This window comes from Mustela nivalis (genome assembly GCF_964662115.1).
Source record: "Mustela nivalis genome assembly, chromosome: 17".
Taxonomy (NCBI): domain Eukaryota; kingdom Metazoa; phylum Chordata; class Mammalia; order Carnivora; family Mustelidae; genus Mustela; species Mustela nivalis.
The window spans coordinates 52400784-52472872 of NC_139036.1; the positions used below are offsets into that span (position 1 = coordinate 52400784).

Consider the following 72089-nt stretch of genomic DNA (forward strand, 5'->3'; position numbering starts at 1 on the left):
GGTTTTTTTGTTTTTGTTTTTATTTTCTGCTCATAATTCTTTCTGAAGTCAAGTTCCTTTGTCTGTTGAAGCCATCTCCCCTCCTCACAGTAAGGTTAAGATGGGGACAAAATAGCTGTAATTCTAGAACTTGTCAGCCAGAATCAGACCGTCACAAACCAATCACCCAAGGCTGCTCCCTGCTCCCAATAGTGGAGATTATTTTTCCATGATGTAATGAACCTTTTAGAACCTTCTGAAAGAAAAATCAGCAGCAAATACATCTCTCTGTCTAGAGATCCCTTCGAACCAGAAGGTTGGTGAGAAGGTTTTTAGACCAGAAGCATTACTTATGGATGTCGCCATTGTTGTTCCTTGCAAGGAAGAGAATAAAAGTGTAATCGTACTAGGTCATGTGTAAATTTATGCTGTTTTTACTGGCTCTTAACCCTTTTCCTTCCAGGAATTGTTAAGTTCCTTTGCAGTCATATATCAGTCCTTGGGTACGTTCTCACCACGGGTGACCGTTTGACGGTAAGGTCCCTCAGTAGACCAACAGAATAGAAGTCGGGTCACAGAGCGGACTCCCTGGAAATTACGTAAGAGAAATAAATACCCTGGTATTTGCTCAGAGAGGAAATTAGGAAATTCACTTCGAGCATGAACTCATAGACTCTCCAATTCTCCTGTGAGAAAAAATTTTCTTGTTCTGAGAGGGTCTTCAGAGAAGTTAGGGGGTGAAACCTTGTAGGAGAGATCTCCAGTCTCCATGGTACTCGACATGGGACTGCAGGTCAGGCTGCCTTCCTTGTGACGGAGACTCTGAAGAGGGTTCAGGAGACAGGAGAGCGAACAGGACCCCTGTCCATGCCTGGAGTGGGGGTTGTCTTCCTCCTGTTCCCGTTCTTTCTTTCATTTTGGGGTTCTAATGTCATGGCCCATAAGTCAATTCACAGAGAATTGCTTTCCCTTGTGGAAAAAATAATCTCAAAAATCGTTTTTATGTTTTTATTTTTATTTTGTGCCGCCTGCACTATTTCACCTGCAGGGTGTGGGTTGGTTTTTACATGAAGGGTGCTAGAGGCTTTTCTGGCAAGTTGCTTTGATGGGCTGTGCCTTTGTAATGGAGCTCGAGGAGCTGGAATCATGCAGATCTGAAATGCATTTGCAGAGATGAACCAAATGCTGAATAATGTTAATAGTACAATTCTAAGTGCTCTGCCTGGATCGCTGGCTATGTCTGGGTCCTCTTATCTTGTAGGATTTGAAAAAATGTGTGGACCATGGAGAGGAAAAATGAACCAAGGCGAGCAGTGCCCGAGGAAAGAAGATAGAACAGAGAGAGGAGTGAATTAATATCTGTGCTTAATTCACTTAGGAAAGAGCGCCGATTCATTGTGAGCCCAGGATTAAAAAGGTTTGCCTACATCTCCATTATACTGCCTGGATTTTGACACTATGAATATGGTACCGGTGACAGTCTTTTGCACTATATGATGCTTTGACCAAGTAGATGCTCAGATAACTTCTGCCAGGAAATCCAAGTTAACACTTTCATCGTCTGCAGCTCCAAGGGAAGAACTGCTTACCATGTGTACCTAGCTAGCGTGTTGCAGAAAGACTGAAGCTGTTTAGCCTCAGAGCTTTATAGATCATTCTATATTTGGAAAATACTGAGAGGGTCGCCACTATCTGCTTTGAAAGTTTCATATTTTCATGCATAAGAAATATGTGTGCAATGGGTGAGTAGATAATTTTTTAAATTGTAAATTGTAAAATATAACTGAATTCTTAAACACCATCAAATCAGAATCATGAAAGCGAGTTGCCGAGAAATTGAAGTCTGGAAGCAGGCTACAAATCTTTTGTCAGAACTGAATAGCTACAGATCCAAAATTGAACCGTCTTCCACATCTTGTGAGGTTCTTAGATATGACGCCATGAGGTCAGGAGATAGAACGTTGTGTGAGCGTGATTTTCACATTTATGCACTTTGATTTTGCTTTGCATCCACTAATTTACTAAGTACATTCCTTCTTTTACTTAAACCAGTTCTAAGGAGGCACTAGATTTTTATTTAAAAATAATAGGCATTAAGAACAATAGCTTTGGGTTTTAACCTTTGCCCAAGTAGGAAATACATCATTATCTTTCAAGGATTTCTCTTTTTGGAAAGCTTTATTTTGGGTGAAGTTAACACGTATAAGAGGTTTAAGCTTAGTCAATGGAAAAGCTAGGTCTCTTAACTGATTTTTTTCCCCTCAAGTTGTAGACTTTGTGTTTCAGTTTACACGCAGGAAGATGACCATGAGGTGACAAGAAGGCATTATTTATAGCGTCTGCTAAAATTTGGTGGTTCAGTTATGCCAACCATATAAATGGACAGATTTAGCATAAATATACATTTTAAAATGAGATCTTCCTTGTTGATAAGATCAGAAGCTGAAACACCATGACAGAATTTAAGTCTGTGCAATAAATTCAGAGTTTCTCTGTTGCTAACTATAGAAACAATTTTCTGAAATGCTCCTTTCCAGTGATCATTCCTTTGGATTTCTTTACATTTAGAATGGACTGGATGGAGCTCAAATCCAAAGGGAGGAAGAAATATCTGGATTTGATCCTAATTAGTACACTACAATATCTAAGTAAGCACTTATAAAATGGGCAGTAACGTAACTTGGGTTTTCTTTTAAAAATCATATAATGTTATCAGTGATATTTTTCCTGCTATCAGGAGTCATTAATGTGATCGGCGACTATGAGGTATAGCATTTGATTTCTGTATAGTTGTGATACAAGTTACTCATCTGTAACTTGTACACAGGGCTTTGAATATTAAAAGATAAATTGACCAAGGGCCAATGAAGGCTATCTACCTGCAGAACACAAGTCAGTGAAGGAGAAAACGATCAGTCATCTCCTCAGATACTGATCAAATCTACTTTTTTTAAATTTTTATTTTTTTAAAAGATTTTATTTATTTGGCAGACAGAGATCACAAGTAGGCAGAGAGGCAGGCAGAGAGAGAGGAGGAAGCAGAGAGAGAGCTGAGCAGAGAGCCCCAGGCAGGGCTCCATCCCAGGACCCCGGGATCATGACCGGAGCCGAAGGCAGAGGCTTTAACCCACTGAGCCACCCAGGCGCCCCTGAATTTACTTTTAAAGTGGAAGAAAGTCTCTCACCGGGAAGCATAAGAATTGAGCCAAATATCCGGCTATAGGTCTTGTAGGAGGCGTGCAAGGTCAAATTTTATATATTATAGTCAATGTAGGAACCATTTGGGGGGAATTAGTCATTGGCTGTGAAAATTATCAGTCCTATTCTACGATTTCTAGATTTGTCTGAGCACAGATGCCATGAAAAGTTATCCTCTGCAAAAAGCAGAGGAGGGGAACTTGGGCTTGAAATCCACAGGCTTAGAGGCTGGATCTGCAGCCTCCTCTCACACAAGGACCTTCCTTGTAACACGAATTTCTCTATTTCCTTATCAGTTACCATTGGGATTTGGGAAATCACAGGAAGAGAATCCAAAAGAAAAGATCACAGGGTAGGACGGCAGCCAGAGGCCACCAACAGAGAAATGACAGCGGGATCAGTGTTCTAACAGCCCTGCTATCTTCTCTTAGCCTGGCGCTCACTCATCGGCAAGTCCCTTCCTGTCTAAAAACCGAAGGGTCACTCCTCATGCTTGTCTTATGGGTTTATGGTCTGGCCCCAATTTAATGTTCGGTTCTCACATCCCTTAATTCACGAATGCATTCAAATGCTCACCATCACCTGGAAAATCCGCCTTGTTCTTCTTCCTCTAACGCCAACCCGTGCTTCCATATAGCTGTGACAACGTCCCTAACCTCAGATGCTTCCTCTCCATTTATCATTTTTGCACTGAAGCAGGCATTGCAAGAGCTCGATGTGTTATTTAAAGGCTTATTATATATAAATACCTCTTGAAGACATCTTATTCCCCCAATTAAGTTACTCTATTAATTTGATCATCGTTAGTAGTAGTAGTAGCACCACGAGTTAGTGTATTTAATTCCACTGCCTAAGTGTTCATTATGTGTCAAGCACTCGAGGGGCATTATTTCTAATCTCTGTAACAGTCCCTTACAGCTGGCTGGATCAATGTCACAAACACAGAGCAGGCTGACCCAAAGCCCAAACACTCCCCACCAGGCAATGCCATCACCACTGTCAAGGTCACACAACTTAGAATATCCTTGAGATTCAATGCATTGGGATTTGCCTTGAAACAATGCAATTAAAAAAAAAAAGTCTCAAGAAAGCATACCGTTTGGTCTAGTAATTCCACATTTGGAAACCTAACAAGATAAGAGGAGATAAAGATAAACAATTGACAGGAGCAGTTAATGCATCTTTATACAAATATAAGTATATATATATATATATAATATAATTTTTATATAATTTTATATAATTATATAATTTATATAATTATACATATATATAAAGGTATAAGAATAGGTGATTTTTCATCCAAGTATGGTTCATACATGTTATGGATGTGAAATATATATAAACATTAAAAGATATGCTTTCAAATGAATTTTAGTTGCATGACAAACACACATAAAAAGTATGATACTCATGTATCAAAAATATGACACAATGGATCCTAAAATCATAAAAAATATATCTATAAAGATATAAAAATAGAAACAGAAAGATAGGGAAAGAGGGAAGAGATATACCAAAGTATTTATAATGGTGGGAATATGGATTTATTTTCTATGTTTTCCTACATTCATCTATCTACATTTTTAATGTTTATCTTGGACATTTTCCATAATTGCTTTGGCAATTAAAAAAAAAAAAGACCTACACATACTCAACACGTAAAACACTGGAACACTCAACACTTGAACACATACACACTGTTAAAAGCAATATCCCAAAACCTAGACATTCGGGTATGTACCCTTTTTATCAAAAGGAACATGACCAAAAAAAAAAAAAAAAGTAATATGACAGGATCATTGACATTATTCAAAATATGTTTTGTCTATTCTTCGTATCTTGTGGCATAGTCCTGAAATGTCTACAATGGTGACTACAATGGTTGTTTTAAGTTGTTCTTGTTGTTGTTAGTTCTGGAAAACACCAAGTTGCAGGCATTTTATAATAAGGTTACCTGACCCTAGGAGGGGCCATCCTCTTGGACAGAGAATGAACCCGGGACTTTAGGGTCATTACCTCTAAGGGAGCTAATGTGCTACAGACAACAGCGATGAAATGGTCATCATCATCGCTGTGTTAAGAGCCATGGTCATGGGGGGTCCGGATTATGCAGCATTTACAAAGTGTAGTCATCTCACCCACATGAAATACGTAAAGTATTCCAGAGCACGACAGAAGAGTAATTTGCTAAGTAATATTTCAGCTGCTCTGGAATTGTGAATTAAAAAAATAAAAAAATAATAATCCCACTCATTATTGTTGGCTTTAACATATCTGATGGAAAATAAAGATCATATTAATGGACACAGTAAGCACTCAGACAATCTCTCGATAAATGACTATATATGACTTTGTTGTACATATGTATGTAAACATATGCACATTTGCAGACACAAAGGCACCTCCCTTACCCAGAGGTCTCCCTCAACTATTCATTACACACTAAATGCAGGGATGAAAGCATTTAAATGCTCTGAGAAGCCAAAATAGATGTCATAAATCCATATCCTGAAGCTTCTTGACCCAAAAAGGAAACTGACCAAAACAAGGTAACTCCAAATTTGGTATCTGCTCATACTATTTCAAAAATATATATCCACTTTAAGCCCTTTAGATTATATTTGCTTTCACTTTGCATATATTTTTAAGCAACCTTGGTTATATAATTTCTTGGTCCAGTGCAGACGAAAATCAACGAATTCGATAGAGCATTGTGACAGCCTGATATATTTGGCAGAAGCAAAAATGAGAAGTGAAAGCTGTCATTGGTGGAGAAGAGAGAGAGAGAGAAAAAAAGAAGACTTAAATAAGCTTAGTTTATGGTTATTTAACATAGACAACATTGCTTTCACTGTATTTGGACAGTCCCCCTCCGTTGCAGGTAAAAATGAAATAGTTTATGTTTATTATAATGATACCGAGTCATTGTTCAAAAGTCGTAGTCTACTCAAAAACATGGTTACTTTCATTCCCTCATTCAGCTGACATTTATAGAGACTGATGTATTTCCTTGCCTGGGTGCAAGGCAATGAGGATATAAAGAGAAAAAAAAGACATGGCAGTGGATTTTGAAAAGTGGAAAAAATATAGGGAGATGTATTTGTAATAGCATGAGAAGAACAAAACTTCAAAACATGCTAGAGTGTTCCGGGGCAATCAGCTAGAGTTCGAGGATGCATACAGTGTATTAGAGACGATGGTTCTCAGCACAAACACATGTTCATTAGTTGGAAATGCTATGATGTGATATGCTGCCTTCCCACGTATGCCAGAATAATAAGGCATCATCACTCTGTGCCCCAGTGGTCACAAATGGCCAGTAAGCCTTATGGAATAAAGCCTACTGCTTTAGAAGAAAAAAAAAAAGTCTGTGTAAGCAGAGACATGCAGCCTTTGTAGAAGCAGCTTCTAATTTATACACATGATTACATGTGTATTGACAGATCTGGAAGCGTAACAGGCATTTTAGGACATAAATTGAATGAAGAGGCAATCCTGTCTTCTGGTTCTTAGTATCCTTAACCCAGCTCTACATGGCAATATGTCACACGTATTAAAACCTCCATTCTAAACATGCCCATGAATTCTAATTGATTTCACTCCTCAGACACTCTCCAGAATTTTTTTTCCTTGCATGATTGATTTTAGCACTTCAGTCATAAGCTGCCTTATTTATACTGTCATTTGGTCATTCGATTTCACTTGTGCATTGCTTGTCTTGTCAATGAGAGACTGAATTCTCTTAAGGACTCTTAAGTCTCCTGTATCACTCAGTCTATCACAAAACTACAACGTATTTACTCAACAAATACATTTATGGAATTTAACATGAAGATGAAATCTTACCAGGATGGTAATGAAATTGCCAGAGCTGTTTTCCTATTGATTAGATTACTTCAGTGTTGGGCACCTGGGTGGCTCAGTCAGTTGGGTGTCTGCCTTCAGCTCAGGTCATGATCCCAGGGTCCTGGGACTGAGTCCCACACTGGGCTCCCTGCTTGGCCAGGAACCTACTTCTCCCTCTGGTTATGCTGCTTCTCCCCCTCCCACTGTTCTCATTCCCTCTCTCTCAATACCGGCACATTACAAATGAGAGATTTTAATTTCTCATCATTGTAAAATTGGACTGCTATATCTATCTATCTATATATAGCATTTACTATATAGCATATACTCATATACTATATATGAGAGCCATATATAGTTAATGGAAGTCTGAAAATATATCAAATTGCTAGAGATATTTATATAAGTGCAAAGGAAAGATTTGTGCTGCTAGTGGAACAATCACCTTCTGCGTCACACAACCATTCATAATCTGAGTTGCAGATCTAGATTATGACTAATATTTGGCTCTAATATTATAGGTGGTTACTGTGGAGGGAATCAGTAAGAGCATAACTGTCATTTCCTTGGAAAAAATTAATCCACAGATGGATCCCAACACCCAACAGCACTGGTGTCCAAAACGAACGGGGATTTTTGCTAAATAAGGACTGATTCAGCCAAAAAAGATACTCTGACTAGAGAAATTTGTATCATGCATCACTCCAAAAAGTGCTGAAGACTTTGGAACACTAGAATTTTCCTAATAGGCACATAGTGAAGAGTCACTTACTAATTAAAATGCACATTTAATTTTTTTTTCATTTATAGCAGGAAACAGTGGAGTTAATCAATGCTATCCTGCATTCACATAATCCTTCATTTTCCTAAATAATTAAGGTACAACTTAGCTAAATAGCTAAGTAACTAAATAATTAAGGTACAACTTCGATTCTGGCTGGGAAGGTACTTATTCCAATAATCAGTTTTTCTTTAACTTTCTACTTCAAGAAATAAGCATTGCTGTATATCAGCCCATGGTGGGGAAGAGTGATGTTGGTAAGAAAGATTAGGAGATGTGTATTTATTTGCCTCCTCCCATAACTAAATTTATGCAACCCACCATAATCTTACAACTCTGTTCATTTCTTGAAGATTCTTCTATTATATGAAACTATTTTGGCCTATGGTGTACTGAGTTTATTTAGAAAATAATATTAAAATAAAACAATTTCAATGCATGTTCCAGAGAAACGGGATCCTTTTCTGGGTGACTGATTTTCCAAAAAGAGCTCATTACCTGGAAATAAAAATGCTGCCTCTCTGAATTCATGGTTTGGAAAATTCTTAGCCATCCACAGATGCACGGACTGAATCATAATAAAGAAGAGAAGATACATCATGATTAATTTCCTCTTCCCACTTAGGCTTCATATGTTTTAAGGGATTAACTGGACCTCTCCCACCTGTTTCTTAGAAGAAATCCATGCCGAAACACATTTCAGAAGAAGCATATTGTGGTGGGGTGAGATGTTACTCCTTCTCCTCCCTTTGACTACATAGAATTTTAGTTCCTCTGTCTCCACGTTTTTAGCTCAGGACTACAGACTGGGTTTCTGTACACCCATCTATTTTGCAGAGTTAATTCAAGCTGGTTAAAAGTAATGCATTACTTAATAAATACTCAAGTAGACAGACCCCTTCCCCTCCTTCCCCCGTTCCCCGACCCCAGCCCCCAGGGTGTGAGGCTTTCCACCCTCCAACCCACCCCCCGCCGCGCACACAGGGATTTAAAAGGCAAGGCGGTTACAGGGCTTGGAAAACTGCATAATGTCAGCGAGTAGAATGGAACGGCAATACGTTTGGCTCTCCTAGCAGAAACACCGCATGCCCAACTTATTCCACACTTTTAAATTTCAGTATCTCGCTCAGTGCTAGGAAAAGCGGCACACTTGCTGCTAAAGCAGGGTTAAGGACGCATCTGCAAAACCTTCCCTATCTCACCAGCACCTCCTAGGGGCCGTAGGAGGGTATGAGCCTAGGAAGCGGGTACCCGCGCAGACCCTTTCCTTGAATTGTCAGTTTCCCCTCCCCTACAAGCAAAAATGCCCCGGGTCTGTGCCGCCGAGCATCCCAGCCAGCTTGGCGAAGCAGTTCGGCGACTCTAGGAAGGCCTTTAGAGGTTTAACCAAACTGCACGAAAGACGCATTTGCTCGCTTGAGGCAATAAACATTACACACACACGCAGGAATTTCAAACTCTTTGTAAGGAAGACTCCTAAATGTATTGCGTCCTTTAAGAGCAAAGCTTCGTTATGACACCACAGTACTCAGAGGTGCACGCACTCACTCCATTTACACACAGACACACACACGGACACACGGACACACGGATCAATCTGCAAAGTTCCGGGATCCAGACGCGGTTAACACTGAAGCTGACATAGGGTTTTTTAAAGGGTCTGCATGCTCTTGCCTGGTTGCTGGGAATTGAGGCTGGGAGGCGCTGATGCGAGGGCAGAGCTGAGTGTCTGTAGGAGTTGCTGTTCCAGAAAATTCATTACTCTAATTGCTCTGATTTTAGATCAGTAGAGCGTGCCGGGCGGTGGTGGAGAAAGCGATTGAGGGCGGACAGTGCGAGAGGGAACGAGTCGTTCACCCTTCCGAGAAGTCTGGGCGCTTTGTAAGTAATTCACCAGCAGCCCGGAGCAGAAAGAGCCCAGCGGCTCTGCAGTTGCAACAGTTGTGCGCGTCTAAATTCCAGCCGGGTTCCGCGCGCCGGTCCCGGTCCCGGTCCCGGTCCCAGTCCCGGTCCCTTTCCCCGTTGGACTCGCGGCTCCTCCGCGCACCGCAGGTTCTGCGGGGAATTCGGGCGTGGGGGCGGGGTGGCGTGCGGGGGGCGCTGGGTGGGAGCGAGGGGAGAGGGAGCCGCGCCTGGGCTGCAAGGCAACCCTCCCCGCCTGCACACGTTTCGCCCGGCCCTGGCAAAGGAGCGCGCAAGGCACCGCCGCCCCCGAGCAGAGGGAAAGGGAAGTGTCGGGCTCGGAGAGGGCTAGGAAGCTTTGCCCAAGGCCACGCTGCAATTAGGCAGCCGCAAACGCCCGGCCGCGGAGCTTCCCACCTGCTGCTGCTGTCCCAGCTGGGGCGCCACCTCCTCCTCCCCGGCCGGGGCCGGACTTCCAGACCCGGCTCGGAGGGCGGAGGGGTGGGGTGGGGTGGGAGGGGGGGGGGGAGGAAGCGGCGGCAGGTTCTCCTCGCTGGCAGCGTCGCGGGACGCGGGTGTAGCATCGTCCCCTCCCCGCCGCGGTTCCCGGGGCCGGCCGTGCAGCCAGGGGCGCTGCGATTGGCTGGCCGGGGCCGCGGGGCGGAGCCAGGCGGGCCGGTATCTCAAAAGAGCCCAGGATATTGCAGAGCGCACTGGAGCCCTGGCCAGCGCGCAGCCTTCCCCGGCGCCGGCAAGCTGGGTCTTGGGGATTCTGGTTTGCTTTGGCTCACTCGCTTTTACAAACTACTGGATCTTACATGCCTCTGTACCCCCCACTTCCACTTCATGTCCCCATGCTCCTGCGCCAGCAACAGGTAAGGGCTGCTGTGTGTTTTCTTCCCTCCTTGTCTCCCGCTGCCTGGGTGTCCTGGGGAGTGGACTCGGGCCGCCCGCCGTCCCCAACCCTACCCTGCACCGCTGCTCCAGGGGTGCCCAGCTGTCACGCTGCTGTAGCGCTTCCCGACGCTGCGGAGTCCCAGATCATGTCTATAGAGTTTGTGTGCGCACCAGAACATCCCCAGAGCTAAAAATACTGAGACATGCTTGGAACAGTTGAGCAATAGGAACAGATTTCTCCGCAGCATCTGTTTGTGCTCATTACTTCCAATGCACCAGCTGTAGCGAGATACTGAGTTTGGAGACAAGGGCGAGGGAGCCTGTGTTCGATTCTTGCTCGAAGGAAGAAAAAAAAAAAAAAAAAAGGCGGGGGCTGGGGAGTGCTTCTAGAACACTGGTCTCAAACCTAGGCAGACTTGGGACTCAGCCCTAGTCTTGATCCTTCGCGTCTTTTTTTTTTTTTTTTTCCCTTTGTCATTGCTTCAAGTGTAGCGTCGAGTTCCAAACAGAGCGAGCGTCTCAAAGTTGCTTTGCTGGGGAAAGAGAGCGCGAGCCCGAGTTGGATTTGAGCCCGAAGCCCGCAAAACTTTCACATCCTATGGTACTCTCTCCTAAGCAACGTATTATTCTTAGTAATAATAGCATTAATTCCTAAGTTGAAGACAGCGTGGTTTCAGGAAAGCACAGTGGATTCTGCAAAAAGATTGCATCATAGCATAGACTCGTCATGACAATTGAAAAAAAAAAAAATCGAGATAGGAAATGGGCAGTTTAATGTCTGAGCCTGGATGAGTCTTACCAGTGCGATGGTAACTAGGATACTGCTGTGAATCCTGGGGGTTTTCATGGTCTTAGAACTTACCTGTTAGGAAACAGGGCATTGAAAACGTGTTTGGGGTATGCAAAGAATGCATATTGCCTTTTATCACTTGCTTTCTTTTCCCATTAATAATCAATACGCTGTTAGATTTCCCTCTCACTAACCAGTGCCCTAGGTCGGCTGTATATTACCTGTACACTTGTTAACATTTCCCAGCTCACTTACACCCCCCACCCCTAATGCTTTATTTATATTTGCCAATAGCTGGAAAAATCTCAAGGCTCAGGAGTAAGAGATGTTACTACAGGGATGGTGAGAGGGGTCAAAGTTGGGGTCAAGGTCATTTAACGTTACTTTTAACCCGTCTCCCTCCTGTTTTGCCTATACTTTCTTTAAACTTATTGGTATCCGTAGGAATATTTGTTCTAAACTCCTGTGAATTTAGCCTTTTTTTTTTTTTTTTTTTTGGCACACCATATTTCTACTCTCTTCTGATGCCCCAGGTGTAGCATCTCTGGGTAGCTGTAAAGTCCTTGTATAACTTCTCAGTAGCATGGAAGATTGGCCACATCTTTACCTGAACAGATAGACTGTTGCAGGGTTTCTTTTTGTTTTTGTTTTTGTTTTTTAAATCACCAGATACGTGTATTTCTCAGCATTCGCAAATGCTGAGTGATGGTCCGTGCACTGCTGAATATAGATTTTAAAGTGCTCATAGAGATAAATGCCGATCCTCTGCCCTTCCCTTCTTCCCCCTCCCCCTCCCCTCTGTTTACTGAGCTCCTAAGAGGTTGCTTTGCTAGCAGTTGTGCCCACATAGCAACATGTGCCCAGAGCACACTCAGGCTGGTCTATATGGCGTCAGCTGGGGAATAACTGCTCTGAACACTCATTAGCAGACCTCTGTCGCAGCCCAGCACACTTTCTTTTACAGTCCTTATTTGCAGTCCGCAAACACTCTCCCCCATTGCACACCATGACCATATTATGAGATACATTTATCCTCATGTATTTGTCATAATTATGTTTTTCTAGTTTCCTATTGGAGATATTTCCTATATGGGAAAAAAAATATTTAGATGCACTCGTTTATACAGTGTTATCTCCTTGACCTTGAATTGATCTATAGGACTCTCTCTCTTTAACATCTACCTAAGACTGAAATGGCTGAACTATTTTTTTCCATTGCTTATGCTTAATTTTGGCTCAGCCTATAAATAGTCTTAACATGAACAGCACCACATGTAGCCTCTCAATTTCCCAGAAATACTTTCTACCTCATGGGTGATAGCCTGGGTAAAATGATTATTTGTATCTATGAGATTTACATCGGGCCCTTGAATATTTTGGTGGAGAAGGGAATTTACACGTTGTCCGTCAAATCAGTTATGGTTTCTCCTGAATTGCACCCATCCAAGGAGTCGGATCACTTAGTGTTCTCATCTCCTTTCAATCAAATGCTTCTCAAAAGAACTCTTTTGAATATAGGCCTAAAATAAAGTTGCACAAAAGCCCTATTCTGAAGGAAAGTTTTTTTTTTTTTTTTTTTTTTTTAGTGAGAAAAAAGCAGGCAAGGAAATTTTCTGCTTGCCTAAAGCCACTTGGGCATGTGAGCAGGTCAGTAAGGAGAGCGTTCTTCTTCATGAACTATTAAGACAATCACCCCAGCAGACTGGCAGGTTCCAGATTTTTGCTATGTAGTCAGCTCCCCAAAACTCTGAAGACACGTAATGTGTGTGCACACATATACACACACAATCTGTTTTGGAGTGTATTTATTTGAAGTGACAGAAGCTTCCACTTTGCCAGAAATCCCCCCCCCCCCGTTTCCAGGCAGAATGGTAAAATTTCTAAATGATGCTTTGCATGTGGAACAAATTCTGTCATTAACAGTGGAAATAAGACAATAAGAGACATTCAATACAGGCTCTTTTCAAAGTTCTAAAGGCAGGAGGCTCTTGGTAGGGAACTGGTGTTGTGTGTTTTATGGAATTCAAACAAAAGTCCTGGGGTCACGATTTTTGGGAGGTCGTAATTCAGTCTTTAGATTTCATATGGTTGTTATGCTTTAATCTGGAAAGAGTGCAGAAATAAGTCAGAAGAAATTTGAAACTGTCTACTCACGGTCCCTAATGGTAACTCAGATGGAAGGGTTGTTTTGAATCATGAAAAGGGAATTTCTTGGGGTCAACTTATAAGATTCTGAAGTCATTCCGACCTCAGGATACAAGCACTATTTAAATGAGGCCTCCCTGCCTTCCCCTTTTTTTGGAGAGTACACCTGCATCTAGTGTTCTATTATTACATCTCTCAAGTTTTGCGCAGACATCCTCGGCAATTTCATATGAGCCCAATAATCTGAAATCACTGTTAAAAAAAATTCCTCCCATGTCCAGGATCTAGAACCCTGAGGGATAGGAATCTTATTTCTTTTGTCCAAGTACAAACTTCATAAGGAAGCAGACAAAACATTGAAGCAGGTGGAAGACTGGGAAGGCACAGTAACTTCTTTTTATAAAGTAATTCAAAGGCACTTTCAAATCGGGCATCATTTACGTGTCAAAAGCTGCCAAAATGTAACACACATTGCAATTTTCACAGATGACTAATCTCAGGAAAAATGTGTTGGGGCACATTCTTGCATAATAACTTGGATAGGGAGGGAGAAGTGAAAAGACTGTAACAAGGCATTTTCAAAGACAATGCACCTTACCCCTCTTTAAGGGGGTGTTGAGAAACGAGATAAATGATTTGCGTGATTTGTTTGCAGGTGGCTCTGCTGAAATTGGTTAACTACTTGATCTCAATGTGGTTTTGGGGGAGAACGAAAAAGTGGAGTCCTTGTTATCAGGGCTTCAGCAAATTTCTGCTCCTTTCCATCTGTTTCCCATCGTCCTCCTTTACTAGAGAAGATCGACTGGGTGGCTGGACGAGGGGAGAGTCACTGGTTTTTCGTTCTATGCTGTATTCATTTTGTTAATTTCTGTTTGATGCAGGGAAACACTTTGGACTTTATCTTAGACTTTTGTGAGTCCAGGAAAAAAAGTGAAAGAGGGGAAGTTGAAGTAAATAAATCGCTTTTCTCGGGGTTAGGATGAGGCTAGAGGAGAAAACTGAAAACTACTGTTTGTTCACATTCGGTAAAGGTGAGTGCCTTCTCCATGGGAACATAGAGCAGACAGCAGTGCTCGAAGTGAAAGTAAGCTGACTGACAATTATGATCCAGTCCCACAAAGTTGTCTCTGTTTGGGAAAACACAGAATTGGACCCACATGAAATGAGTTCCTGCCTTATCTCAGTTCGCTAAAGACCTGGTCCTTTGGCACAGAGGTGCTTACTTCCTAGCCTGTCATTACACATGGCAGTCCCATCTCTGGAGAATTTCAGGACTCATCGCTAGGCAACAGACTCGCTCTTTATCCCCCAGAGCAAACCTACGCCTTCAAGTCAGAATCACTTGCACTAACAGAGATGTTATCAGGCATTTCTGCAAAGTGGCTGCTTGTAGTGTGTGAGGTGATGAAACAAGCCCAAACAGTCTTCAGAAACTGGGACCGATTTCAGATCATTATAAGGGCTGTAGGCTCAGTTGTTTTTTTTTTTTTTTTTTTTTTTAAATTATCATTTCAACAAAATAGTCTTTGCCTTCTGATTTCCATCATGTCATCAAGGGCTCCGGTATTCTCCCATAATGCACCTGCACCTCAATTAATATTAGCATTCTGCATTGATATGAACTGTTCTCTAGACATGTTGAGTTCTCAAAGCCTTGTGACAAACCTTGGACTAAGCAAGTCTTTCTTCTGCTTAATAACTTGGGACCCTAGCAAGTAGGGGAAGCCAGAGAGAGAATAAGAGAGGTTTATCTGTAAAAATGGAATCTCCTAGATTGCTGGAAACAATAGGGGGAAAAGAACCCAAAATATTGATTGAAAGACTGTCCCAAACTATGAACTCTCCCATGTGTAATAACTTTATGCTTTTAAATGCATAAGAATATTTTTAGGGGATGAAGAAATGAAATACCTTATAATTTACTGCAGAGTATTTTTATCTGTATCTGGCTATATTTTGCTAGGAAATGTCATTACTTAGAGAGCAGGACCCATTAATAATGACTTCTTTTCTAAAGAATAATGTCTTTTTTTGTTGTTGTTGTTTTCAGGACATGCACTCTGGATGTCAGCTGAGTTACTGAGGTAGCTTTGCATGTCAGTAGACAGACCTTGGTAGACCCTCAAGGCTCCTGGAAACCCCCATCTCTCCTTCTTCTTTTTGTGTGTGTCCTCACTGAACATTCAAAACTGTTTCTCCAAAGGGTTTTGCAAAAACTCAGACTGTTTTCCAAAGCAGAAGCACTGGCGTCCACAGCAGAAGCGATGGGCAGTGTGCGAACCAACCGCTATAGCATTGTCTCTTCAGAAGAAGACGGAATGAAGTTGGCCACCATGGCGGTTGCAAATGGCTTTGGGAATGGGAAGAGCAAAGTCCACACCCGACAACAGTGCAGGAGCCGCTTTGTGAAGAAAGATGGCCACTGTAATGTTCAGTTCATCAATGTGGGGGAGAAGGGACAACGGTACCTTGCAGACATCTTTACCACATGCGTGGACATTCGCTGGCGGTGGATGCTGGTTATCTTCTGCCTGGCTTTCGTTCTCTCGTGGCTATTCTTTGGCTGTGTGTTTTGGTTGATAGCTCTGCTCCATGGGGATCTGGATGCGTCAAAAGAGAGCAAAGCTTGTGTGTCTGAGGTCAACAGCTTCACGGCTGCCTTCCTTTTCTCCATTGAGACCCAGACAACCATAGGCTATGGCTTCAGGTGTGTCACGGACGAGTGCCCGATTGCTGTCTTCATGGTGGTGTTCCAGTCCATTGTGGGCTGCATCATTGACGCCTTCATCATTGGCGCTGTCATGGCGAAGATGGCAAAGCCAAAGAAGAGAAACGAGACTTTGGTCTTCAGTCACAACGCTGTGATCGCCATGAGAGACGGCAAGCTGTGCTTGATGTGGCGGGTGGGCAACCTTCGGAAAAGCCACCTGGTGGAAGCTCACGTGAGAGCCCAGCTGCTCAAATCCAGAATTACTTCGGAGGGGGAGTACATCCCCCTGGATCAAATAGATATCAACGTTGGGTTTGACAGCGGAATTGACCGCATATTTCTGGTGTCTCCGATCACAATAGTCCATGAAATAGATGAAGACAGTCCTTTATATGATCTGAGTAAACAGGACATTGACAACGCAGACTTTGAAATTGTGGTCATTCTGGAAGGTATGGTGGAAGCCACCGCCATGACCACACAATGCCGGAGCTCCTATCTGGCAAATGAAATCCTCTGGGGCCACCGCTATGAGCCTGTACTCTTTGAGGAGAAGCACTATTACAAAGTAGACTATTCAAGGTTCCACAAGACTTATGAGGTGCCTAACACTCCTCTTTGTAGTGCCAGAGACTTAGCAGAAAAGAAATATATCCTCTCCAACGCTAATTCATTTTGCTATGAAAATGAAGTCGCCCTCACAAGCAAAGAGGAAGATGACAGTGACAATGGGGTTCCAGAAAGCACCAGTACGGACACACCCCCTGACATAGACCTTCACAACCAGGCAAGTGTCCCTCTAGAGCCCAGGCCCTTACGGCGAGAGTCGGAGATATGACTGCTTCCTTCTCTGGAATATTTACTTTAAAATAACAGTCTGTTGGTCAAAGGCCCAAAACAGTTACTCAGACGACGGTACTGGTGAAGAGGTGGGTCAAGGCGAGTGACCACAAGGGACCGAGGCTAGCACGATGGTTTCCAAGAAAGACTGTAAGCTCGGAGATGGACATAAAGCACTCATCATGCCTCCCCTCCCCACCCCTCCCCCCCTCCCCGTGACCCAATGGCACATACATGTTGTAGAATAAGTTATGGGGTTTTTATGTTTTGTTTTGTGTTTTTACAAAACTTGAACTTGCAGGCAAGCCTTGGTTGGGTATTTGACTAATCCAGAATGCTTCTCTTTAGGGAACAAGAATGTTTTTAATGGCATAACAAAGGCAAGACTCTGCCTTAATTTTTGAAAAGCTGCTAACTACATGAACACGAATTGTATTTTTGTTGCCGTGTAGTTTTTCTTTCGTGTAATTTAAAAGTCAGTGTTGAACTTTGTTGAAAGCTCATGATATGTGCTTCAAAGTGGCAAGTATTTGGCTATTAAGCTGCCAAAATGAGAGCCTGATTTTTTTGAGGCCAGTAATTTGTTTGCTAGAATTGATTTTTTTTTCTCTCTCTCTCTCTCTTTCTCTCTCTCTTTGGTTACATAAGGGCATTATGTAACACTAGCCAAATGGTAGCCTCTGGGTTTTGTTTTTTTTTGTTTTGTTTTGTTTTGGTTTGGTTTTTGGTTTTTTACTTCCATGATGTTAATGGGTTATCTCAAATTTTAAGTTAGACTACCTAAAATAAATACCAAAGATAATGCATATTTTTGCACAGTGGAGCTTAGACTAAAAAGAATAGAAAGCCCCATGGCTGCCTTGAAATCAAGAAACAATAACTTTGAACCTCAGCAAGACCTTGAACTACCCTCTCCTCTTTCACCTTACTCAGAAATAGAACATCATATGCACAGAGTCTAGTCAGTGTCCTGCTTTTCCGATTTCGCTCTTTCATGCAACTTGTTCATGATAGGGGAAGAAGAAATGTGAATTAAAATTCACACATATGCAATCAAAATACCTTCTCTTTCCTGCTTGCTAAGCCTGGCCAGGTCAACGCACAAGGTGAGAGAAGGTGATGTGCTCTTAGATTTTTTTGGATTTCCCCTTTCTGCACATTCCAAAATGTATTCTGTAAGACTTAGGTTGGAGTTAGCTGGTTCAAAATCTGAGCTACCCAACGTGAAAGACAGACAGGTTTAAACTCTTGTGACTGAATACATTGCCCCAACTGTCAGGATATTTCCAGTTTGATTTCCCCTTGGAGAAGATGCCACGCCTGGCCTCTAGGCTGGTTCTTCCAATCAGCCTGTCTGGAGCGGGTCCTCCCACATCTGGGAGGTTGCAGATGTCAGTGGGGGAGCCGGGGCAAGGTGTGGACCAACCACTTTGATGTAACACATCCGCTTAAGTATTCGGGAGGGAGAGGAAAGTGACTTTTTTTTTTTTTTCATGGTAGTGGGTAGGAATGAAAATGTCACAGTAATTTGGGGTCAACAAGAGCCATACAAAATATAACACAGCCACAGGTGGAGGAGATAATGATCTAAAAGGGTTATTTCTACTTTATGGATGCACATTTGAGATGGGATCGGAACTGACTCTTGTCACCTGTAGAGCCGAGTAGCAGGTTACTAAGGACACATTGTTTTCCAGAAGTCTGTCCTGCCTGGCTGCCTGACTAGATCGAAATATATATATAATTTTTTTTTCTTTTTCTTTTTCTTTTTTCTTTTTCCCCTGCTCTAACTCAATCATGGAACTCTTTTTTGGTTTAAAGTTCCTTATGTGTGAAATCTGGGGGTTGCTGACTTTTCTTTTTCATTGGAGTCTCGAAATCAACTCTCTTATGGTATTATATCCCTGTATGCCATTAAAAAACAGCTTGTTCTGGAATTCTGTATTTTGTAAGTCGAAGCGTGTGATGCTCTCTGGGTCTTACACAGCCATCTCTGAAATGCCTTGCTTGCAATAATAGGACAGTGTCTGCTGCTCTCAGCCCTCAAAGCCGATGGGTTTGAAGACTGTGGCGTTCTTTTCCTGGAAACCGAGACAGAGATGTCAAGCAAGTGGTTGCTCTTTTCAATGCAAATCTAGAGGAAGGTTAGGGAAGTTGTTCAGAGAGTTGGAGGAACTGGGATTGGGTGGACAAAAAGAATGGACAGATAAGGGAACGATTCGGCTGTTGAGGGCGAGAGATTACTGAGGGCTTCAGCTGCTGCTATTTCGATATTTTGCAAAGGAAAATAATCAAACCAAAGAGTATTCCGTGATACGTAAATTAAATGAAGATGTAGTGGAGCACGGGGGTGACCACGAAGAGGGCTCCTTCCAAACAGAGTGCTACCACTTCAAAAGACTTAAGAGAGTTGGAAGGGGGTGGTCTGGGGGCAGGAACGAGGGAGGGAAATCTTTCAACTTCTTTCTGAAAAACAGAAAAAAAAATCTAAAATTTCTGGTGCACAGGTTTGTTTTTGTTTTTGTTTTGTTTTTCCAAGAAAATTTTGCAGAAGCTATGTTTTTAAAGTGTACATTTTATAAAGTTTATCAGATATTTTCATATTTAAAGCCAATGTAAATAGAAGTCTGTAAAGGAAAAAAAAAATTGCCATAGAAAGTACAATTTCAGTGCAGCAATTTCAGAGAGCTAGTACCTCTATGCTACCGGTTAGCATGGTTTTAGCAAATATTTACCAGCCTTATAAGGTTCGTATTGCTATGTTCTGTTATTTATTTCAGCATGGACTGTTCCTTTGAAAGCTTTTTCTAGTTATTAGTATTTTAACAATTACAAGCTTTAAATGGCAATTTTTTTTGTGTTTTTTTGTTTTGTTTTGTTTTGTTTTTGTCAAGAGCCAAGACACAGGTAATGCACAATATTTTTTTGTTGCATTTTACCTTCAAAGCATTTGTCCTTATTGACTGGGTCTCCTTAATTAGTGCACATACATCATTAGAATGAAGTCAGAGGAGACTCGCCGTGAATATCTGGGGTCTGTTCCCAGCTCTGTGTTGCTGTGTTGCTTCTCTATTGCAAGCAAACTCCCCCACCTCCCCCCCGCTGTTTAATTTACTACTCCCTTTTAAAGATTTTTTGCTCGTATCTGGGTGGGCATTATATTTTTGGGAGGAGGCATAGATTCCTGGTTCTCCTATTTTTAAATAAAAGATAGACAAAGTGAATTCTATTTTGACTATTGAGAATGGAATAGTTTTCTAACCCTCTAAGAGTATACTTGAATCAGACATTGTAAGGATGTCAGTACAGCACTGTAGCCATTTCCAAATTCCTGGAGAAAGTCTGTTTTACCTTTTTAAAAAACAAAAACACAAAAAACACTATTCATGCATTATTTCTTCACTTTCCTTCTTCCCTGTGAACCCCCATCCCAAACCCTGACTGTCTATGTGAGGAGCTCTATCCCCCGAATCATGTTATCCATGCAAATGACAAAATGTCAGCTCGTGTTTTATAATAAGTCACTCGGGAAAGGCAAAGAGCTTGTTCTGGAAAACAGGGTGAGTTCTTTCTCACTCTGTTGTCTAATAATGTTAAGGCAAAAAATAAAAGTGTTGCATAGTCTCCTCCCGACTCCCGACTCCTGACTAGAATCTCTTTTCTAGTGACGTTGGGTTTCAGCTCTGGGCTCTGGTGCGTTGAACAGTCCTGGCCTTTGACAATCGTGATAGTTACTATTTTCCCGTTTGCCGTCTTTTTGTATCGAAAAGTCTTCCTATTGTACTGCACAAACCATGGATTGTACATATTTTTATATATTATGTCTTATTTTATTATTTCTAAATAAAAAATTAAAAAATTGAAGACACCCTGGTGCAGGCACCGGCGGGCCTCCTGTATGATTGCTGTAGCATCGCTGAGAAACAAAGCAAAGGTTGCCGAGCCACAGGGCAGAAAGGCTGAGCGTTGGGATGAATAGAGCCATAGAAATGGCCTCAACAGGGAGGGGTGGTGGGTGGCAGATTAGCTTAATCCAAGTTAGAGGAAGTCAAGCTCATATTTTGTTTTTGGACCAAACAGTCGTAGGTCGAGAGGATAGAAAACAAGTGAGAAAACAATACGGATGAAACAAGTTCTAATCTTTAGGTTGAGTCTCTGTTTAATGATAATAGTTTTCCATGGTGGAGCCTAAACTCTGTATGGGGTTCTGCCTTGTAGGTTATCTCAACCCTGCCCCCTCCAAGATTAGGATAATATTCTTCTTGTATTGTGCATTGGGAGTTGATGAAAATGTTTTGTAAAGGGCCAGATGGTAAACACCCTTGGCTCTGTGGAACAGAGGGCCTGTCTCCACTCTGCCCTTGAAGCGCAGAAGCAATCATTGATAACAGGAAAACAAATGTTGTCACTGTGTGTCAATAAAACTTTACTTGTAACTACAGGTGATGGGCCACGTGGGGCCCATGGCCTGTAATTTATCAACCCCTGGTATGGAGGAAACTGAGGCTCAGTTTAAAGCTAAGAGGCCATGGAGGTTGTATTCAAATTCAGGTCTTAACTGCCTCCACGCTTAGTGTAATTCACTAAAGTGCATATTGTTCCAGGACACCAAGTTACCATAGTCTCAGAGAAAATGCCCCTTCTTCTAGCAGATTTGGAATAACTTCACTGCTGTCACACGATTGGAAATCTTGAGAAAATCTGCATTCTGGAATATGGGTTGCTCCTTAATATTCTTTTCTTTAACAAATACTCATGTGGCACTTTCTGTGTTTCAAGCATGGTTCTTGAATTCTTTGTAAGGAGTAATTTCATCTTAACAGCAACTCTGTGGAGTAGTCAGTGGTATTATCCCCACTTAAGAAATGAGGAACCAGGACCAGAGAGGTGGAGTGCTTTGTGCAAGCACACACAGCAAGTAGGTATGAGAACCGAGAATTCTAACTGCGGCCATTGAGCACCTGGCTGGGCTTTTTGTCAGTACTCTCTGCTTTTTGTTTGGAGGCATTCTTGGTAAAAGTTTCACCATTTACCCTGGGGCCTTTCTGCTCCTTAGCTTTTATGTTCCTAAATGATGAAATTGCATTCTGTTTCTGCACATGGGACGCATGAGCCCAGGATTCCAACCTCCTTCAAAATCTTCTCCACCATTTCTCATCCAGTTCTTGGAGAGAGGGAACAACTCACAGAGGGTACACTAAGGGCACTGGTGGTGGAGTTTGGGTAAATTTCAAACTTCAGATTAATTTCAGTTAACTAGGAATTGCTTAGTCCTGACTCCAGGCGAAACCACAAAGCCCTGTTACTAAGCCAGTTGCAGTCACCCAGCACATCACACACTTCTGCTCTCTTCCCACTGTAGGGAGCCAAAGGTGTAACCTGAGCTTCTTGGTGACTGATCCCATGGAGCAAGATAATGGTACCTCCGGGCAGAGAGCTGAATGCGATATGGGCCTCACCTCTCCTTTGTAAAAATTTTTATTACATATATGTGCAAAAAGAAAAGACAGAGGTGGGATCTGGGTCTTTCTGAGAAGCTTAGGTTTCTTTTCAGCGACAAACAAAAACCTCCAAATGCTGGCCTTCTGAAGCAGTAGCAGCCCAGATCACACTTGCAAAGAAGAAAACAAATTTCCCTGTAGAAATTTCCATCTTAGAGCTGGCAGAACGGATTAAGTCAATCAGATTTCCTTCCCCAATTTAAATAAATTGGTGCGTAAATAAAGGAAGGCTAGCTCTACCGACTTTAAGTAAAGAACCGAGTCCGTGATCGTATTTCAAGAACCTAGAGCCTTTTTTATTTATTTATTTTTTTTTCCCAAACAGTTCGGGTTAAGGGTTCTCGTGAGCTGATGATTTGAGCCACTACATGAGGACTACTATCATGACTTCAAAAATTGCCTGATTACAAGGTGATACCCACAAGGCACCAGCACAATCCTATCACTGCTTCCAGAATAGGGTGACCACCTGTCCTGGTTTGCCCGGGAGAGAGGGGTTTCCCCAGACCTAGGGCTCACCGTGCTAACACTGGGAACGTGCTGGACAAACCGGGATGAGTCAGTCCCCTGGTTTGGAAGCTAGAGGAGTGGAGTGTTGGGGAAGGAAAGGAGAGATGCGGTTAAGAAGAACATGAACGGGGAGGAGTTCAAAATCCAACACAGGAGTGTTATTAACTCATAAGAATAATAATGATGAATAATTACCTCTAAGTGTCTTTCTCCAAATAACTGGAAGTTGTTGCCTCAAGGGCATCCGTTGTTTTGGAGGAATGGTTTTCTAAAATATTACATAATTCTCAGAGTTATTTCATGTTTTCTTGTGGCACACGAGCTAATGGGTGCTGCTCTGCTTATTGCAATGTGTCTGTAAATTTTGTCCGTGAAATCATCAACTGCTGTTTCGTCCATCGCCAGAGTCCCCTCGCAGGTCATTTAGGTCTTTGCTTCCCATCTGCTGTGCCCAGGAAATAAGATAATCCATTCTAAGGACTATATGACGAACATCAGAATGCCAGCCGGGCAAATCAGGAAAGGCACAGATGAGACATTCAAAGTATGGCTTTAATGGAGGGACTGTAGGGTGACTGCACTCATTTTCAGAGCTTATTGTTGTTGTTGGGTTTTGGGGGGTTTTTTGTTTGTTTTTTAAATTTCAGGTTTCAGTTTATATGCTCAGAGGTTGGGGCCGGGAAGGGGTTTGGGTTCTAGAAAAATCCTATTCAACTTGACCAGATAGTTATTGAAGAATTACGATACACTGTGGGTTATTCAGAGTTTTCTCCATGGACTTGGTCTTATGTAGATCATAGTTTAGAAAATGAGCCGTGCTGATGGATATTCGTTTCTGTCTGGCAGCTGAGAAAAGCAGTTGAGTTTCAGATATAAGAAATTTATGTATAATAACAATAGCTCCCAGTTGAGTACTTGCATTAGGCACTACACAAAGATAGAATTCTTACCCTCCATCTGCAGGAATCCTCACTTCATTAAGTATTTTTTTCAGGGATGTTGCCATGGAGTCAAATATTTTTGCAACACCTTACTGGGACTTGCTTATTGGTTTTGCAAAAATTTTGCTCCCAAGGATGCTGTTCTTCTGCTTCAGCCTGAATGACCCCTCTGACCCCAGTCTCTGCTAAGATTAGGTCTTCGGAATCACACTTCCCCTATCCTGACACGTGGGCAGAAAAACATCCCTTGGGCAAGTGTCTGGGTTCACTCCTGGTTAACAGAGAAATGAACCAAATCTCACAGGGTAAGAGCTTTATTTGGTTTTTGTTTTTCAAATTTTGCTAATACATTTCCACACCTAAGGCCCCAGTGAAGCGATTTTTTTCTTTGATCCTGCAGAATGTTCCCCTAACTAGGGTATCAGAGTTTCTTTTAAAATCTATAAATAGCTGCATTAGGGGTTTAGACACAGACCCGTACCAACAGATTATTTACCAATAGGGAAATGCCAAGTGAGTACGCATCCCGGAACAAAATACTCTTGGCAAATGTGGTCTCCGATGGCAGCCATTCATGCAAAAACGAGGGAAAGTCGAATCAGCCATTCAGAGATGTTCTTCGCTTGTGTCGGAAGCTCTTTGGGTGGCCATAAGATCAACAGCACTCCTCCCTGCCTTTTCCAGAAGCAGCCAAAAGTTGCAGCCTGCATGTTTCAGGCACATTCTGTCAATGAGGCAGCTGAATAAGATGCCCCAGCGTTGCCATAGAAACCACAAGAAGCCTCGAGACACCTTCTCCTGCATCCTCTTTAATTTCATCTGAGTGACTTGATTCAAGAACCAAAAATAAAAAGTGCACAAGGATGTCATTATTTAAAAAGCTGTTTTCGATGATAAATACAGTATGTACTTGAGCCTCAGCCTGCTGCTCGCTCCTCCCTTCTATTTCGAGACATTTGAACTCTTCAGAACGGGAGTCTTCATTTAAGGTTTAATGGAAGTGAGCCCAGGTTTGCCAAGATAAGGGGATGAGGCTCCCTGCTGCATTTCTACCTTTTCCCAGCTCATACTTGACATCTGAATGTGAAGTTTTTTTTGAAAGAGGGTCCATTTCTAGTGTCTGTTCATTTGGTATTAGCCCCCCTGGACTCACCAGGGCCTACTGAAATCTCTCTGCCTTCAGGCACTCCCTGGTATAAAACATTCCATAGGTTTAGGATCATTGTGTAGGTTAACAACAACACCAAAAAAACAAAAACAAAAATAAAAACAACAACAAAAAAAACTGGTTGGGAATGTGCCAGCAAAGCATTCAGCGGAAAAGCCAGCTAACAGAATTCTTCTTCTTCTTCTTCATCTACTTCCCTTTTTTTTCCCCCCCCCAATCCTGTTGCTACTTGCAGTACAAGCTCCTTTCACAATGCAGAGGAGAAGGAGGGAGACACACAGAGCTCAGCAGCAGTCCTATTGTAATATTTCCCTAGGAGAAAGGGTGGGTACAACAGTGACGGTCCCTGTTTTTCACCCTTCTGATGGGCTAATGGATCAGAAGAGAAGCTTACCTCTTCTCCCTCCTCTTCTGTTCTGGAAACAAGACCAACCCGCTGGCTTGATTTGAAAAGCGTTGCCATTTCCTGGTAGTGATTTGCATGAGCTGGTGTGCGATATGGAATATACTCAAAAAGGAAAATGCACAAGGTACAAGGTGTGTCGGATAAGCAAGAATACGACGTTCCTTGTGGTCTGTGCATGTGCCTATGAATACGTTCTCTTGGTTGGGAGGACTGGGTACACCCGTTCACCATGTTGCAGAGTGTGTGGGTCCGACACTGAGGTTCTCTGCAAGGCAAATGATTCCTTCCTGTGGATAAAATATGAAAGAATCTCCCTGTTTGGGAGATGGCAGCCTGCAGGGGAAAACTGGCTGGTTCAACTGGTGCCATCAGTAAAACCAAGTTGGCTGGGTTGCTAATGCTGGAACAAGCGACATGCTTGCAAAACACATGGAGCTGAAGAACTGGCTTGCCAATCTAAGGTTGGAAATGTTTACTTTAACGAACCTGGAATTCTCAGACCTTTGTACCTAGAGGTACGTAACAACTACTCAGAGGAGGTTATTACTCTGTCCATCTTAGTTATTATACAAGATAAAAAGAAATCTGAGCAGTTGCAAAGTTGCCCGTTGCTAGCCAGGAGGGTCTTACTAATCCCATGGCTGTTTTGATCAGCATTTTCCTGGGTTTTAGGGGGTTTAAAAAACAAAAACAAAAACAGGGCACTCCTCGTGAAGGGGGCAGGCGGAAAAGATAAAAGTCCTTATTGAGATAGGACCTGCAAGATGTTTTTTTGTTTTGTTTTGTTTTTCTTTTTTTCCTGTGTTGAAAACCCTTACTCAACCTCCCATATGAAATTTTCTGCAGAGCCCACATTGCTTAATAATGGATTTTTAAATCATTTTGGAAAGACTCAAAGAGGAATTGAATTCTAGTTGTGGGTCGATGTGGGGAAAACAAAACCCAAATCAAACCAACACCAGCAAGGACAACTAAAAACCAGAAAGGGTCCATCTGAACTCAGAGCCAAGCAGATATTTAAAGCTGTGTTTGAAGAACCTCTGAATGGGTATGACCTGCCTCTGGGTACAAAGGTCTGGGAATTCTAGATTTTAGAATCCAGTTACTTTTGACTTTCGAGCCTTGGTTTGCTCGTTAGGAAGTAAGAACAAAAACAGAATCTTGTGAGATTTTAAAAGGAGATAGTGTTTGTAGGAGTGTTTTATGATTGAAAGTACTGTATGTGTTAGTTTTATATTTGTAGTAACCATTTTTTAAATTTCCTAATATAGATCATCTTTTCCCCAAATACAAAACATTTGTCCATCACCCCTCTCCATTCCCCCCTCCTCAAAAAAAAAAAAAAAAAAAGAGAGAGAAAGAAAAAAGGAAAGAAAAATTAAAAAAGAGAAAGAAAGAGAAAATTGCCCTTTCTCATTTTGGAAACATTCACCATCTAGCACCTAGAACTATGATGTATGTTGGAGATTCAAAAGTACTCTTTTCAAAGAGCTTGCCGCGGGGTGAGGGGAATGAGACCAACAATCACAGTAAACTAATTTTAGATTTCTATATTTGTGCTCTGACTTTAACACTCAAGTCAAAAAGACCTCCACTATAGTGTCTTTGCAAGAGATGTAAGCCTACTCTTCCCCACCCTTGCCGAGAAAATCTATGGCATTACCTGTCATGTTATATTATATGGACTAAATGCCTATGTGGTTTTTGGTGGTTTTTTTTTTTTTTTTTTTTTGTACCGGAGTTTATAAGGTTGGAGTTTATGCACCTGGACCCTGGCACTACGTGAAGGAAAGGCGTTGTTCTTGGCAAAATGCTCAGTAACAAACCTATCAGATTACAGAGTGGATTTCCTTTATCTTGGGGCATTGGATTCTATTCAGGGGGCAAGAAGAATAGGATTTCACAACTTGTTAAGACATGCTAGCTATTTCTTCTTCTCGTTCTTTCTGAGGGAAGAGTGTAGTCTCCTGGCATATCTTCTAGTAGGGTCAATGCCCAAACAAGGAATGCGTTAGGTACCCCAGATGGGTTCTGCTGAAGAAAATGGCTTCAGCTGGCCAAAAACACAGCTGCTTTCCAAGTACAAGAAGCTGGAGCTGATCTAGGGTGACCTTGCTCTGTCACCAGGGATTGGTGATGTTTCTATCAGGGTTGGTTGTAGGAGAAAGGCACTCCTCTCTGCCATCTCCGTGTCTGAAGCAATTTCCCCTCATCAGATTCCAAAGGATTCCTTCTCTATCACTTCCTTACAGATTTTTTTTTTTTTTCCCCTCTCACTGCTTTCATCAAATCATTTGGCAAGCCAAATCACTACATTTTCATGTCACTGAAATCTTTCTGGAAAATCTGCTAGAAGGAACCATTGTTTTTCCTTTGACAAATTATTTTAAAAGGAAAGCAGTATTCCTGACAAGGAGTTTAGTTTGGAAGGAGCTCATTTTGCCCATCATCCACACCCTACCACGTGCACACACACGCACCAGCACCCACGTGCGCCCACCTACGTGTGTGTGAATAAGACAGAACGTACTTCACTGTCTCCATTTACTCCCAGAGTCCTACTTCTAAGGAGTCTCTCTTGTGATATTGGTAAGACCAACGAAGAAGTCCAGCCCAGAGATGGTGCAAACATCCCATAATCCAGATCATTTAACCCGAGTCTCACTTTTTTGCTTTATAATTTATTTACAATTTCCATAACTTTCCAGTGAAAAGATACCATTGTTTGAGGTCTTATGCAAGATTGTTGAGTTGAACACATGGCTCATTTTCCCCATTCTTTTTTTTCTTTGTTTTATAATACATGCATTAATTTATAAAATATCACCTGGATGCCACTTTTGCCAAAATCCATAGGCTTTTGGATATGTAGCATTATAATGTATTTAAAAATTTCTGAATAGTTTGCAATGACTCAAAGATTATCAAAAACAATCTTTGAAAATATCCAGTTGACTATTTTTTTGTATTGTTTTATTCTTGTGGAATAAATTATATTATATAATAAATTATATTATCCTTTTGTTTTTAATTTCTAATTTTACTGAACCGTGATCAGAAAACATGTAATATATTATTTTCTTTCAAATATGACGATCAATTTTTGTAAATGTGCCATGGCTATTTGAAATTAAACTATATCTATACTTTGTGAGGTACACATTCTATGCATTTATCTGCCTGTTAATTGTATCATTCTATAATTCAAGTATCATATAATTCAAATATTCCATACTTTTAAATATGTTCATCTGCGTAATCTCTTGATTACTGAGATAAGTGTGTTTAAGTCTCTATGATGATGAAATAATTCCATTTCTAGTTTTTTTTTTTTTTTAAGATTTATTTATTTGAGAGAGAGTGCGTGCACTCACGTACTGGGGAGAGGAGGAGAGGGAAAGAATCTTCAAGTAGACTCATCTGCTGAGTGTTGAACCCAACTCGGGGCTCTCAGGACCCATGAGATCATGACCTAAGCTGAAACCAAGAGCTGGTCACTTAACCAACTGAGCCACCCAGGCACCCCATTACTAGTATTTCAAATGGCACTTGCTTCCTGTATGTCTCAGTGAAATATTGTTAGGTATATTCACATTAATAAGTGTTCAATCTTATTGGAGGATTGTCACTTTATCAAATAAAATAATCCTCTCTTTTGCTATGAATTATTTTTTTTGTCAGACAGTAATATGGCAATGCTGTTTTAGGGGTGTGTGTGTGTGTGTGTGTGTGTGTGTGTGTGCGGCTTCCTTTCTTCTTTCTTTCTTTCTTCCTTCCTTTCCTTCCTTCCTCTTTCTTTCTTTCTTTCTTTCTTTCTTTCTTTCTTTCTTTCTTTCTTTCTTCCTTGTGTGTATTTACCCAGTATATGTTTTTTCCTCCCTGTATTCTGTAATTCGATATAATTACATCTTTCTATGTCATTTTTTATATGTTTGATTTTTATACCAAATTTGAGAATATTTATCATTATTATGAATACTCATGTTTTCTATCTTCCTTGCGACTTCTCTCTTTCTTTCCTGCCCTTTACTATATAGATGTCTTTGTCTTCACTTTTGCTTTTGTTGATCTGGTTCTTTTATTTTAGTGGTTGTCCTTGTATATTTGATAGTTGTATTTAAACAAGCCATTCCAAGAATGCTTAGGACTGGTTCGCATGTAAAACAATTTTTCCAATAAGACAAAAACTTAACATGCCTTTACCTCTCTTCCCTTTCCTCATAGGCCTGTGCTTGGCATTTCTGCACCCTATTGTACATGGTACAAATTAGAGCCGAATGCATTTTCTTGGACTTTATTTTAAATTTGATGCAAGTTCATTATGCTCTTTTCATGAAGACGAACCAGACATTACAGTGATTCAAGCAGAATACAATTTTTACTATGTCAACAGAGGAATCTGGATTAAGTTGTAAATTCCAGGAAATAGGTCAAGTTGTGAATTTGATATTGAGCACAGCTGCCTTTCACAGTTTGCTCTTGAGAGCCCACAATAGTTTACCTTTCACCCAACATTGTGTGTGGTAAAGGACCACTGGTATTTAAACAGATCTTCTGAGTCATCCTGAGGCATGGAAGTTTGAGGACTCCTGCACTGGACTTAACATAGCTGAGCTCCACCCCAGAGTTTCTAAGTCAGTAGGCTTGGTGTGAGGCCCCAATATTTGCATTTCTAACAAGTTCTTAAGTGGTGCCCAATATATTGGCCCAAGGGCTCCCCAGGGGGCACAACTGCTCTAGCTCAATAAATTCTTAGCAGGAGCTCTGGGTACTTATCTTGCCTGTAACAGACTAGCTCTACCACCTTGGAACATTCACCCTTTCAAGAATCCTGTTTCCTCAAGGAGAAAGGGGCAGAGGAAGAACCAGATAGTCCCTAAGGTCCAGCTAACTCTAGTTTTGCTTCCCATCCCCCCATAGAGACACTATAATTTATTTTCTATTTCATTTAGTAAGAGAGGACACCACATTCATGCATTTATCAGTGATGTTGAGATAGTTACAACAAAATTATTGTTTTTAGTATTTACACACTGGTAGAAATTCCATAAACAAAGATGCAACAGATTTGTTAGAAGCAAAAACAAGAAACGAAAAACCCAAAACAAAACAAATGACCCCAGTAACAACTAGGGAAGTAAAGTTCCAACAGACTAGAGTAGCTTACATAAGTAATGCCATTAATATTTATATGTTTAACTAGCGGGCCAAAAATATGCTTCTGTGTACATGTTGTTAGGAACCAAATTAAAGGAAAACAGTCAAAATAAGATAAATGGCTTAAGAAATCTGTAAAGTGCTCTTTGTCATCTGAAGGTGAAGGAAAATACCTCAATTCAGGGAGCCTGGTTAAAACACAGAGAAGACTTTGAGAATAAGGAGTTTTTTTGGATAAACCAAAATGATGGTTATGTTTTGAGTAGAGATAGTAGTGAGGACATCCCAAGCAGAGGGCTCGCTCACTGCAAACACACACAGAGACTATGGGAAACCTAAGGCATATCTTGCTAACCACAAGAGACCCATTTCGTCTAGGGCCAGAATTTTTCTCCCCAGGAATGTTGGACAATGTCTAGAGACATTTTTAGTTGTCACAAGTTGGGGAGGTTGATACTGGCATCTTAGTGGGTGGAGGACGGACTTGCTGCTCAACATTCTACAATGAACAGAACAGGCCCCCACAACAAAGAATTGTCCAGTCCAGTATGTCCATAGGGTCAAAGTTGAGAAGCCTGGGTCTAGGGTGTAGCTTCTCTAAGACATTAATGGGGAATACGATTGGAAAGTAGCTGAAGAGTTTTAAGTAATTTTATTTGAAACAAAGTTGTAAATGACCACGGAATTTTTCGGAGTAAGAGAATGGTGTAGCTGTAGTGTCTTTTAGGAAGATGAAATGTCAAATACATAGAGTTGACTGGAGGAGTAAGGGGTGAAGACAGGAGCTGGTTAAAAGCCAACAGCAATATTTTGATGACAGGTAATAAGTGCTTGAACTTGAGAACAGAAAAGAAGTGGTCCATTCCAGAGACTCCACAGAAGAAGAATGTACATGATTGGGGAACTGTTTAAATCACAGGAGAGAGGAAGGTGGCAGGAAGAATCAAAGGTTGGTCACAGCATGGCTGAATTAGGAAAGGGAAGTCAGGAGAGAGGGCTGGTTGGATGAGGGGGAAGACCCACTGAGTCTGTAGTGTAGGCAGGACATTGACAGACGGACACATCACACAGACTGCTAGAACACAGACAGAATCAGAGGAACACTCCTGTCTACATTCCTAAACCCTTCAGTTGAGTAGAACCAAGGTACCACCCTGTTCACCACAATGAAATCTTCTCAGTCTTCGGTGGCAAGGGGCATGGGCTTGGCTTTCCAGCAATCCCCCTTAGAGAGGACCTCTCCTCAGGTCTCAGCCCAGCAGGGTATGATGGGAGTGCCCTGAACATTTCCCAGTAGTCAAGGAAAGTAATGGTTTTTGTTTACTAGAGGTTGTGTCTGCTTCTGTGTGCATTGTCCATGATTTCAGGGCTGTAAATTTGCAAGTCACATTTGTTTTCTGGGCATGAGTTCACATTTATGTAAATCATCTTCACATGCTGCTGCAAATCCACTCAAGTCGACATTCAGCACATCCCAACATGTACATTTGAGAGGTTTCCATGAATTACATTCTTTGTTCTAATCCTGCATTGACTCATTCCTATGTACTTGCCATCATTCCTGCTGCAACTTGACCCACGGTGCTTTGTTAGCCTTATTATGTATGTCTTACTTTGCAGTGGGCAAAGATGCTCTCTCCCTCCTCCTCTGATGGCATGAGTGAAAGTAGAGGAGGCCAGGAATTAATCACTGCCCACAGCTGATGTACACAGCAGCCAGAAACAGGCATTTTGATGTATTCATTAGATGGAAGCATGGCCAGTTTAATTCGTTCTGACTTATGCAAGGCACATTTGTTTCCACTTCAGGATTTCCTCATGCTCCCAGCTCTGTAGAATCACGTGATGCTAGTATCTACCTATGCTGTGTATTCCACCCGTATTTTTGCCATGCAATTTGAGTGTATGATATAAAGAGTAAACATGATGTAGGGCAATGATCTCTAGTCAATTACGACATATCTTTCTATCCATATCCCATGAGCTTTCTATTAACTGGTGTGTCAGGGGGCTGTCCCAGTGGCAGGAGTAGATATATATATTTTATGCATTTTATCAACTGGGCTGGATTCAGTACCTAAGCTCCTGGAACTACTCATCTCCACGTCCATTAGTCAAACTCACCGAGATGATAAACATAGACTAGGATGATACACCATGAAACCTGCTGAAACATTGACTTCCTACATAGGAGGGGGCAACGGGAAGGTTCTTCCTTCCAGTTTACCACCTTCTACATGCCACCAAAGAAACATCTTCTAGGCAGACAAATTGGTCAGCGCCATTGATCTGCCATACTTGGCTTGGACACTTTTGCCAGGAGACGCATCAATCTCTCACTGACCAGGATCCTAAGATACTTACGTCTTCCCAGGCTTCATCTCCTCATCATTGGGGAACCTAGCTCCTGGATATTTTTGCCCAGCTGGCAAGCCATGATTCCCTTCCTTGGCACTTCTATGTTTTTTTTTTTCCATAGAAACTATAATATTTACATTCCCAAAGATCTGTAGCAATCCTCTACAAATGCTTTCGAAGTCAAAAGTATCATAGCAGGTGACTTCAAAGAGAGAAAAAGAAGAGTTTAACCAATCTCACAATTCTGTATAACTAGTCCTATTTCTCTGGCTACTTTAAGCTGAAGTTTGTATGAAAATCCCGAGTTTGAAGAAGATAAAGAACGATAAAAAATGAAGAGTGGGATCATTAAAAAAAAAATAAGAAAAAAAACTTACAAAATACAATTTCTTGAAAAGCTATAGAATGGATTGACGTTTCTTGTCTAAAGGATTTAGATGGATCAATCCATATTTTATTTAATCGTCGGAACTTCCAGGCAGACAAACTGATCCCTGGGGGCTCTGGAAGGGACTTGCCGAACAGTATTTGGGAAAAAAGTAGTTCCTTAGGGGCCTGGGAAGGAGAAAATACCTTTACAAATTCTCCTTTATTCCCCATAAGACCTAAGTCATATTCTTTCTTCCTTCTTGTTTTACCAATCTGGAACAATTTTGGGGAACTATCTTCAGACTCTACACCTTCCACAACAATGATATAATTTTATAGAAATGAAATGCAGAGTATGGCATTAATACTATCTCTATTCCCAGCAAGTGTTTCCTATCCCCAAGAGCTCTCCTATTTGGATTCTGTCAGAAATGATCACTAGGACTGGGTTGGGTACAGATGCCAATCACTACCTAAAAACGCTTCTAGTCCAGCTGCTCCTGGAGAGAACTGCCTGGGTTCTCCCACTTTTAGCTCTTGATGCCTCCCCACACAGGCACACACCTGTGTTATCATCTTCCCCTGATCCTTCAACAGTTCTGTCCCATTCTTCCCTAGGACAACCTTGGATGAAAAAAAACTCTACTTATGGCTGAAAAAGCTCTACTCACATTTTCTACCCACACATTGGGACAGGGATTTATTAATTCTATAGATTTAGTGAACTTCTTGGGGTTTCGACCAACCCCTTGGTTCTGTGTCACTTAGGAGCCATCATTAGTATACAATTTACTGTTAGAACTTTAAATCAATTCCTAAACTACCTACATTAATCCAGAAACTATTGGGAGGAAAAAGTCCTTTGGGTCACGAGTGCAAGCCCTATGAGTAAGATCCAGGCCTCTGTTAATTAAACCGAATGACACTCCGCTGTCTGGTGTGTCACCCTTCACGGTGTCCCAGGGTAAAGATCTGCCTTAGCTAACAGCCTCCATCTCCTATAGTCATCAGACAATGATTTAGTGTAAGTGGCCAAAGATAAATATTTTTAATGGCAAGGAAAATTAGCCCTCAAGGCCACTGACCTGGTATTTGGCAAACTTGTTGTTAACTTTAGGTCTTCCTTTTAAAGAATTACAGGAAAGCTTAAATTGTTCTGGATCATTCTGGACCACCTTTGAAACTTGTGAAAACTTTTTATAAAAACACACTGCTTTGAAAAGGGCCACAATAATCCTGGAAAAGCATGGTCAATAAGATGCTTCTGAGGTTGGGGGAGTCCTGACTTTTTTCTCTTTGTCAAAGAGTAAAATCCCTGAGAAGTGAATCATTTGGGCGCTTTTATAAAAACAACTTCACAAATAATGACGTCGGAGATGAAGCTGTGTTCTGGAAATTCTGCTCTGAAGTCACGTATGTGCTGGGTCAAACTATCATTGTTGCTCACATTTAGGTGATTTTGAAATATGAGACAAGATCATGAAAAAGGAATCAGAAATTACTGCTTTCGTGGACTGCTTCACCTTTATTTCTCACACTGTTTCCCCCCAAAATAATTTTGTATACACGGCCAAAAATGTTAGGTGACTGCTCAGGTAGATGTAGATCCGAACAAAACAAACCAAAATAATTTTTACTGAATTGGTTTGTAATTGGAATGAGATTTGTCTTTGCTTGTGTTGTATTTAATAAAATAACTTTTTAAAACATAAGACCAATAAAGAAGAAAAAATCCATAAGACCAACAACAATAATAAAGATGACTTTGCTGGGCGCCTGGGTGACTCAGTGGGTTAAAGCCTCTGCCTTCGTTGGCTCAGGTCATGATCCCACGGTCCTGGGATGGAGCCCCCCACCCAGCTCTCTGCTCAGCAGGGAGCCTGCTTCCCCCTTTCTCTCTGCCTGCCTCTCTGCCTACTTGTGATCTCTATCTCTGTCAAAAAATAATAATAATAAAAAAAGATGACTTTGCTATGTGCTACACACTATTACAAGCACTTGACATACAGTATGATCTCATTTAATCCTTAACAGACTGGTATTACCACTGTCATTTTTTGCATTATTGAAGAGATTTTGAGAAACTTGCTCAAAATTAAATTGTCCTAAGGTGAGCCAGGATTTTAACTCAGGTCTCTCTGAGTCTGATCAATACTAATTACAACTTTACACTGTGCTGGACGTCTGTTGATCCAGATTTATCCTTTTTTTAACGTGCTGTGAATCACTGATCTTCCTGGTTTTTGTTGTTTTGTTTTGTTTTATTTTGTTTTGTTTTGTTTGTTTGTTTTGTCAGCGAGGTGCAAGCTTCCGAGAAAAAGAATTATTAGCTCACTCGTGTGTTAACTCTACTTCCCACACATGCATTTTTCTGGCCCTCAGATTCATTGGTGGCAACTTATGAGTTATACCACGGCCATTCATTTCTTTAAATCCCAAAATCACACTGACTATAGGGAAAACTGTCAGAAGTCAATTTCAAAAGTCCCTAGAGTGTGAGTAAATGGCACACTCTCAGGAGACCTATGCAAAAAAAACTCTAAAACACTGGCTAAGTAGAGCTCAAAGGTAGGGCCATTCTACTTGTGGATCTGTTCTTATGAAGTGAAGGTTTACAAAGTTAAAAATCATCGCCATATTGATCACCCGAAATGCTAACAATATTTAGGAAGCGGGCAATTCATGCTTTAGCACATATTTTTATTTTTAGTTTAAATGACTTTTTTGTCATTCTCGTTCTTTAATCCAGACTTACGGAATTTGTGGTAGAAAACATACTAACCTCACCCCTCACATCCTTCGCGTGAGACTTGGAGTTCTCATGGCTGTATAGAGCTTGGCAGAGCGTCCTGAATGAGTTGACATTCAAGCTATCCCGTTTATGTCACGGCGTTGAGCAGGCTGAGCCATGCTCGCCTCCGGTGAATTTTAAGTGCGGTAACTAATCCCATACCCATTTAATCTGCCTAAGTCAGTACTTCTAAAAGAGATGACCCAGGAAAAGCACTTTCACTGGGCAGCCTTCCACTAAAGACACCCCACCCCAAACAACAAAATTAACAAGAATAAGAAGAGAAAGAAGAAATAGCTTGCTCAAGGGAATGAGGAAATGACCATAGCTCTGACAGTTACGGAGATGACTATTTGTCAAGCCTAGTGAATGTGGGATCATTTTGAATAAGACCCATAGGAGGAACTACACCGTTGGCTTTTAAGCAATGGAGCTAATTTTTGTCCCTAAAAGGAACAAAAATCAAAGGTTTGTCCAATGACCCCTTTCTTAGAAAACCAAAATATAGGGTGCCTGGGTAGCTCAGTGGGTTAAAGCCTCTGCCTTTGGCTCAGGTCATGATCTCTGGCTCAGGTCATGATCTCAGGGTCCTGGGATCGAGCCCCACATTGGGCTCTCTGCTCAGTGGGGAACCTGCTTCCTCCTCTCTCTCTGCCTGTCTCTCTGCCTACTTGTGATCTCTGTCTGCCAAATAAATAAATCTTAAAAAAAAAAAAAAAAAAAAAAAAGGAAACCCAAAATATAGGAGCATGAGCTCCGTAGGAGCAGGAGAAACACCATACAACCACTTGGTTCCATGGAGTCCCCTCTTTCAGCCACAGAGCATCAGGAAGACAGGGAAATGGGACAACTAAACAGATGAATGGACAGCAAGTGGCAGGCTCCTGCACTTCCTTGTTTCCATGTTTACACCCTCACCACATACAGATGCAACTTTTGTTTCTTTTTTGGTTTTCTACCGAACATGGAGAGCCCGTGTGATACTCCGGGTGTATCTGCTTCTGGGCTAGAATAGCTCATGGTGTTCTATCTTTAACTCACAGGGCACAACAGCAGGAGTCTGGGTCTCCTGAGAAGTCCCGGAATAATCGACAGATACAATTTCTCTTTCACACTTCTTGGAGCGGTCATTAAAAATAACTGAAATAAATTTAATTTCGGTGAGGGGGTTATCTTTGGATTCCACGAGGGTGAGATAGAAGAATATGTATTTACATTTTAAAAAGTGTCAAATGAAGTATTTGTGTTGCTATCAAAGTTAGAGACACATTGAATTCTAAACTCAAGGGGCATCTGTGTAGCTCAGTCAGTTGAGCAACCGACTACAGGCTTTGGCTCAAGTCAGGATCCCAGGGACGTGGGATGGAGCCCTGTGTCTGGCTCTTCATGCGGCAGGGAGTCTGTTTGGAGATGCTCTTCCCCTGCTCCTCACCCTACTCTCTCAAGTCAATAAATCTTTAAAAAAGCTTAAAATCAACCATTCTAAAAGTGATATATGTCTTACTAATACTTTTTAGGCTTTCTTAAACTTTGTTTGACCCAGTTTTCTCATACATCAAGATGGTGACAATTGGAGCGCCTGGGTGGGCTCAGTCGGGTAAGCCTCTGCCTTCCTCAGCTCAGGTCACGACCCAGAATGGAGCCCCATGTCAGGCTCCCTGCTCAGTAGGAAGTCCGCTTCTCTCTCCCCCCAAGCCTCTCCCCCTTCTCCTTCCCTTCTCATTCTCTCAAAAAAAATAAATAAAATCTTAAAAAAAATCGTGACAGTAGTATCAACCATGCAGGGCTGGTATGAGGATATTAAAAAAAAAAAAAAAAACAACCAAAAACAACAACAACAACAAAAATTATACAAAATATCCAGCATGGGAGCGCCTGGGTGGCTCAGTGGGTTAAAACCTCTGCCTTCGGCTCAGGTCATGATCTCAGGGTCCTGGGATCGAGCCCCGCATCGGGCTCTCTGCTCAGCAAGGAGCCTGCTTCCCTCTCTCTCTCTCTCTGCCTGTCTCTCTGTCTACTTGTGATCTCTCTCTGTCAAATAAATAAATAAAATCTTAACAAAAAATCCAGCATGGTGCCTGGCACATTGTACAGGTCTAATTTCCTTCATTTTATTTTATTTTTAAATATTTTATTTTATTTATGTATTTGACAGATTTGACAGACATTTCCCTCATTTTTAGACAGGATTCTCATTTAATCCTATTTTCTGTGCCTCTCTTTCCCAGAGTACTTTGGAACCATTGTTTACATCTCATTAAAATATTTAAAAGTTATAAAGTACAGAAAGCAAATTGTAACATTTCTAAAATGTTTCAAATGATTCATTAAACTTAAAATAGGACCTGCAAACAAAGGGTTACCTATTGGGTTGAGGGTATAGCACACATTTGTCCTTTACAGTTGGAACAATACCCAAAGTTGATTTTTTTCTTTTTTCCTTGTACTTTCGGTACTTCCTTTTGTCAATGTCAGAGATTCAAAGACGGCGGATCAGCTTCAGGCCTGGTGAAGGCAAACATTCTAAGTGGGAGAAATTGGAAGGTGGTTTCTTGCTAAGCCCATCCCTGATGGTGGGAAGAGCTCCTTGCAAAGAGTTGTGGTCTTTGCTGTGACCAGTGAAGGTGGAGTCAGGGGCCCCGGACCTCAAAAGGGAAGGATCTGAGACTTAACTTCTCAGCCTGTGTTCACGAACTCGTTCTCACCCAGGGCAGCCCCACTCTCTGGTGTTTGGGAATTTATAGAGGTGTTTTTTGTATTTCACGGCCACTGGAACATATTTTTAATATTTAATGCCAGGGGGAGCCAGGAATGCTACACTCCCATAACATGCTAGGGACCTGCAAATGAAAAAAAAAATCCCATCCAGTTTGCATTCCCATGCATTTAAAGATACTACTATATGCTTATACAAATACGTCACTATCATATGAAAATTATATATATGTATATACAGAAACAATACCCATCTCAAGATGCTAATATAAGTAAGTGCATAGAATGACTGATAAACTCCTAAGGTTGAGCTGCTTCGGGATTAATCTTGTCGACCTCTGAATGTTGATTTGTCCATCTTTCCCCAAAGGGGCAACTTTGGGGAATAGAATTGCACATCCCTACCACACCCAACTCCTGTTCAATATTTAGAATGGCAACAAATATCTAAGAATCCTAACTTGCTTATTTTTTTCCTAACCTCAAGGTTTAAGGATGATCCCTCCAGGAAGCCGTTGTCAGAAGGCTACTTTGGGTAGGTAGTAAATCTGTGTATGAGCCTCCATGTGAAGCATCTTCTTTAGGAATGGATGCTTTTTAAAGAAAGATTTTTGTAGGTGGTTCTTTTTTATTCTGGCATTGCATTTATTTTGGGTTCTACCACCTCCACATTCTTTCATTTAGTTGCATTTTCAGAAAGCCAACTCATAAAAAGATATGTATTTTTTTTCTTTGTCCTATACTGGGATGGAACCTCTTCTTATTTATATATACTGGCATAAACAGATGCTATAGAAACACAAACTCTTATTTTTGGTGGCAACTTGTCTCTCCCAACTTCATGCAGACCTGAAGGAATTTATATCCTAAGAAAAAGAAGGGCTGAAAATATTGGTGAGAGAATAGGTTATTATTTTGGAGCTCTATGGCTCAGGTGAAGCACTTTGGAGCCTTTCTTTTATGGTCTTCGTGGGTCCCTGGGTAAGGAGGTTTTGATTATTCTGGGTGTCAGCTCTCATCAATCTAGGAAAAAAGAGTGGAGTTTTTGAGGAATATTTTACTCAGTCCGTCAGGTATAAAATGGGAGCGGGGGAGGAAAACTATGCATGTGGACCACACTCTTGCTCATTGTGAGAATCAGTGTCATAGTCACAGATTAGTGTGTGTGCGTTCTACACCAGGATCCAATGGCCAAAACCAATGTCCTTGGATCACATGTACTTTAGCTAACGGGCATCTTGGTATTATCAGTTTGTGAAAGATAAAAGTAAAAATGTCTGGGTACATCTCTAGCAGTATCTCTATTATGAAGTGCTTTATTCCTTCCAGGAGGAAATTTCTCTAAATCGAATGTAAGCCTATCTTCACCCAAGTCAAAATTTCTGTCACAGGTGAAAAGACACATCATTGTGTTTTAAGACTTTTTTTTTTTTTTTTAAGACTAGTTTTACATTCACAGCAAAATTGAGCGGTAAGGTTACACAATTTCTCATACGTGCCCCACCGTTAGGCATGCACATTATAATACCGTGCCCCCTACAAGAGCGGTACATTTGTTAGAACTGATGAACCGACATTATAATCCTTCAAAGTCCACGGTTTACATTTGGGTCACTCTTGGTGTTCTAGATTCTGCGGGTGTCCTAGTTCTTTAAGACTTGTATCCCAAGGCAGCTTTTGAGGTCATGGGGTCCCATCAGGTCAGAACTCTTCTCAAACATCCACCTAACTCCCTGGAAGAAACTGTGTGCGTGACCAGAAGTTTTATTCCATTCGTTAGCGTCTTTCTGTCTTTCAGATTCAATTACACTTCCTGGTTTTAGGTCATACTGGAAGTGCGAAAATGGAGCAAGAAAGAACAGCTCTAGCCTTCCTGGAAACAAGAAGTACTTAAAGGTTCATGAAAATAGAAAAATCCTTATTGTGAAATTTCTAAACCTGTTGCACAAATTTAACAGTTTCCAACCCAAACTTCCCCCTGTTGCCTCCTGTGGTCAACTCTGGGAATAACAAACCGAGGCAGGCTTTGTCTTTACCTTGATGAAGAGAGGTCAAGAGGGAGTAGGTATCAGAAGAACCTTGGAACGCACCTCACCCTTCCCCCCCACCCCCGCCCTCAAAGGGTAACTGGGAACGTCTCCGTGTCCTACCACATCCTCTGGCCTACTTACACTGCTCAGGATGTGGTCAGTGCTATGGGCACAACCAAGTGGCCCAGACGACCTACTTCGGAGACGTTCGATGAAAGATAATATCTATTGATGTGAACCCAGATATTAGAGTATCAACTCTTCCCCTTGCATCATACATATTATTTGTCTGATAACCTGAAGAACTAATCATGATTATCATGGTCTCTAATTTGGTAGCAAACAGGCCCTCTTTGAACTCTGAGAATAGATATCTACTTCCTGAAATAAAATTAACTTGTTAACATCCTATATTACCTGCAGAGAAGCTAATGTAAAAGAAAGAGAAAGTGGGACACCAGGTGGCTCAGTCTGTTGAACGTTGGCCTTCAGTTCTGATCATGACCTCAGGGTCCTGGTTTGTGTCACGCTCCCTGCTCAGCGTGGAGTCTGCTTCTCCCTCTCCCTTTGCCCCTCCTCCCTGCTGGTGCCCTCTTTCTGTGTCTCAAATAAATAAATAAAATATTAAAAAAAAAAAAAGGAAAAGAAAAAGAAAGAGGAAGTGCCATTTTCTAAGGGTCAAACACTGTCAGTTTAAAACAGAATAGAGTTGACCTTCGAACAACACGGATTCGAACTGTGTAGGTCCACTTGTGGAATGTTTTCGATAAATAGAATATTATAAATGTATTTTTTCTTTCTTAGGATTGTCTTAATAACATTTTTTTCCCTCTAGCTTACTTTAAGTGGACAAACACAGTGTATAACACATAGAACATACAAAAATTGTATTCATCAACGATGCTATTGGTAAGGCTTTAGGTCGATAGTAGACTATTAGGAGATAACTTTTTGGGGGTGGTAGAAGTTAGTATATGAATTTTCTAATGTGTTGGAGGAGTCAGGACCCCTAACTCTTGTGTTTTTCAAGGGTCAACTGTATTCACTTCTCCCCTTTTAACTCAACCCAACCCCTATGCAGATCCTGTGAATTAAAATGACCAGCATACCAATATTCTTAATTTGCTGCTTTCTTCCTCACTTCCTCTCTTTCTCCCTTCCTTCCTTCCTTCCTTCCTTCCTTCCTTCCTTCCTTCCTTCCTCCCTCTCTCTCTCTTTCATATCTTCTGGAAATCTCAAGCTCTAATGTCTAAAATCCTGAAAAGGTTTTAAGGTTTTCAGTAGTTGATAGAAAAAGACACTGGCTACATCTACACATTTGCCAACAGTTTGACTAAATTAGATTTTTGTAATAAGTCACCTAAAATAAAAAAAAAAAAATCTGTATGTTGAAGTTGCTAGGAACTATAAACGTGGGATTTTTCACTTTGGGAAAACGTGGGATTTTTCACTTTGGGAAAAAGTGCTGCATAGACACACTGTTATGATCTAACAGCCTATCGTCCAAGTCATGGTTCTTCCTTCAGGAGTGTCAGAATCTTCAGTTTATCTGGCCCTTGTGGCCTCTCTTACCACGCAAAAACATCAGTACTGGCTTCTAAGAGCAGTAGTATGGTGGAGCTACACTGGGGATGTCTAGTCCAGCTGTCTTGTTTTGCCTCTCCCAAAACAACTATATTTAGGGAATGATTTCACCAGTCTTCAGCCCCAACTCTGGTGGATAAACACAATTCAAATGTCCTCACAATTTTTCACATAAGCAAAAAGAGAAAACAGATCTGAGTTATGCTATAATTAAAACAAACATGGTATATCTGTGTGTATGCATGTGTGTGTGTGTGTGTGTGTATGAAATTCTTTCAAAAATTCTACCTAAGTGTTTATGGTGCTCATCTCCGGGTGATGAGCTTGGGAAGAATTTTATACTCAGCACAAAAATTGTATGTCTTCGCCAGATTTGATAATGATGAACAAGTTAACATTATCAGAACAAAAACAGAGACAGAGGGTGTCATGGGGGACATCATGGAATTAACAGTTTCTCTCTCAGTCTGCAGCCCTTCATTTCGTAATCAGCACAGCAAATTATTTGTCAGAGCTGTGGGCTGTTATTCAACCAGCAGAAGCAGAGAGTAATATATGATGTGTAACAAGGAGGAAGACAAAATGCAGTGTAATAGGAGGAAGTTAGAAACACAGGACACGTTTTGAAAAGAGTTGCAACCACTGAGCAAAATGTGTTTTTGTTTGGGGAAAACGGTATTAATCGACAAGGGATTAAAAAAAAAAATGGTACCTGAAAGTATGAGTATGACCTTGAAGACAGATTGTTGTTTTGATAGAAAATCTGATGAAAAAGTCTATTGTGGAAGATTGGGGACATTTGTGGAAATGAACTTAATCAGCCTCTGTCAATGCTAATTACATACCTGTGATTTCATTTTCCCAGATAGTATTCATTTGTTTTCCTTTCGATCTTTAATGTTTGTTCTCCTCTGGCAGTCTTCGAATTCTTTTTCAAAACAAGATTTCTTAGACTTCCAAAGCCTAGCACCGACAAAATCAGCCATTAACATCTATTGAGAAGATCAGCCATTATCCTCTGTAGAGGACTCAGATGATGATCATGCTAGAGTTCGGGGAAGGAGCATTTTGTCATATGTCATTTGTAATTTTATTTGTGTCCTTCTGTATTTCAGGACATTATTCATTCCATTGGAAAAGGCAGGTTGTTTATTTCTTTCTCTTGCAAAGCAAAGATTCTCTGGGATGTGAGAAAATACCCCTGATGTTGAGGGGCTTATAATTATGCACCTGGTGTGAAGAATGTCTTTACAGTCACCTGAGTGCAAAGTGTTCCCAGATTGCAATGTCGATGGCTGCCTCTTCCTGAAGGCCTGTGTGGCAAACTTATCAGGCAGAGGCTGTGATCTCTGGCAATGACACTGGGTGAAGGTCTGAATTTTGACGTCCTCCCAGGAGATGTGCCTGTCTAGCTGCCCTGGCTGTTAATGACACAGGATTCCTGTTCCCAGCTTTGTTATGGAGAATGCTGATTTCATGGGAACTTCCTTCAGAATTTGCTCTGTGAGATAGAAGGACAACCTCCACGAAACCTAGACATGTTCATTTATAATGACCCATCTGATGTGTTTCCCTCTTCTTAGCATAGAAGGAACTGTCATGAACTAAAATATAGACCTGTAGTTACATACAACTGGAGAAAGACATGAGAAATGGGGTCAACTTACCCATGTTTTCTATTTCCTTCGTAGTCAGAGAAAGGAGCGTAGAGCCTCACACACCCGGCATACCCTCTCTGGAACATGCCACCACCCCCAGCAACCGGCCTGGGGGACCCCTATTCACTTCTCTGTTCAGTCATCAGGAGGACTCCTCTGATCTCCCCACCTGTGTTTACATAGCACTGATATTTTTCCTTCTTAGAAAAAATGGAAGTCTCTCAAATATAAATGTAGTCAACTGGACTTTTTTTGTCATAAAAGACTTGAAACTCCCTGATAACAAGAAATTGGTCTATTTCCCTTAAACAAGGTCTCACCTCTCTGCATTCCTATGTCTTGAGACACAATGCTCAATGAATATTGAATGAATGAATAAAGGGACGGAATGAATGAAAAACAAACAAACAGGCATGGTCTTTATCCTGCCAACCTGTATTTAACCTGTAGCTTTTCTTTTAGTTCCCTAGAACAACCTTTGGCCACTCCTTAGATGTTTTTCCTTGAAGTTCTCCCACGTCTCTTCTCATTCTACCCATGTGCCCCTGATTCATTCCATTCCTCCTTACGGTTTCCATCAACCATAGGTATAATGACTCCTGAATCTATGTTTCCTCATTTGACCTTTCTCTTGAGTTTCAAATGACCTTTCCCCCTTGCTATTCAGTTTTCAACAGATAAGGTTGTCTAGGCAACCCCAGATGGACACCAAAGTGAAGGTAATTCTTGCCTCCCTTTCTGTCCCCACCCTACACTCTTCCTAATGAAATCACTCAACTCCTAGTTGCCCAAGCTAGAAAGCAGAATATTATGCTTGATCTTTCCCTTTCCCTCAGATCCAGTCACCATGTTTTATCAGCTCCACCTCCAAATTGTCTCAAGAATCTTTTTACGGCATTCACTCCTATCTCTTTCTTAGTATGGGCTCTCGCATCTCCCCGGAACCATGCACTTCCTGCTTCCTGTCCACACCAGCTAGCACCTTTTAGTTTTTATGTAGGCGTGGCTGTCAGAATTATCTCTCGCTAGCACAAATCTGCTTCTGTCCTTCTTCTACTTAAGAAAACCTTCAATGGCTGTGCATTACCACATAAGCCATTACAACAGGTATCACTGAAGTTATCATGAAATTCACAGCTTTAGTCACCTCCATTTTGTCTATGCTCCCAAGATTCTGTTGAAGTGTAGTGGGTGATTTCACTTGTCCCTACATGTATTTGTTGTTTGTATGGGTTAGTGTATGTTTATTGTTCTGACTGAAATGCCCCTCCTTTACTTTTCTGGGCCAAATAATCTCCCACTCATGCTGGGCAACCCAGTCGTCTTTCTGCTGAAGGGTTTTCTCTTTCTTCCCTGAGTCGGGCTTAACTGTGTCCTATTTATATGTTTACAGATCTTCATCTGGATTTTTTAGATGGCACTATTTGAAAATTGAAGGATAGATCTGATTATCAGGGTCCAGAGCAATGCCTAAAAACAGTTAGGATGGGTATTTCTGTTGTTAAGAAACACTGATACCATTCTGGTTATGTCCCAGGCTCTGTGCTGTTTGCAAATATTAGCTCATTGAGGCTGCAGAGCACCTCCCGAAACAGTTACTATTACTATTCCCATTGATCGATGAGAAAACTTGGGTACAGAGAATATGAACAACCTGCTCAGGGTCACACAGAGGCCAGGATTTGGACATGCATGGTCCAGTTCCCATGCCTAGATCTCACCAACATTCAGCACTAAGCCATTCAAATGGATGGCGGTCTTCAGGGCATGGGCATCAGGAGAATTTCAGACCAATCTCCGTGTTCCAAAGGAGTTGGTAGGCGATGGGTCTCATTATTCCTTTAACCATACAGCCATAGAGTGTAGTAACCAGACGTTTCCTTTGAACTCCAGTGTTTGATTCAGGCTGCTTAGAGGGACATGGCTTTATGATCTCTTCATTCACATCGTGCAAAAACCAGAACACCCTGTTCTCCATGCTAGTGTCTCCCCAAGTGGAGAAGATAGCCAATTCTCATTAAGCTTTATGAAGCTACGTGCTAAATGGAACTCAAGTTGCTTGGAGACGAGGTGTCCTTATATCTTGTGGTTACCTGGGATATTTCCTGGGACAGAGCTCAATGGTTGAAAGTCCATGGCTTGGGGTGACTTTTAATTTCCGGACGAGTTGGCTTTGAGACGGTGAAGCCGTTCCAAAATGTGGAAACTGCACAAAAACCACAGTCTTTTGGGTATGTTTCTTTCCTGATGGTAGGGCACCCTTTTATCCTCAACCACTTTGAGTGAGTATCTGTAGCTTAATGGTTAAAGGGTTTGGCCTCTAGGTAATAATATATGTCAGCATTCAGGCTACTACTCCTTTGATAAATGCTAAGGTAAAAGAAAAAAAAAATCATTTTTTTTACAAGTCTAGACTAATCATGCGCTTCATGTTTTAGCTCTTTTCCCCTCGCTTCGGATTACAAAGTAATCATTTCAAAAGCAATACATTCATTATATACTTAACTATGCAAACACGATGGAAAAACATAGCATGGAATGTAAAAGGCTTCTATAAACAGCTTCTCAGAGACAAGTATAACTAACTGTTTGGAAGACTCTTGTAATTTTTAACACACAAGCATGTATTTATAAACACATTTATTTATAATATAATTATTAACAGTAATTTTAAACAAAATGGTATTATATTATAAATAGTATTTTTAAAATATATTATTTATTTATTTATTTATTTAAGAGTGTGAGAGACAGACAGACAGACAGAGCACAAGCAGGGAGAGGGGCAGAGGGAGAGGGAGAAGTGGGCTCCCCATTGAGCAGAGACCCCACCTCGAAGGCTCAATCCCAGGACCCTGAGATTATGACCTGAGCCAAAGGCAGATGCTTAACCAACTGAGCCACCCATAAATAATATTTTTAAACCTTGCTTTTTAACTGAGAAACAATTATTGAATGTAAACCACTCAGGAAGAATTACATTATATAATTTCTCTTGTATATGGGAGTCACCCAATTTCCATATCTCTAAGTGTTCTGTATTCTAATAATTTAAAACAACTTGACATAAAAAAATGTTTTCTGCCTTAAGTAACAGAAATTAAAATTTATTTTAATTTTCCTTCATACTGTTCTTGGAACGTTCTTGACCACTGAATTGTACCAATAAATTATACAGGAACATTGCTATTTGTCTTTATTTTAAACACATGCACTGGTCTATCAGCACTCTGCATTCAGCAGAGCCAACCATATCAGCCACTTGCTTATCTACATATGCATTTCAACACCTGTCCACCTTGAGAACTCTAACCTCTACCATTAAAAGCAATTCCCCGTGAACAAACAAACAAACAAACCCTCTTATAAGTTCCTGTTAAATTTTCATAGCAAACAAGTTTAATAATTTAAGTTAAACACACATACACACTTACAGAATCAGTGGAAAAGAAACACTTCCATGGATAGAATAACAATGACTAGGGTTTAGAATGGATTACTCTCTCATTAGACTCTTTGCCACCTTTATACCAGTTAAAGAACATGGGCATATTGAGCCAGTATAACAGAACAATAGGAGAGAAGCTCTCTCATCCCCTCATTATCTCCCCTCTCCTCGGTCTCTCTCTTTGTCACTCTCTGCATTTAAGTTTGGGGGTTGGTTGGGAACAGAGCAGAAACAGAGAAGCCTCACTGGGGACATGTTAATAAGTAAACTTAGCCATGTTAAGAACTGGCTGTATGGATGGATGGATGGATGGATGGACGGATGGATGTATACCATGAGGGACTATATTAGAATTTGGGAAGAAATCTCAAGGAATCAGATTTCAATATAAGAAAATTTATTTGCAGTCAGAGATGTACATAAATAAAGCTTTTTGCACTGAGTGGTAATGAGGATGAGACTGATGGGATTATAAGCAACGAAGAATCTGTGTTGACCATCATCAAATACATTATGTGTATTATCACATTTAATCCTCACAATTTCTTCATGAATTAGCTATTTTTATTAACTCGATTTTACAAATAGGACATTGTGAGATGAGAAAACTTGAAAATTTTTTTCAATGTCAAAGCCTTTTTCAAAACCTTTTTCAATGTCTTCCATGTATTAAGCTCAAACATAGAGCTAAGTTGCATTGTAGGGCTATATCTCCCTCCACAGACCAAACTCCTGAGTACTTCGCTACATTGAGTGGAAGTGAATCATCAGTTGCTGAATTAGCCATGGAATCATCTAGATAAATATTTAGTAATCTCTCCAGCAGATGCTAAAAGCCATTGTGATAGTAAGAATGCAGTGAGATTCAAACAGCTGGTCAATTGTTGGACTCACGTTTATTGGTTTTATATTTTATGACCAAGCCAACACAAAGGTCATGATTTCTGGGCTGACAATTTTGAAAGCCATCTTCAAATGCCTTCATAATTATTATAAACCCATTCCTGACCCCCCCTCACACACACACACTCATTTCAGACACTGCTTCCCACTTGGGGTACAGGGAGCACACCTTGAAAACCAATAGACCTTGGAAGACTCCATCGTCATTGCAGACACAATACACAATATGCAAAGCTTTGCTTCTCTTTAGCACTTGGTCTTTAAAAATATTTCTTGTCACAGTGACAAGGAAGAGCAGCTGCTCATTGTTTATGTCACTCCAGTCTACTTATGTGAATGAGAGAGCCCAGAGGACCGGTAACGTGTCACGGCGGACCAAGTCTCTGCTTTAAATTGTCCTCAGGACTCAGTATATAGGGCTCTCCTTGTTAGTAGGGTGAATCAATATATTGCAACATTTCACTATTGAAATAATAAATATAATAAGTGTTATGTAACGTCAAGTTTTCTAAGGACAGAGTAGCTTCTCAACATGCATCATGTATCTCTCTTTCTGATATACAAGTTAGAATGCTCTGTTCTCTTTATGTGCTAGGGAATATATGGTTGTGGCTCTGTGTGTGTGTTGTGTATTAAAAAAATATATATATATTATATGTAAAAAAATCATTATATAATAAAATATAAATATATTTAATATAAATATAAAACATATAGCATAAATACAATAAATAATATGAAATATTATAAATATATATTTTATATAATTTATATATACATATTTGAACTTCCAGATGTCTGGTAGCTGTGAATTCAAGTCTGACGTTCCCATCACCCTACAGGGACTGTTTTTTACATGTGCATCTATTCTACAAAATAAATTTACATATGTTCATTTTGTTTGGATTCTGAGTCAATACCCTCCTTCCCCCAAAGGGACTGACTATTTAAAAGAAATGAGAAACAATAAAACCCCTTTGTCTTGCAAAGATGGTGCTCCTGATGACTTCTACAAGGGGTACATTTTTATTTCCATAAGATGATTTGTGCTAAATCTTCAGTATGTTTTCAAATGTGGTTTATGAGAGTTAAGTCAGCTCAGAATCCTGGATTTTAGAGAACTTGACAGAGATGCACTTCTGATAGCATGTGATTACCCTGTCTCTTCTCTAGCAACCCCCGGGGCCATTTTCCATGCCATTCAATTAAGGAGTTTCCATTATGACTAACTTTATGTGCTCTGAAGATCTTTCATCATATGGTGCAGTGAGGCGTTATTTTAAAATAGAAATGCCTATAAGAAAGCTCTTTATTTTATCCCTATTGTGACATGTTCCTTTTAAGTATGTGTACACCACCCAGACACCATTCAATTTATTCCTCGATTCCTGGTGGTGTCTAATTCTGCACCTCTGTAAGGTCAACCTTTAAAGTTCGATGAAGAAAGGAATAGGACAATTTATGGATATCTCAGAGTCTAGCCAAGGGAAAAAAAGAAAAAAAAAAAAAGAATAGAGCTTTGTCTGGGCCACTTCATTCCCTCTTCCATTCTCTCCTTCTATCTTCCTATTTGTCTCTGTTATCACATCTTAATTTCCAACTCTGTGAAAAGATTCTTGAAGTACACCATTATTTCAAGAGCTGTAAAGGGGTAAAGTGGCATACTCAGCTCCCTATACTTTCCTATTGGCAGGACATAAATAAATTCCTGAATTAATTATGGTGACTAGTAACTTATCAACAACGTTCAAGTTACTTTAGAGGATTTATTAAAATCAGTAAGTTAATGGGGACTGATAGCTGGGTTCCCAATATTCACAAGGAACTTAATTCTAACGTAGCCTAAGATCCAGTTCTCAGTTTTCTAAGCTATATCAAACTGTGACATGGGGAGGAAGATCAGATTTTCTTGGGTTAAAGATAAATCTCTCTCTCTCACACTGGAAAGATATTTACTATAGTCATATGTAGAAAGCTTGAGAGACACACAATGATATTCTGAAAAAAATTATTGGGATAAGCACCTGTTTTCTGAATTACATAGATTCTAGTTTTGCTCTGGAAGAGAAGATGGCATCATTAACTGGGATTCATGATTGTGCTTTGAAGCCAGTGCCACTGTCGAAGGATTATCTCTTCAACCTGCTTCATTGACAAACTTCCTTCCAACTGAGGAACTTAATTTCTTTTTTTCCCCCTTATTTATTTATTTATTGGTAGAGAGAATGAGAGCACATGAGCACTGGGTGGGAAGGAGGCACAAAGGCAGAGGAAGCGAATCTTAAGCAGGACACACACCCAACATGGAGCCCAATGAGGGACCCTGAGATCATGACCTGAGTCGAAATCAATAGTCAGATGCTAACCAACTGAGCTATCTAAACATCCCACAACTTCATTTCTTAAGCAGATGGCACTGAAATGTCATTTGGCCTCCAATTACTTAACTCTCACACTGAATTTCTTTAGCAAAGCTACTCATATCAGAGGGCAAAGAAACCCATTTGTGAGTAGGTATCTAAGAAAAAAAAAATGGAATTTGGTATTGATGTTCTCCCTTTGAGGTTCATAAAGGGATAAAACAAATTTCCGTATGAAAAGCTGTTTGTGTTTCATTCGCAAATAGATGTAATCTGGATGGCACCCATGCAAACAGATCTCTGAAGTTCTAGAGATCATAAACCATTTCAAAGGACAATTGTTCTAAGTAAACATGTGATTTATAGGGAAACTTGCATACTTGTTCTACCCACAGAACCTAGAATTGGGTACACTTGAATTATAATTAACATTTTACAGAAAAAAAATATGTTGTTTTCTGGACAGTAGTTACCCTTATAGACTATATGTTTTAGATATAACCCATTAGAAAACATGTCTATTTCCTTAAAAGGAATGTACTTAAGTAGGCAATATTGAGGGTGATATATGCTTTTCAGGATGCTATTCTAGAAACTTCTTGATCAAATTTATGAGCGTGAGATTGTATGTATAGATTTTTATGTATGTATAGATCAGGGGTCTATGAACTGTGATTTGTAGGCCAAATAGCCTGCTTATGTAAACAACATTTTACTGAAGCACAGCCATATTTGTTTACATATTATTTATGTATGACTGACAGCTTCTTTTGCTTTTGAACTAGTATTATAGAATTGAAGAGTTGTGACCTTTCTTTTTTTTTTTTAAGATTTTATTTCTTTATTTGACAGACAGAGATCACAACTAAGCAGAGAAGCAGGCAGAGAGAGAGAGGAGGAAGCAGGTTCCCTGCTGAGCAGAGAGCCCAATGCGGGGCTTGATCCCAGGACCCTGAGATCATGAACTGAGCTAAAGGCAGAGGATTTAACTCACTGAGCCACCCAGATGCCCCATTATCTGGACCTTTAAGGAAAAAAAAAACACAATTTTTAAAGATTTTATGTATTTATTTGAGAGACACAGAGAGAGGGAGAGAGAATCTGAAGCAGACTCTTCCCTGAGGGCTGACCTGGGGCTTGATCCCATGACTGCGAGATCAAGACCTGAGCCAAAACCCAAGCGTCCAAGGCTGACTGAGCCTCCCAAGCTCCCCTAAGGAAAACGTTTGCCAGTACCTGGTATTGATGACCAGCTTTTCTACTGATACAGCCAACAGACATTTAGCAAGCATTTTTCAAAGTTTCAAACATAGAAGGCAAATACGTTCCTTACAGAGTTGAAAGTTTGTCTAGTTGAAACAGAAAAAGAAAAAAAGAGCAGAATACATTAGTCTATAATACTTTGTTTATCTTTTTAAAGCCCTTAAATACTTTAGTGATTCCTTTTAAGATTTCTGTGAAAATAATTTTCCGATTCATCTTACATACAGGACTGAATTTTGGCAGAAATTCTATTTATCAAAACTTAGCTATCTTAAAGAAAATGTGATATATATATATATATATATATATATATATGCACACACACGCAATAAAATATTACTCAGTCATAAAAAATAATGAAATATTGTCATTTTCAACAACCTGGATGGATCTAGAGGGTATAATGTTCAGTGAAAGACAAAGAGCATATGACTTCACTCATATGTGGAATTTAAGAAAAAAAAAACAAAGAAGAAAGAGACATCTTAAAAAAGAGCTTAAAAAAAGAGACATCTTAAAAAAGAGCTATCTTAAAGAAGATGTGAGATATATATATACACACATGCACACACATAATAGAATATTACTCAGTCATAAAAAATAATGAAATCTTGTCATTTGCAACAATGTGGATGGATCTAGAGGGTATAATGTTAAGTGAAATAAGTCAGAGAAAGAGCATATGATTTCACTTATATTTGGAACTTAAGAAAGAAAACACAGAAAAAAAAAAAAAACAGACAAATGAAAAACCAGATTCTTCAATATAGGGAACACACTGGTAGTCTCCCCAGAGCAAAGTGGGTAGGGAGGTGGGTAAAATCGGCAAAGGATATTAAGAGTACGCTTACTGTGAGGAACAAATGAGTAATGTATAGAATTGTTGAACCACTATATTGTACACCTGAAGCTAATATACCACTGTATGTTAATTATACTGGATTTGAAAAAAGCCTATCTTTTGGGAGCAAACAGACGAATCAAGATAAGAACTCCTCTCCACTCCGGCAAAGGAGAAGAAAATAATTGCACCTTTGACAAATCAATAAACACAAAATTCGGATTTTGTTCCTTGAGGCAAAAATGAATCTGTGGTGTGCGTATTATTATCTTGATTGCTGGAGAGTCATTTTCTCCCTTGCTGCACTCTGCCATTGACTCTCGGAGTGATGTGAGGAAGGACACGCACGGATTGTGATTTCGTGAGCAACTCACTGATCTGTTCACTCCAATGCAAGCAAAGTGATGGGAACATTTCCAACACTAGCATTGATTCTATTCCTCCTGCTATAAAATTAATGCTCACTCTTCTACGGGGCTGCACAGACAGCAGGACAAGTCACGTGTCTCTTAAATGATATCCGTCTGGAGTGTACTGTGGATTGACAATGTGATAAAAAGCAAGAGCGGAAGTCCTGTGTTTTGAAAATATTAATAGATGTTCAGGCAATTTCACTGCTGCTCCTTTCACTTAAAAACTGAAAATGCACCCAGAGAAGTGAGTGAGCCAGTTAAATCTTTCTCGGCCAGAGCAAACATGAAGACAATATGTATTGCTCAAAGGAAACACCACTCATTGGTATGGCTAGAATGCATCCGTGGACTCCACTGCTTCATTTCAGAAGGTGACTTCAAGGGTAATTATCGTCATCCATGCAGATTTCAAGACCCCTCCTAGGTTAATGTCTAACCTCACACGTAAAGTGCATTTTGAAATGTTAAGGTCTAGTATGAAAAGTTGGGGAAAACATTCCCTACACTCTAAGGTATTTTCAACCCCCTGCAACATGAACTAGCTCTCATGATCATTGGCACTAAATTAGTAAAAACTGTACCAGCAAAAATGCCGTTCTCTGGTTTTCAGGAATGAGATGAAAAAAATGTCACTGGGAATATGTACGTTTGTTTGATTCCTATCATCAAGAGATACTCTTATATTCATTCTATAGACATACTAAGAGTTAGAGACACAGGACTGGACTCTATTGCTGCCCCAGTTACTAGAAGCATCCTCAAAGGGCAAGCTGCCCTTTTTCGGTTTCATGTGAGAGATACATATAGGGAACTTGGGCATGTGGCTTGTCCTTGCCCCTCTCAGTCTGCAGGTTGGTCTAGCATTCCTCTGACTGTACCACCAACCAATGATCTTAGATCAAAGACAAACACAAACAAGCAGAAGGCACTTATTGAGCATTTCTAAGGATACAGGGCGGGAGTTAAAATAGAGAGCCACGGACCATATGTCTCACTATTTAAACTATAAACCAACCTAAGAATGAATAAATGAAATATTTTCTATTCAACATTCTTGACAAATAATACAGCGCCTTTAAGCTTTGGAGATCCAAGTTTGAATTTGGAATTTTCAAAGGCTTGGGGTTCCTGGTTGGCATATGAGAGTGGAAAAGTGCCAGTCCCTATATCTCATGTCTCTCACTGCTTCTGGTTCTGACCAAAACCATGAAGGCACTTGCAGGCACCTCTGTAGATATTCACCCATGAAGTAGCAAGATCCTTCCATAAACCTCACCATCCTTTGCCTTCCCAAATAGCTACTTTTGTCTCTCTTTGAACCTAGTGGTATACAAATGGGTAATGGACTTCAGAAGGATTGGCCTGCAGAAGCTGTTTCACCAGGGAATCCCACGGTTCTGGACACCTGGAACGGAGTCTAGAAAAGAAACATAGTTACCAAGGAGCCTATCCCTTTACTCATCCCTAGCTCTATGATGCATCCAGACCAAGGGCAAAATGGTGTCCTCTAAAGTATGATGTCGACACAGTGGCTGGATAGCCTTGTCCAAATCTAAGGGTTGTGCCACTCATGTGTTTCTATGACAGAAATGTCTATCTTCAGAATATCCCATCATATATTTTCTACTTGCCTTTAAATATGATTTGGAAACTATTTAACTCTCAGCTAGAGTAAAAAAAAAGATCATGGTTACAGTATGTCAGGGAACAGGAATTCATAATAACATAGATGAAAGTTCTAAATTGATAAGATCAAAAAGAATGGTCTGTGCCTTCTGTAATTATTTTGTGAAGGCTTTTTTGAATTTAGCATGGGTTTATTGCATATAGGACACGGCCAAACCAACTCAGAGTCATCATCATGCCAGATAAGAGTTTCTTCGTATTTTGGGAGATGCTTTGTACAGAGGATGTGCCAGAACTTTCCATGAATATACTCCAGTTTGGTGTCTTTTCTGTTCATTCTGGTATGCCATACATCAGACTGTTTACTCCAAAATGAACTTCTGCTATAGATGTTCTTCTTCTGAGAAGAGCTCGCTGGGGTTTACTCTTGGCTCTCTTTACTTTCTATGAGCCTCTTGATAGTTTCTAAGAAATTTTTCTCCAGTTCCTCTTTACTCTAGCAGTTATACTCATCATACAAAAATGCCTTTTGTCTGAAAACAAAATGTCAGTTCACAGAGAATCTTCAAATTTCACAGAAAATTGATATGGATCTTGATTTTATACTTCCCATAAAGACAACTGGCTCAGGCAGCTTCCTTTGGAACCGGGATCTCAAAGTGACCTGATCATTTGTACAATGCACACTTCATTTACAATGTGGGGAGCCAGGGGTGGAATGGAGGATGAAGGAAGAGAAATTACTATTAGCAGCCCCCTTTCACAAAGACATGAGCAGTTGAATACAAAACTTGGGGCTTGCTATGCAAAGACTGGCCTGAGACAACTCAAACACCTCTTCTTTTAAATCAGATGGCCATTTCAACCCTCACTTTGGAAAGAATTTTGATGATATATCCATGACCAGAAATCCACAGACTTCTTCTTTTTTTTTTTTTGAGTTGTAGTCACTTACATTTTTAACCAAGCAGAATTAAAAAGTGAATATATCAATGAAGAATGGATCACAAAAGCAAGTACATTTAAACTAAGTCGGGAAGATTTTCTATAGTTCACAAGTAAACTCTGATGGTGATAACCCCTAATATGTCATATGAATGTCTTTAAAAATGATGGTAAGAATGCCCACACACTAAATGCTTTTATTTTGGGGAAGGTAGTTATTTTTATAGCTGGCATTTAAGTGGTTAAGTAGACTGTTAAATAAATCTACCTTCGGAGACTTATCCTAAATAGAGTGAGAACCCTCTACACTGAGGACACAGTCCCTCTTTTCACACCAACTTATCCCAACTCCAATTTGTTGGGTTGAGAAGACAGACATGATTTTCATTTTCAACCTACAGATAAGTTGTAAGTGGTTCCCTGGTGGTCAATGAGTCATCGTGGACTAAAATCTCAATTTTTTTTTTTTCTATTCCACAAAACAAGACCTTTCCTCTCTCTCTCTCTCTCTCTCTCTCTCTCTTTTTTTTTTTTTTTAAACCAGCCACATTCTATTCCAGGAATCTTGGGAGCAAGAATCATAATAGCTACGGATTACTGGGTACATATTATTCTGTGCTCAGTGCTTTTCACATCTCATTCAATCCTCATTGTAACGCTGTGAGTCAGGAACTGTGACTATCCTCATTTAATAAATACAGAAATGGAAGATCGGGAAGCTTTGGTGACTCGACCAAAACCACTCTACTTAATAGACGTAGAGTTGACATTTGAACCTAAGCTTGGTGACTCTAAAAATCATGCTTTAATTACTACATTAGGTATTTCCACGGCAGACCTAGATCTTTGACCTCAGAATATAGCTGTGTCCCTCCTCTGGCAACGTTAGTGGTATTCCTGATGAATTCTTGATTGCCCATCAGGGAGCAATTCAGTGAGACTTGAAATCTGAGAACCCTTTCTATGAATTGTGTTGACTTCCTTGTTGAAGTCACTATAGTTTACATAACACAGTGTCACTGTTCTTTTCTGTGGTTCACCAAAGAGGGACATTAATCTATGAGCCTTCCCTCACCAGCACTGCTTCTCATATGCCCTCCATGCCTATTTTCAGTGTGTGGAACTATAGAGTTCATGTGTCTCCTCTCTAGCTCTCCCTTCTCTCTCTCTCCTGGACATTTTCAAACTCAAGTACCTGAGCAAGTTAGCAAAAATTCATTTAGTTAATACAACTTACAAAATCCAGTCAAGTAAATATGCACTATCAGTTGCTAATTGGGTCTCCTTTAAATGAACATAGAAGAGTCTTATGGAATAAATTAGTGGCTTTTGAAGTTCTCTTGGTATTGGCTGTGATGACAATATAATCATATATCATTTAAGCTCAGCCTTGGCAAGATCGTTAAGACTCCTGAATGTCTGAAACCCACTGGTTTCCTGCTTTTCCTTAAATCTAAATTAGATTAAATAGACTGCTCTCTTGCTCGTGGTTTTGAGGGCTGGCCTTTTTAAACCTGGAGGAGCCAATGATAACTAATTCCAAGGCAATTGTTCTGTTTGAGTAGGTCTACCTTCTTTAAACTGGATTTGACTCTTTTTTTTTTTTTCTAACTTCTTAGAATCACTAAGAATAAAGGCACATAACTCTCCAGGAAGAAAAGGGAACGCTCTGTTCTTTTGACTATCTGATGAAGCAACTGTAATTGTTTAATATGCTTACCATAATGAATGCTTTTTATGCTATATTTTTAAGCTTAGAAATAAATATGTAAAATCAGGAATGGTATCATTATATTATTCACACAACCCCCACCAACATGAAACTCTGCCACTTAAGATAGGTTTATTGATAGTGCCTTGCTCTGGTTTTTGTTTTTAAATATGAAGAACTATTTGTATTTGAGCTATTAGTATTCTTTCACTCTGTCCCAATTAATTTCCTATAAAATTCCAAACTGCATAAAATTTAATCAACCACCGAACATCCTTCTGAAAATGCCTGTCCCTATGTAAAGTTGGGTCCAGTCTGGGTGGTAAGAATTTGTCTCCTAAAGTGAACCTTTCATCAGGGCCATTCTGCTATTGAGGTTGGTGGCACTGTATTTATCGGTAAAGGTTAGCACTCGACTATGATATTACCTGAGTATCATCACCAGTACATGGATTGGTGTGGAATAAATGGGGTCATTTCTCTTGAATAATTTATGGAGTTCATCTTCCATGAGGTTGTATACATTATCTATACCATGCATGGATTTACCATCTTTCCTCACCTTGCAATTTTATAGGCTGATCCTTAGCAGCAAGAGATGGAGCCCTCCATTGCCCCCACCCAAAAGGAGCTTCCAAAACACCTTCCGCTTATTAGGAATATTCAGCATGTGACAACATTAATAACAAAAGACATTTGTTATTTAGTGACCAAAACAAGGCTGTTCAATTTGGGTCTATTCTGGAGAAACTTTGATCTCCCTTTCATATATACAAACTATGTCCAGCTCCTTCTTGTATACAATGTCAGCATGGGCAACTCCCAACCACACTTTCAGATTTTTTAACCCTTTTTCTTAAGCATGTGAATAGTGATGACAAAATATCAGTCCCCTTAAGTCAGCAATTTTTTTTTTTAAGGTACTACAAAGGCAATTTAGCTTCAGACTCAAAACATGAATCAACTCACAGGAAGGCTGAGACCTATTCAATCAGTTCTTGACCAACAGAGAACTAATTCTGCCTTCTAGCAACCTCTGTCCTCGGCAACAAGAGATATTGATCAAAAACCAATGAAATTAAAATGTCCTGACATTTAACCTTTAAGACAATGATTGCTTATCTCCTTACCAAAACTGGAAGAGAATTAAGATAAAACACCCCCCCTCCCCTGGAATCTCTTCTATAAACCTAGTTTTCTTTTCTGCAATGCCTTCCCTGTACTTGTCACTTTCAGTTCCATCGAAGAAACAAAGAAGAGATGGTTTTTCTTCCTATATACTTCTACTACAATGACGACTGTGGCACAGAGACGGATTTTACATAGTAAAATGTGCATCTTAATCTTTTGCAAAGAGTGTGGTTATTTCCTTCCTGGGAGTGGAAGTTCTGAGAGAGCCTGAAGGGACAGGGATACTGAAAGTTTGGTTAAGCTGGCCAGGAGAAAGCCTGCCTGGCCAGTTTAGGGGACCTGAGACTGAATGGGGTATTCTGAAACAAATGGGAATGGCAGCATCTGTCTCGATAACTTCCTATTTGGCAAGTACAATGTGTGTTGATTTATACAGTTGATAATGCAAAAGAACAGGAGGCAAAACTAAAAAATAAATAAATAAATAAATAAACAAATAAGCACAGCCTTCCATGCTCAAAATCGTGTCTCAATCACAATGCCCATGTATATTTTCTAAGGATTTTACTATTACTGTTTTAGAATTTTAAGATTAAAAACTGCAGGCTCTCATGTGCCTTCGCTATCCAACTCAGAATGGAATGACATCTTTTTTTTTTTTTTTTCCGGTCTTATTTATTTGAGAGTGAGAGCATGGGAGCATAAGGGGTGGCGTTGGGGCAGAAAGAAAGGGAGAAACAGGCTCCCCACTGAGCAAGAAGCCTGATGTGAGACTTCATCCCAGGACTCTGGGATCATGACCTGAGCCAAAGACAGATGCTTAACCAACTGAGTCACCCAGGTACTCCTGGAATGATGTCTTGATAAGGACATCAAAGAAATGGAGGGAACACAAACCCGTGATGGGACTGGTCTATGCACATGCCTTTGTCCCTGAAGCTCAAGCTCAATGACCAAGCTATTTAATTAGATTTCCAGTGATACTTAACTGTATTGAAGTAAGTGAGTCACCTTTAGTATAAGTCTGACTTCTTCAGTTTCCCTCTTCATTCAGATTTTTGTGTTTGTTCAAAGAAGACCTCAGATGGCCTGAATTCATCACCTTCCCAACTTCTGTTAGCAGAAGGAAACTGACTACCTTGCTTGACTTTGCCTGGTTTCTGTATCCCAAACAGTAAGAACAAATCAAATCTCCTGAAAATTTTATCTCTTAGCTCTTTTTTTTGGGGGGGGGGGGGATATGCGCCTTCACAGCAGAAGGACTCCTATCCAGGTAGGCATACTCTGGAATGGGAACACCATTATTATCAGCTGCCAGAGAATTCATTCACTGGACCATTATTTTGAATAATTATTCACTCATTCAATTATCTGAATCTCTTTGGGACACCTTTTATGTGGAACAGTTCAGAAAACGGTAAATTCCCTTGGGAGACTGATTTACTGTGTCCGTTTTCCATGGATAGCTTTGGATGTTTACTCTGGTACTCAATGTGTACTTTCCAAGTGCTGTGCTCTTGAACAATGCAATCCATCCTCATACACACACAAAAGTACACACACACACATACACACACACACACACACTTATGTATACCAATTGTCATTCACATGTATGAATAGAGAGGAATATGGATGGAGAAGAAGGACAAGCAGAAGATTCAAAAGTTGGTCCCGCTTGCAAAATACATGTTTGGGGGCTGTAGATTTAACTTCCAAGTTAAGTTAATGTTAAAATAGATTTGCTAAGCATGTAAGCAGCTGCATGTTGGGATAGGAGAGGTTGGGTGGGATAGGGAGTGGAGGAAGAAGAGGTCTCTGAGAACCAGGGGAGCAGATGAAGACAAAACAGCATTTTATTTTATTTTTTAAAAGATTTTACTTATTTATTTGACAGACAGAGATCACAAGTAGGCAGAGAAACAGGTAGAGAGAGAGGAGGAAGCAGGTTCCCTAATGAGCAGAGAGCCCGACGTGGGGCTCGATCCCAGGACTCTGGGATTATGACCTGAGCAGAAGGCAAAGGCTTTATAACCTACTGAGCCACCCAGGTGCCCCAAAACAGCATTTTAAAATGTACTCTGGATTACCTACAGAATGCATGAAGCACATGCAGGACCAGGCCTTTGTTGTTGAACTTTCTTATATATATTACACTTTTATCTTCATGTTTTTCTTCAAATATATTTCTCTTACAAATATTTTCCCAATTATATGCATGTTTAAGTCTGCTCTGCCAACGGTTAGAAGAACTTATGTGTTTCATGCCCACACGGGCACATGGAAAAGGACCTTCTGGTTGAGGTTTGTTCATTGTGTGAATGATAACCTCCTACATAAACACACATGGATATTTCGCCACCAAGTCTCTTCTAGTTAGCTCACTGACCAACCTGAAGGGGGAATGAACCACGGAATAAAATCGGTTATGTAGGTATTCTCTTCTTCCAACCAGGCACTTGACCCTGGGGAGAAGAGGTGTGGTTGTTAAAACAACAGATTTTAAATCGGCCAAGTCCATGAGGAAACATCACACAAGAGATTCCTCAGAGGGGAAAAGGCTTGAAACCTCAGCAATCGGGACCTTGGGAAGCGCTGCTTGTCTCCCAGCCCGGGCCACTTCGGAATTCTCTTTTGAGTGAAGTGGTTCCATGCCAGATGGTCAAAAGGCCAGGCCAGAAAAACCTGCTGTAACTGGCTTTGGACAGTGCAGACAATTTCCTGGGGAAAACACCACTTTATTTCTGCTTTCCCTGAATCTGTTAAAAACATGTTTGTTTTGGCATTTTTCAGCCTTCGTGTGATTTTTAGTATTCACAGTTCGAGAGGGTTAGATTACACCTTGTGACCAAAATGAGGGCTGGGAGTAAGTTAACTCCACAGCTTAGAATCCTATAATTATGGGTTCAAATAGAAGGAGTAAGGTGAGTCTAGATAAACTTTGTTTTAAGGATTTAATGCAACATACTGAGCATGACTTAAGACATATTAAGTTTCTGTGTTATATACTTTGGGCATATCACATGATATCTGTGCCTTAAACATATGCCGTGCCAACATTTTACAAGGGTTGTGTATGAAGGGTTATATATAAAAAGAAGTCAGGAGCTAGAAGAGAAGTAGGCGTCCAACCCCCTCACTTTATAGAACAGACACTGTGTGATATGAAATGTAAGAGATTACCTTAGAGTCACACAAAAAAGGACCAGATCTGCCATGAGAACTCGGGCCCCCTGACTTTCGACTGCACACATGTATATCCATGGAGACACTTCTCACCCTAAGCAAAATCTTCTCTATTTAGCAGACACACACACACACACACACACACACACACACACACACACACAATTATTTAAAATATCATATTGTATGTATGAATTCTGGAAGCTGGATTCTGTTTCATTTTAGCACTGCTGACCAAAAGTAGTTCTGAATTGCTCCCTGCAGCTCTGAAAATAAAATATAAATGCACTGGAGGAAAAAAAAAAAAGCAAGAAAGAAAGAAAGAAAGAAAAGTACTAGATAAGAGCTAGTTCTTTCACCTTGGAGCAGAGGAGAGAGAATCCTCAGCAATTTTCTAAATATGAACCCCGTTTCCATTGCTACAAGGGAGCAGTTCCTTTAACAAGATGAAAAGTGAAAAGAACCTCTGATAGAACAATGGTCTCTTTATTACAGTTAGTAAGTATATTCTCTGAGATAATAATTATATGAAAACAAATAAACAAACAAACCTCATGGGAGACCTACCTACTCATCTTGTAAACTAACTCCTCATCTCCAGTGTCAAAAACGAGGGCCTATTTTTACGTACTTGCATTTCTTCATTAGGCTCTCTATAAACTCAAAGGGCCTCCAGATGTTTTTACTGTAATGGTGGAGGTATCAGTTTTAATGTTAAGGAAAACTATGTTGATGGATTCCTCACATAAAGGGATAGTAAAACGTCACCCTTCATTCTATTTTGTTGGGCAAAGGTTTATTATTATTATTTGAAGTGTTACAGTTGTAGTCATCTCATTATCACACACATTCTTAGAAAAGGAGGAGAAAGTACAGAAGTCAGTCAACTGCCAAGTAATACATTCATGATTTCACCCGTCCACAGAAGGGGGAAACACTATTACACCAATGATTTTGAGGGCAATGGACAACTTCCTTGTCTCTAATTAGTGGAGACAGAGTAGAGATGACCAAGATTCTCAGGGGAAATAGGTTTTGTCAATAAATTCCACTGAAATATAGAATTTCAGAAACCAAATCTATTTATCTCCCTATGCAATTGGTACCACAGCCTGAAGATCACAAGATGAGTACTAATAAAAAATTATTATAAGTGGTAGGAAATTGTTGGGAAGGGATACCACTGTGGGGGGGGGAGAGAAAAAAAGAAAGATGATTCATCACTTTCCTAGCAGATACCTTTGTTCTTCAATGTTTCTTCACCAAAAACAAGGGAAGTATGAGAAAGGAATGCAGGAGAGGTAAGCAGAGGCAAAGTGATTTTTGTTACCTGCTGGCTCAATTTCCTTTTATAAAAACAGTATGTCCAGATAGAATTTACAGCCCTCAATCTTCTTTCATCTTCTAAGACAAAAAAAAAAAAAAAAAAAAAGATTTAATTTAAATCAGGAAGGAGACAAACCATAAGAGACTCTTAATCTCACAAAACAAACTGAGGGTTGCTTGGGGGACAGAGGTGTGGAGAGGGTGGTTGGGTTACGGACATTGCGGAGAGTATGTGATATGGTGAATGCTGTGAAGTGTGTAAGCCTGACGAGTCACAGACCTGTACCCCTGGGGCAAATAATACGTTATATGTAAATAAAAATAATTAATAAAAATTATTTTAAACTTTAGGGGAAAAAAAAAAACTTATGAGTTTCTTAGCGAGATGAATATCCGAGCTTTCCTAGGTACACAGACAAGTACAGAGAAAGAGGCTAACACTCACAGGGCTGGAGTGGTGAGATGGCATGGAGCGGTATGGGTGGCGTGTCCCGTAGAAGAGAGAAGTTGTATAACTAAATCATAGTGATTTAACTTTTATCTGGATACTTAGACCCTGACTTAGAGTTCTACACCAAGGTTTTAAAATCTTTTTGAGATAGAAGAAGAGCGATAACATATGCCTTACTAGAAATACTTCAGTGGTGGCTTCCCAAATCTCTCTGGAAACAGAGAAATTGCCATGTAGCCTTTGGCTTTGGAACCACCTCTGTCATTGTCTCTGATCCTCCATGTGTAAAGAGATTTGCTACTGGAAAACCTAGTTTTCCAGTAAAATTGTTACTTCTAACTTTTCTGTCACTACAAATACTTTTCTGTGAGGAATTAATGACATGACACCATTCAAATACACTGAAGGTTAGGAGGCTGGCATTTTGAAATCTAAAAGCTACTCACCTGTGGATGATTATTTTCATTGAAAACACTCTCCTTTTACAGTTTCTAGGGCTTCCCTTGGTGGCAACATTAACGTCATTATAGAAGTTCAAGTGAGGATGAATACAGCTGGTTTTATGCATTTTTGTGCTCACTCAGTCATCCATTCAAATATGTAATGGAGGATGGCTGGGTGGCTTAGTTGGTGAAGCGTCTCTGCCTTTAGATCAGGTCATGATCCCAGGGTCCTGGGATTGAGCCCTGCATTGGGCTCTCTGGTCAACGGGGAGTCTGCTTCTCCTCCACACCCACTGGCTTGTGAGCATTCTCTCTTTCTCTCTCAAATAAATAAATACAATCTTTTAAAAAATATGTAATGGATACTCAGACTGTGTCAGGCACTCAGATAGCACTGGGAACAGAACACAGGGTTGGGGGGGGGGAAAGACCTTGTCCTTTAAACAACTCAGAGTCTAGAAGGTGATTTAAATAGCGAGATAAATAGTAAGATGTCAAGAAAACTACAGTGTTAAGGGAACATGAAGTGTGAGTTTGAAACCCAGATGTAGTAGGTAAGGGCAAAGAGGTGAGGAAATATTTCCCTAAAAAGAAGGCTTTATAATGAAAAGTGGTTAACTAACCATAGGAAAGAAAAAATGCACAGCTAAGGAAGATGTTCTTGTTCTTAAATAAGAGTAGAATACATAAAGAATTTAGTATGTGGCTTGTACCTTGAAGAGGAGATACTCTGAAAGATTTTAATTAGAGGAGAGGAATGATCTAATTCCCATTTGAGAAGAGTCGGTATGGATTTCTGATATATTTTGGATATAAAGGTAAGAAATCAGTGTGAGAAGCAGTGTAGACCAATGATTAAACCAAAGACTCTGAGGGTGTACTGAATATATTTAAAGATTTATTTGTTTATTTATCTGTGAGAAAGAGACAGAGACAGCCCATGGGGAGGGGCAAAGGGAGAGGGAGAGAAGCAGACTCTGTTAGCATGGAGCCTGACACAGGGCTCCATCTCATGATACTGAGATCATGACCTGAGCCAAAATCAAGAATTGAATGCTTAACCGACTGAGCCACCCAGGAGCCTCTTTATTGCCTATTTTTAAATCCCAGCTCTGTCACTCGATAACTGTCTAACTCTTGGGTAAGTTCTCTCCATGCCCCAGTTTTTTCCTTCTGTAATAATAATAGTACTTATCCTATACAGTTCTTAAAATTTTCAGAATTAATGTACACCAAAGTGCTTAGAACAGTGCCTAGCATAGTACACGTTTTATAAAAATTAGCTCTTAGGAGAATTTTGCAGTGATGTATGGAATAAATTAGGAGGATGTGGTTTAAGAGAGGGCAGTGAGGCTAGAGAGAAGGATATGGTTTTGAGAAACATTTAAGAAGTAGAATCTCTGAGATTTGGTAACTGATCAGATGTAAAGGATTAGAGTGAAGGAGGTGGTTGGGATAAACTCCAGGTTTCTAGGTTGAGTGCATGGTGGATGGTGTATCTCTGTTCATGCAATAGGCAATATAAGAAGAAAGGCCATTATGGAGAGAAATGAGGAATTCAGTTTTGGACACTGACTTGGCAATGTCTTAGTCCTTCTAATTGGAAAGGTCCAATAGGCAATTGAATATAATAATCAGAATTGTAAAGAAGAGAAGTTTGGCAGAAGATATAGATTTAAGGGGTCCTTAACATATTAATGATAATTGAAGCCATGGAGCAGATGAGATCATCTTAGAGAGTGAATCAAATGAGGAGAAGGCCAAAGATAACACCCTGAAGAACATTTGAGAAGAGGGTGGAATTATAAAGCTGACAACAGAAACCAAGGATGAAAAAATAAAGGAGAGGTTCCAGCTTCTGGCCATGATGGAGTAACTACACTGCATTAATCCTCCCATTATAAACAACCATAAAACCAGACAAAATATATGAAATTACTGTTTTTCGATGTTGGATCATGAAGTGCAGTTCTGTAATCCCTGAAGAAGGGAAATGAATGAGGTGAGTGCCATGCTAGCTTCAGCTTTCTATGTAGAGGCATTTTCTGCACTGCAGTATGGATGGGAACCACATCAGATAACAAAGGTCTTGCTGAGTCGGAGAGAGAGAGACAGAATTGAGTGCTACTGACCCATGCTGGAATTGCTGGGGCAGAGCATTAGAAAGGAAGAACTACACAGGAAAGGAGCTCCTAAAATCTACACAGGGATCCCACTGAGGGTTTGGTGAACACCAAGCTGTATGTGTGTGAGATGATATTCAATGAGCCTTGGCAAAGAACAACTCCTGAGTAAAGACAGATTATTGTGGTACTGTGATGGCAATGATCAGAGCTTGAACAGGGCTGGGAAACCTTTCATTTCCTATGATCTTGAATGAAGAAATCTTGTTGAACAGCACTAACATTCAGTAGATGTGAGTCCGCACATAGGAGATGGGCATAGCTAGATACACCTCAACAACGTCTGAAAACATATCTTAAATTGATCAGACCATTATGAAAGTAAATGAACTTCTCACCAGAACAAAACTCAGCAAAGAGGGAACCAAATCCAAACATCCGAGGCCTTGACATTACTATGTCCATTATACACTAATGGTAAAAATGTTTCCGAATTTGCCAAAAATTACAAACTAACAGATCCAAGAAGCTCAATAAGCTCCAGGTCAAATAATCAAAAAGAAAACCACAGCAAAAGATCTCAAAATAAAAAACAACTAGACTTGCAAAAGAGCAGATAAATGTGACCCTAAACAAAACAAAATCATTAACTATAGACTCAGAGATAAGACAATGGAATTAAAAAAAAAAAAAAGAGCTTTAAAAGACATACTAAAGAAGTCAAAAGAAAGTCTGAAGACAATGAAGGAAAAAATTGGTTCTCAATAAAAAATGGAAATGATAAAAAGAGAAACATGATAATTGTAGAAGCATAAAATACAATACTGGAATGAAAAATCCCTGGGTAGATTGTTTAGCTGGTCAGACACTGCAGAATAAAAGATCAGTGCTCTTGACATGGAATTAGCATGTGATTCAGCATTCTGCATTTGGATATTTACCCAAAAGAAATAAAAATAGGGCCTCAAACAGTTATTTGTACACACATGTTCATAGCAGCATTATTCATGATAGTCAAAGAGTATAAGCAATCTAAGTATCTTCTGATGGACAAAAAGATAAATGAAATATGGAATATATACAAAATCAGTATTTTTCAGCCTTAACAAGTAAGGAAATTCTGAGACATGCTATTACTTGGATGAACCTTGAGGATATTACGCTCACCGAAACCAACAACCCACAAGTGGACAAATTCTGTATGATTCGACTTGTATGAGGTACATGGACTAGTCAGATTCATAGAGACAGAAAGCAGAATGTGGTTGCCAAGGGCTGAGGGAGGAAGCAATGGGGATTTCATAATTAATAATACAGAATTTCAGTTGAGGATGATGAAAAAGGTCTGGAGATAGATAGTGGTAATGGTTGTAAAACAACGTGAATGTATTTCACGCCATGGAACTTTACACTTAAAACATGGTTAAAATGGTACATTTTATGCAATGTTATTTTTTTAAAATGTTCTAAATGAGTTTTGGGGCAGTCTGATTGTGATTTCTCTTTTTCTAGTCTGTGTTTTGTAAATGTTAAATAATGAAAAAAGAAGGCAAAAAGTAAGAAAGAGACAAAATAAAAATTAAGAACTATGATATCTATAATACTCCTTAAACCACAGAGTAGGATTTATACCCAATACATTTGGATGTGTCAGAAAAAGATTAATACTAAAATAAAGTTGGAGTAAAAAGTGATAGAATGAGCTAAATGAGTGACTTGATTTTAAGATTTCAGATGTACAAAAAGTAGTCTTTTGTTTTTGTTGTATTTGGTTTAGCTTTTGCATGATAAAAGTTTCTTGATTAAAAAAAAATCAGTGAACTTGAGAGGAATAAAATCTATCCAAATGAAGCAGAGAGGAAAAAAAAGCTACCCCCCCCACACACCCCCTGGTTTATGGCTCAGTGGCCCATGGGACAATAGGAAACAATGTAGTATATGTATAATGGGAGCACCAGAAAGTGAAAAAAAGGGCTTAGTATCTGCAGAGATAAAAATGAAAGTTTTTCCAAATTTGCTGAAATATATAAATGAACAGATTCAGGGAGCTCAGTAAAACCAAGGCAGAATAAATGGAAAACATATCACCACATGATGTAGCATAAACTGCTAAAAAAATAAAAATAAGTGGTTGTAGACAAAACCTTGAAAAGATGTGACAGAGTTTCCTCTATATAGGCAGTAAGAAAGACCACGGACTTTTCAACAGAAGCGCCAAAAGACAGGAAGGAGACCAAGATGATGACCTTGAAGTGCTGGGGAAGAACAGTAGAAACACACACAAATCTGTTGACTTGGAGTCTATATTTTGTGAAATAATATTCTTTAACATGAAGACTTTCTAGACAGGAAAGGTGATAGAATTCATTGCCAGCCAAGCTGCATCTCAGGAAATGTTAAGTGAAGTTCATTAGTCTGAAAGAAAGTGATAACCTATGGAAATTCATGTCTACACAAGGCACGAGAGGTGACAGTTCAACTGCCTCATGTGTTAATGTACAATATCCAGTTTTTCCTCCCCTCCTCAGTGACCATGATGTTCCAGATAATTGAGGCTCTGTCAGCACTGTATATTAGAGAAGGTAGCCAAATAACTTTTATCTGGTTAGCTTGTAGTCATCCTGTGATCAATTCAATAGTGACTTTTTCTGAGAAATCTCCCCTTATGTTCCAAACTATATTTAGGTCCCCTGCTCTAAGTTCTATATTTTATTCTTTTCTTATCTCAGTTTATAATTATACCACTTTACAAAGATATTTATTATTATTACTAATATTATTTCAAGTAGCTCTGTCTTCTTCCATTAGAAAATAGGCTCCATGAAGAGAGGGAGAATTTGGCTTTGGTTCATTGTTTATATCCAAGGGTTATATAGCTGATATTTAGTAAATGTTTGTTGAATGAATTCATGAATAAAGATTGAAGTAGGAAGAATAGCACTTAAATTTAAAGGATTAGAGTTAATATACTTGTTTCAGGAGAAACACCTCAAAATGCTATGATGAAGGGGAGTCTTTGAAAAAGGTGGAAATCATTAGGATATTAAGGAGGTCAGAGCAATATAAGGCTATTGCTGAAAAAGCTACCTGTGTCAATGAATATCCAGGTTTCACAAGCTCATGAAGGCTCATGGGATGGAAAAGCAAGACTATATAGTTAATGCATGAAATAACAAGTAAATAGCTGAAAAATATCATGAAGAGGGTAGAGCATCCTCTAGATGAATACCTGTATTCTGAAGAAATAGCAATTTATTTAGAGGGAAAAAGAGTGTTGCTTGGAAGTGACCTTTAGGTCTTAGGAGAATGGTAAGTCTACTTCCAAACCCTATGATGTTGCAAAGTGTGAAATTAAGAGCCTCTACTCAAAAGAACTGCAAGCCACATAATTACCTATCCCCTATGGTAAATAGGACATAGTGTACAGGCTTCAGGATTGGCATTGTGACCACAAGGCTGAAAAAGGTCAAACTGGCCTGTGAGGTATAAGAAAAGGGTTACAGAGATTCAGTCCAACAATGGGGAAAAGGATCAGATCTTACTCCATTCCTGCCTGTGCAAAAGACTTTCAGCTTAGGGCTAGACAATTTCTCTAAAGCAAATTCCATGTACAAAAAGCCTCAGCTCTAGTCCTTATGGAAAGTCCTTCTGAAACTTAATGCACCTAAAGGGATTTATCAGCCTTGTAAGTGGTAAGATCCTTCTGTTTAATATTTAAATCACCTCTGCTGCAGATAAAATGGAGAAATGAGCCTCCTTCTCTGTTAAAGGGCATGTTCAAGTTTGCGTTATGGGTCCCGCTTGACAAGAAGGAATCTGGGTGGAACACTGAGTCCAGAAGCATTATGATGTCCAAGCCTCTCAGCTGTGGAAGATGGTTAAATACTACAGCTTGCATTAGAGCAGAAAAAGGTAGAAAATGGATTAATTTTTATAATGATATCATGTAGATAACCCATTTGGCTAGCCTATACTAAAAGTTGGGATTTTACCATAGAACGTGGTTTAAGTCTTCTGTTCTTGCGATAAAAATACAAGTGATCGTAAGGAAGACTGTAGAATGTGACCCTTCCGAAGTTTGTTTTCTTGTTTTCCCATGTAAGAACTGAATTCATGATTACAGACATACTTTGGATTATAGCACACTAAATCTCTTAGGAACCACTCTTAAAATGTCAATTCCCACAGGAAGGACTACACATTCAATCTGTCATCAGTTAATAACAACTAACCATGGATTGATTTCCTGGCCTTTGGGGAAAAGGGTGAACCCATGAGATCTGTTGGAAACAATGACTGGTAGAGATTTCTGTCAAGAAATATAGGATGTTGAAATGTCTGGCCTTGAACACGGGAGTAGCAGGTGCCCTATGATAGGAAAATGTGTGACCAGATACAGTAGTAAAAGGACTGGATTGTCTGAGAAATTGGGAGGGAAACGGTGACAAATCTCAGTTTCACGTTTGCTCATTCACTTAGCAAATATCGTTGAGCACTTTCTATATTCTGGGAGATGCAGCACTGAACAAAGTAAATGACAATGCCTGTCTTCATGGAAGAAGATTAAGGATGCTTAATGAATTCTAGTGGATTCTAGTGGGTGGAGATAAATAGTATGCAAACCAACTACGGAAATTTAAGCCACATTTAAATTTACAATCAGTGCTTTGGAGTAAGGTCAATAAACAGAATGGGGTAAAGATTGCCAGTGTGGGGATTTGGGATAAAATTCTAAAAAGGCATTTCAGGAAGAGCCTCATCAAGAAGGGGCACTTGAATGAGGATTTGAAGGAGAGGAGAGAACGAGCCATGCAGGTACCTGGAAGAGTGTTCCAAGCTGAGCAAATAGCAAATGCAAACACCCTGAGGCATGAGTGTACCTGGAAGAACGTGGAGACCAGTGTTACTGGGTTGGATAAGCAAAAATAGGAGAAGATGAGGGAGAGGAGTGATTCCCAATAGGACTTTGGCTTTTATTAAGTAATATGGGAAGTCACCAGAAGTTATGCACTGAGGAGTAATATGACCTAATATATTTTTCAAAGCTGTTTTTGGCTGTTGTATTTAGAAAAGACTATAGGGCCAAAGCAGAGAGATTAAGTAGAGAGGGGCCTCTTGCAGAAAGCAGAAAGTTCATGGTGGATGGGCACAGTGGTTGCCATAGAGAGGCTGAGAAATAGTCAGAATTGGTGCACAGCTTAGAGTCAAAGCCAATAAGATTTGCTATTAGATATAATCTGTAGGAAGGAGAGAGAAGTCAAGGATGATTCCAAGATATTTGATGGAGCAACTAGATAGGAAGGAATTGTCATTTATAGAGGTAGGAAAAATTTTGGATAGCACATCAGAAGTTTAACACTGGACCCTCCTAGTTTGAGATTTCTATTACATGTCCCAGGGGAGATTCAGATAGGCAGTTGGAAGTAGAAGTCTAGATTCCCGGGGAGAAGTTCTTGACTGGGATATAAATGTTTGCATCATCAGCATTTCTGAAGGAGTGAGTTGTAGACTAGAAAGAGTTCCAAAAGCTGGACCCTTAAGCATGCCTATATTTAGAAGCTGGGGAAATGAAGAGGAACAAGCAAAGACATTAGGAAATCCTAGAGAGATAGGAGGAGACTTAGGTAAATATAATCTTCT

General features: G+C 40.1%; 1 protein-coding gene across 1 annotated transcript; it reads left to right on the forward strand.

The window, feature by feature from the left end:
- Window positions 1-10394: 10394 nt before the first annotated feature.
- KCNJ2 (potassium inwardly rectifying channel subfamily J member 2) lies at window positions 10395-20955 on the forward strand. Its single transcript, XM_082708375.1, has 2 exons — window positions 10395-10584; window positions 15592-20955. Exon 2 carries the CDS (start codon window positions 15806-15808, stop codon window positions 17087-17089), a length of 1284 nt encoding a protein of 427 aa, XP_082564501.1. The 5' UTR covers window positions 10395-10584; window positions 15592-15805; the 3' UTR covers window positions 17090-20955.
- Window positions 20956-72089: the final 51134 nt, after the last annotated feature.

Bases quoted from the DNA above. Each gene is read 5' to 3' on its own strand.
- KCNJ2 (XM_082708375.1), top strand. From the start codon at position 15,806: ATGGGCAGTGTGCGAACCAACCGCTATAGCATTGTCTCTTCAGAAGAA.